General features: G+C 38.6%; 3 protein-coding genes and 1 pseudogene across 4 annotated transcripts; 3 read left to right on the forward strand and 1 right to left on the reverse strand.

The window, feature by feature from the left end:
- The first annotated feature begins 4997 nt into the window (after positions 1-4997).
- Positions 4998-18490, forward strand: LOC113108720 (poly [ADP-ribose] polymerase 4-like). Of its 2 annotated transcripts, none has more exons than XM_026272006.1 (34): positions 4998-5148; positions 5320-5459; positions 5686-5881; positions 6315-6429; positions 6538-6616; positions 6728-6826; positions 6928-7086; positions 7174-7311; positions 7402-7560; positions 8202-8353; positions 8455-8586; positions 9607-9705; positions 9828-10011; positions 10099-10234; positions 10995-11137; positions 11573-11704; positions 11793-11879; positions 11981-12145; positions 12233-12276; positions 12558-12636; positions 12742-12879; positions 13003-13210; positions 13320-13390; positions 13471-13658; positions 13744-13843; positions 13967-14137; positions 14698-14778; positions 14874-14954; positions 15047-15142; positions 15739-15873; positions 15977-17155; positions 17244-17346; positions 17725-17857; positions 17938-18490. In XM_026272006.1, exons 2-34 carry the CDS (start codon positions 5334-5336, stop codon positions 18143-18145), a joined length of 5316 nt encoding a protein of 1771 aa, XP_026127791.1. In that variant the 5' UTR covers positions 4998-5148; positions 5320-5333; the 3' UTR covers positions 18146-18490. The 2 variants fall into 2 exon arrangements, with proteins under 2 accessions (XP_026127791.1, XP_026127790.1); XM_026272005.1 differs by having other exon boundaries at positions 4998-5099.
- A 1134-nt stretch (positions 18491-19624) lies between these two features.
- On the forward strand, positions 19625-32946 carry LOC113108723 (chromatin assembly factor 1 subunit B-like; annotated as a pseudogene).
- Positions 32947-39527: 6581 nt separating this feature from the next.
- On the forward strand, positions 39528-49311 carry LOC113108724 (uncharacterized). The gene is made up of 7 exons (XM_026272007.1): positions 39528-41123; positions 44679-44752; positions 44843-45077; positions 45432-47650; positions 47867-48076; positions 48238-48331; positions 48426-49311. The coding sequence occupies exons 1-7, from the start codon at positions 40823-40825 to the stop codon at positions 48443-48445; spliced, it is 3153 nt and encodes a 1050-aa protein (XP_026127792.1). The 5' UTR covers positions 39528-40822; the 3' UTR covers positions 48446-49311.
- A 115-nt stretch (positions 49312-49426) lies between these two features.
- Positions 49427-55781, reverse strand: acp6 (acid phosphatase 6, lysophosphatidic). The gene is made up of 11 exons (XM_026272008.1): positions 55682-55781; positions 54834-55002; positions 54413-54541; positions 53013-53143; positions 52350-52429; positions 52149-52236; positions 51528-51660; positions 51345-51445; positions 51152-51244; positions 50757-50922; positions 49427-50084 (listed from the first exon to the last, which is right to left on the reverse strand). Exons 2-11 carry the CDS (start codon positions 54993-54995, stop codon positions 49950-49952), a joined length of 1218 nt encoding a protein of 405 aa, XP_026127793.1. The 5' UTR covers positions 54996-55002; positions 55682-55781; the 3' UTR covers positions 49427-49949.
- Between the last annotated feature and the right edge of the window lie 9331 nt (positions 55782-65112).

Below are 65112 nucleotides of genomic sequence, written 5' to 3' on the forward strand. Positions count from 1 at the left end.
TGCATCACTGCTTCCAAGTCCTTGGGATCGACTTGAATGCCTTCACTTGTAACTAGGCGCCCAACATACCGCACCTGCCGTTTAAATAATTCACACTTCTTTGGTCGTAATTTTACACCATGCTCCCGTAAGCGGCAAAAGACTCTCTTCAAATCTTTGACGTGGTCCTGAAAGGATTTGGAAAAGCAGAGAACATCGTCTAAGTAGGGAAAACAGCATTCATCCCTCAGACCACTCAACACACCCTCCATACATCTTTGGAAAGCCGCCGGCGCATTGGAAAGGCCAAAAGGAAGACGGATCCACTCATACAATCCCCAAGGCGTGCTGAAAGCTGTCAGGTGCCTGGAGTTCTCCTCAACAAAGCCCTGGTGATATGCACTGCCCTGGTCGAGTATGGAAAACCATGAGTAACCTCCCAGGCTATCTAATAGGTCCTGAATACGTGGAAGGGGGTGACGGTCGGGGATAGTTTTGCTGTTAAGTCCACGAAAATCAACACAAAGGCGTAGGCTCATATCTTTTTTTCTTACGCAGACCACGGGAGAGGAATAAGGTGATACAGACTTTCTAATCCATCCATGATCTAGCAGCTTTTGAACATGTTCCTTAACCTCTCTATACAAGGGCTTTGGGACTGCGTTGTAGGACCTTTGGACTGGTGTATCATCTTTTAAGTAGATTTTAAGTTGTAAGTCAGAAATGCAACCAATATCGGTGTCATCTTTAGCAAAGACATCTGACTGGTCGAATAACATACATTTCGCAATCTCCTGCTCTTCCTCAGCTAGATGAGACAAGTCAACAGGAGGATGCCATTTGTCTTTGGTCATGTGTGTGGGTTTATGCATTTCTTTGTCTCTCAAAGTCTGCTCATGAGTACACAATTGAGCTGCACACAAGTGGGCTGTATTCTGAAGCGTTGGCTCACCGTTTATGGAGGAACGAGGGATTGGTTTAAGATCAAGTATATCTTCAAGAGTACCAAGAATGGTTTTCTTTGCAAGGTAGATGTCATGTTTTGTTGAGTTCTGAATCGGGATTTTGATGCGCTTGGATGAGCCAACAGGAACATCAACTAAAGCTGGGAACAATTCTAGACCCTCCGGGAAATGATTCTCAGGGCTCGGCTGAAACATCATCGTACCTCCACTGTTCCATCCTCGAATTCTACACTGGACTTCACGAATCTTGCCTGAAGGGATATTTACACCTTTCTTGCCAAGGCGTACATTACACTGTGGCATCTCCGTGGGTCTAATGGTCTGGAGAGTGAAGACTAATGCTTCCACGGTACTGTCACTGACACTCAAGGCTTCTTTCAGTATTTCAGTTACATTAACAATATCGTCCTGATCAATGTTTGCTTTGATCATCTCCGCAATTACATTACTACCTAAAAGAGGGTAATTGCAGTCACGACTGATAAGCAGTGGCACCCTGATTGTAAGGCGCCCATGACGCTGGCTGCATATCTGAAGATCAATCTCTGCCCATCCATCAAGGGGAACCTGAGTATTATTAGCAGCAGAAATTTCAAGGGAATGATCAAATAACGATCCAAGTGGCTGTATTTTTATACAGGGTAGTGCTTGTTCAATCCACGATTTGCTCACCATGGTCACTTGTGCCCCTGAATCAAGCAGCATCTGAAGAGGTACACCATTGATGGAACATGAGACCATGCATCGCTTACCAATGAGTTGAGCTACTCTTTTCTTTGGGTCTGACTGGTACTGTAAGTTTGACTGTGAGTGTTTAGGTGTTTTGACCTTTTCTCGGGGCTCATCACTGCTTAGGATCACTGGCTGCCCCTCTCCAGCGACCTCTTCCCGTTTCCCGACAACCTTCGTTGGAGACAGCCAATGGCGCGATGTCCTGCCTGGCCGCAAACAAAGCAGTGAACACAGTTGGTATTGTTTTTTTGTACACAGTCATTGCATCTACCTCTGGTCTCAGACCATGGTGGTTGTGTGCGGTCAGTAGGTGAGTGGCAGTCTTTCAGCTTCACAGCCTCAGTGGGGGTGGACATCTGGGCTAGATGCTTGGTTAGAGAAGAAACTTGAGCAGTTAATTCTTTGATCGCATCACGGTTTGCTTGCAACTCAGCGTCAACTTTTGTTGGGGTGTTCAGTTCACTTTGGGAGTGCTGAGCTGCGCTTACAGTAACTGGTCTGCTTTTACCTACTGAACCCAGTCTTTTCAATCGCCCTTCTTCTTCAGCTGTTGATTTTGTTATTTCTTCCAAGAGCAAGTCATCACTAACCTGCATGTCTGAGAGAAAAGGTTTAAGATCACGTCTGACATGGCTGTTCCTCTCATTTAACCCCTGGTAAAGTGTGTGAATGAAAGTGCCCTGAACGAGCTCTTTGTTATAGCTAAAACCTACACTAGGTTGTTGTGACTCAAAAAGAACACGCTGCTTCAGGCCCATTATTCGGTAAAGAAACTGTTGTGGGCTTTCTTTGTCATTTTGTCTAGCACTAGTTAGCTCTTGAAAAAGTTCAGTTACATTTTTGTCTCTAATGTGGGAGCGCAGAAATCTTTTCAACCCATCAGTAGTAAGATCATCCTTATTAACCAACATCTCTCTGAATGTACCAGGTTTTGTTATCTTAAGGACTGCTCTGATAATCTCAGACTCACTGAAACCCTCCTGCAACCCTTGATCCATTTGCTTACAGAGACAATTGAAAGACATGTCACAGCCTGTATCACAAATTTGACCACCATGCAACTTAAACTCTCTACGTGGTAACAAAGCTGAAACATCAGACAATCTTACAACATGGTCAGCAATGTTAGATGAGTTCATCCTACCCAAAGGAGCAGCACCAATTTCTGGCATACCAGGCGTTGATGAGGTGACTTCTCTGGTAAGTGCATAGGTGTCTCTGCCCTGAAATGATGAGTGCATTTCAGTCTCTGTGTTCATGCGTAATGATTGTGTGCGAGTTTCTCTGTCCATGTGTAATGATTGTGTGCGAGTGTCTCTGTCCATGTGTAACGGTTGTGTGCAAACTTCTCCATCGTCATCAGTTGGAGTGTGACCCTGTTGCTGTGTTGGTGAATCTCCCATCAAGACAGGTGCCACATTACCCGATTCCGCGGCTCTGGTTCCTGCAGCTGATAGCACGTCATTAAGTAGGTCAGAAAGGAGGAGAAGTTGAGTCATGCCCTCATCTTCTGCAGCTTTTAACTCATCACTTCTGATGTAGTCGACAATTAGGTCATAAAGTTCGGGTTCACTTAGATCTGCTACCTGGTAAGTTTTACGACCGTCATCTATCGAACTTGCAACAGTCTGCAGCTGACTAAAACTCAAATCTGAAAGCTTCTTTTGGATCTTGAAGAGCAGCACTCGCCGTGGGCTTAAAGTAGTCATGCTGATGCATCACCTGTGGCAGTTGTTCTCTGGATGACACTTGGCGAAGTAGTCTTCCCTGAAACACTGGGTGCAGGATTCCCACGTTACTATGACAACAGTGCCAGGCGAGATGTGCTAATCCCGGACGCAGCCCCCAATTGTTACCGGCCTCAGACCTAGGGGATATCTGGGCTGGCAGCAAAGGACACACAGGCAGTGAAGCACTGTGTATCTGTGAAAACACTGTGAATAAATAAAAAGACAGACAAAATGAGTGTCGTTCCTTTGGTGCGTCAGTTTACTTCTGAGATCTTAAAACTTTAGTAATTGTAAACACTTCTCTAGTTACATACAAAAATAACTTCATCTGCACATTAACTTCTGGTGTACACATAAGATATATGAATACATACACACTTGCATTCCATAGCCTGTTTCACATAAGAGCAAAATATAATTTACATATTATGTGGAAAGAAGAGTGTGTACAAAATAAATCAATAAAGATTCACATAAATGTCACTCATTACTAGAAAGATGACAAATGTGTCACTTAAACACACAAAATGTATAAACTAAAATCCAACACCATTTTACATACACCACTTCACCCAGATTGACTCGTGTCATTCATTAAGTGTGTGCGCAAAGCACTCAAAATGGCGATTGAATTGTTAATGCAACAGATATACTCAACTACTCAATTAAAACACAAAAATAACAAGCACCCTTGCACTGCTGATACACTCAAACATCACCACAATGCTGTATAACAATACTTTTGAATGCATTTACTAAACAATAAATCGTTTGCATTTAAGACCCTTGAGTTAATTCAATTTGCATAAAACACATTAGAGCATGACAAAGTTACTCAAAACACTTCACAATCACGTTCCTAAACCTTCCTATAGTCGTGTGAACAATCAGAAGAATGTTTAAAGTGCATATTATTTTACCTGTGAATAAATAAAAAGACAGACAAAATGAGTGTCGTTCCTTTGGTGCGTCAGTTTACTTCTGAGATCGCACCCGGGAAAAAACTAGTCTCTATGGTGTGCTTCACAGGAGCGCTCAAGCGCCATCCGTTGGCGTGGCGGTGAACTGATTCTGAACTATTGGTGTTCACATTAAAAAAAAATATAGGGAGGTATCAGTTTTCAATTAATTATTGAATAAACATTTTAACACCCTTTACACTTACACAACAAACTTCAACTATATTTTAAAGGATACTGAATGAACCCAAGCGCCTGTGTTTCGTCAGATGCAAGCCATGCACAACAGTAATATGTCCAATAGATTTTAAGATCTTAAGTGAAGAATATTACTGTGAAGACAAGGTGAAGTGAATCCTAAAGGTCACAAATAATTAACATTCATGTAAACATAAAGGTATAGCTTTATATTCTTAATTTTTTTATTCATATATTATATATATATATATATATATATATATATATATATATATATATATATATATATATATATATATATATATGAATAAAAAATATATTTAAGAATAATTGTGCCTTGATTATTATTATTATTATTATTTTATTTTTTTAAAGAAATCTAATGTAAATTGTAACCACTAGATGGAGCCCGTCTAATGTTTTTATCTCGGGGAGGTGTGTCTTTACTGCACGTATGAGTCAGGAAGCAGGTTATTTACGTCTTCGTGTATTCTTTTAAAATCTCTTAAAGTCACTCGACTCTGACCTTGTCCGCGGTAAGAGGCTCTAACATCTGCTTTGAACCAACAACACCGCTATTACACGGTCTGATTTATTTAATGAACAGTCGAGATGTTTACTTGATGTAGCTATGTGTACTTTGTTGCAACACGGAAATAGAATGACACGCTACTGTGCAGCGTTTATCATATGATTGTTATTTACTTTAGGTTTTATTGCCGTTTTTCTTTCTGTCTCTTTTCTTGGCATTTTTAGACACTGGTGGCAACATGACAGTGTTTGAAAACTGCACTGTGGTGTTAGATGTGAAAAATGTGCCTTTTAAAGAGAAGAATAAACTGAGATTAGCTCTTCTGGAGAATGGAGGAAACATCTCTTATGTCATCAACAAAGAGGTACGTATTCTACTCTTCTGTCTAAAGCAAATTATTGTTTAGGTATAGGTAAGAAGTTTTGTTTTTCAAAGTTGCATAAAATACAGACCCTTTCTTCTTGGTTTTCTGTTAGGTTCCTCAACAGGAACATTAGTATTAATGGTAAAATTAATGCTTAAAAAATGATAATATCAGTGGAATGATCGTACTGTCAGGGTATATTCTGACCTCCGTTTATCTCCTCCAGTGCTCTTTTGTAGTCACTAGCAGTGTGAATGATCTGAGCAGTAACCGGCAGCGCAGCATCCAGAAGCTGCAGATCCCAGTGGTCGGGACGCAGTATGTGTGGAGCAGTCTGGACCAAGGGCATCTCCTGCCTTTGATGGAGCATAATTTGACCCCACAGCTGCCATATCCCGCCTCTGAATTCCTCCCTCCTTCAGGTAGGAGTTTATGAAGACTTGTTTTCTGTGGTTGTATTAGCACACTGTAATCTAGAATCCTGGTTTAGTTTTCTATTCAAATAAATTTCTCAGAACGTGATTTTAGCCAAATCAGCGCTAAATGTATTTTATCACTGCCTTTCTTCAGGAGAACAGATGTCAGTTGTTTGTCTAAAGTGTGAGGTTAACTTGCATCAGATGTGAAAGGAGGTCAAAGGGACAGAACGATGGGAGTGTCACAGGCAGATTTGTTTTATTAGTTTACATTGGGTGTGTTTGGTTCTCTGTTTGCATACAGTACGTTTGGCTTTGTGTTGCAGTACATTTTTGTTGAGAATATATTTGTCATTCTGTTTGGGTTTTGAGAGTGTTAAGTGAGATTAAACCATGTATTTTTGTGGCATGGTTGACATTGTTATTTTTCATGATGAAGAGATAAAAGTGTCAACACGCATACCAAGAAAAGAGACGTTCAAAGGTCACCCTGAACTCCCAAAGACTGAAGCTGAGATTCTTGAGAAGGGTGGACCCCGTCCTGGCAGGTTCAGGTGCGCTCTTGTTTTTTGTCACTGCCAGTTTGTTCAAGTTTTTGCAGAACTTGTGCTGTTCAGATTTGTTTGTTTACCTGACTACTCCTTTTCATTCCCTCAATGCAGAGTTTACAAAGAAGGCGACCATGACCTGCCTGAATTTCCTTCATATTTTCAAGTGGCCAAGTATTCAGTTTTTGAGAGGGTGAGAGACATGAAGTTCACATTAACTTTAAAAGAAAAAAACACTATGATGACCGTTGTAACACATTCTTCACCACAGCCTGAGCATGCTGCAAGTGTTTTTGTGTTTCAGGTCAAACCCAAGACTTTGTCTGTTCTGGAGCTGCAGAGTGCCAAAGGCCGAGCAGGCCAGCAATATCGTGTGTTGTGTTCAGTCTTGCGTGAAGCTGAGGTTTGATCATCATGAAAGTTGTTATCATTGGAATCACAGATGGTGACGGGATGCTGAATTTGTCTTGTGGTGACGGTGATGGACTCTCTCTCTTGCTATAGACCGAAGTGGTTCAGGACAAGCTTGTGTTCTGCGTGACGTCTGAAGATGCAGTGGAAGCATATCTGCAGCTGATAAAGGAGATGGAGACCGAGGGATCCACAAAGACACGCACACTTCCCCCTGAGATTGAGCGCTTGGCATCCTACAGTCTGAAGCAGGTCAGATAAACACAACACAGAACTGTTTTTATTAATTTGATACATCTGTAATGGGTGTGCAATAATTGCTCCCTCTTTGATTGGCAGCTGCTGTTGGAGGAAAAGCTGAACTGCAGCACATTGTCACAGGAAGTTGGTGTTTTTGTGGAGCTGGTTTGGACTGAAGCTCTCGGTTCCCTTAATAACATCCTGAAAGTCCCTGTCTCCAGAATAAGCCTCAATGATGTGAGAATGAGCTTAGCGCAGTAAAGAAGCTGACAGGAATTAGCTGTGTTTAACGGTTGCGGTGTGTTTATTGGCTCTGTGCTGCTGCAGGTGAGCAGGGTCGAGGGACTGTTACTGCAGGCACAAAAGACTAAGAAAGAGGATGAAGTCAAAGCCCTTCTGGAGGAGGTCAACACTCTTCTACCCCTCAGAATGACCGACCCTCCTTCCAAACACAAGCTCGTGTCTCAGAAACTAGACCTTTGTCAGGTATCACATACATCAATTTATAGTATAAAATGATTATAAGGCTTTAGGTATAGAGTGTATCGATGCATGCCAAGCTGGTAAAAGATTGCTAAAAAATGTGACAAATCACCTAGGTTGAAATGTTAAGCAAATTGTGATACAATTGGGGGTTTATGTGGATGGATATTTAAGGGAGAACTGTCTTCAGAAAAACTTTATTTAATATTATTTTCATCTTATCAATGGATAATGCTTGTCGAAATGGTATTTGTAAGTGCAGCGCTGCTTTGTTTACAGCAGTAACCATGTCTCATACTCATTTTGTCTGAGAAATAATAAAAGAACACCTTTACATTTATAATTTGTCCTAAATCTCATTTTGTTAAAAGATTATTAGCATCATGAATCACATCAAGTCATGAGTTGAGTGAATTGTTAGATCCTCTTATTTAAGATTTTGGTATAATATTATTTTCATAACAGTTAAGCTAATTTTCTTCATTTTACTTTTTGTTATTTTGAAGGATTTTTTTTATTACTGTAATACAATGATTATACTATTTAAATGCATTAAAATACTAAGTCAAATTCCTTCAAAGATTTTGAAGAATTCAACACTGCAGATCTGTCCTTTATACTCTTTTTATTCTTGTCGTCTCCAGCTGATCAGAGATATTGTAAATGTGAGTGAGGCCACTCTGGGAAGCCCCTTACCCTCGTCTCTGGGAAAGTATCGAGCTCTGAGGTGCAGCATTGAGGTTGTCCCACCACAAAACCCTGAGTTTCATGTTGTCTCTCAACTGCTTCAGGACAGGTAAACAAGATTGTGTGTGCAGATTGTGGTCGGAAGTTCAAACATAAACATATTTCAGAGTATGTCTTCAAATAATAATGTTGTTCTTGTATCGACTACAGGCCTGTTCAGATTCAGCAGATACTGCGTGTCAGCAGAGGGGTGGAGCTTCAGTTGTTTATGGAGGATTTAGGCAACATTAAACCCCTCCTACACTCCTCTAGTCCCAGCAGTTTTGTTGGAATACTGTCACGGTAGGAGCTCATTAAAACAAACAAAAAACCTTTGTTTACATGCAGTGATAAAACAGCACACCCACTTACAGTATTTTTATAAATGTTTTATTTAACCATTTATTTGTGATGTGTAATTGTCCATGAAGGCTAAAAGTGAAAAACTCCTTATATTCAGGTGTGCAGAATTATTAGGCATGTTTTATTTACAGACAAAATTAGCCAAAATAGAGGTTTAACTCCGACTGGAAAGGCAGCAATTATTAATTCTTCATGAGAAATATTCAAAACTAAGGCCGGTGACATACTGGCTGCGTGGAGAGGGGGTATACGTATTTGTATACAAAATGACATATAAACACATTTTCCCATTATATTTTGCCTGGAAATGCTTCCAACACGCGCGCGTGTCGCGGTAGAAATAGGCGTCGGTTCTATTTCTAGCATGCACGTGTTTTCCGCGCGGCTCGAGCCGCGCCTGAGACACGCATCTCACGCAGGCGGTCTGTATGCTCTAACCTGTTAACATGGGAGCCGAATTAAAAACTGACACGCCACACGGCTGAGACGCTTGCGCCACGCATTCAGTGTGTCGCCGGCCTAATGCAATACAGAAATTGCAAAGTTAAGACATGACCACTGGACAGCAAAAAGCTCACAGGGTCAGAGAGGTCAGAAAAAAATAGATTGAGAAGAAAAGACTGCATAAGATTTAACTGCATAAGATTGAAGAAAACATGGCTAATAATTCTGCACACCTGAATATAAGAAGTTTTTCACTTCCAGCCTTCATAGACCATTTATCACTAATAAATGATTAAATATAAAATCAATAGTAGTTATTTAGATTGATGTGGTTGGAATTGGTCAAATGTGCTTGGAAAAAAAAATATCATCAGAATATCAACAAGCCTAATAATTATACATGTATACTGTGGTGGGGTGAGTGAATCATGTTTCTTCTGGCTGATATTCAAATCTAAATAAATGAAAATTAATGCACCAAGTATTTTTAAAGACATTTTAAACATTTTTATACAGAGGTCTGCTGCTGCCCAGGGTTGGAGTCGAACAGCATGGAATTGAGAGAACGGATATCGGGAATCTTGGAGGAGGAATCTACTTCAGTGACTCTCTGAAGTAATTTGTCTTTACCATTACTCAGTTGTCTCTTAATATAACAGATTTATTAATAATGTGAATCCCCTTTCATGACAACTGGAGATTTGAGCTAGCCTGTATGTTTCTTTTCTGTGTTAAAGGACTAGTTTGAAATACTCCAAGCCCAGTGTGACTGACGGCTCTCGGCTGCTGCTGGTGTGTGAAGTGGCGTTGGGTCGGTGTAAGGACCTGCTGAAAAAAGACACCACTTTGACTCGTGCTCCTGACGGCTACCACAGTGTACATGGAGTCCAACGCACTCCCAACAGACTCTCTGAATTTGAGGTGCTATTCTTATTGTCTGTGCACTTACATTTTCTGCTTGTGTTTTTGGGATCTGATATGCATTTGTGTGTGTGTTATCTTTAATAGGATGATGAGTTTGTCGTCTATAACACAGAGCAGATCAGACTGAAGTATGTTGTGCAGTACAGTCTGGAGGGAGACGAGTCAAAAGAGTTTCAGCCTCAGATCAACACTCAGCTCACGGACACAATACCTGATATCTGTGAGTAAAAGTTTAGTTAGTCTCATTCTCAGACGTCTCACTGACGGAAGTCAAAGTTGGCTAAATGTCTGATGCATATGGCACACAAAATTGGAAACACTTCAGGAGTTTTGAAGTCGTCATCGGATCGGTTGAATTGAACAGGAATTCTGGGAGATGTATGTGTTGCATTCTTTAATGTTCCACCTGGTAGCAAAGATGCTGCGATGCCATGTTTACAACTTTGACAATGAGCGTTCATGAATAGTGTAATGATAAAAACTTCACAATCATCGGGAAAAAGGAGGCGGGAAACAGCGGACAATCAAATTACATTTTAATAATCAAAATAAACACAAAACAGCGCGGCAGTCGGCCGTGAGGGCAAACAAAACCAAAACACAAACTAAAACCCAGGCCTGGTCCTCTCTCGTCCTTCACTCCTGTTTTATATCCTTCCATGTCCTCCGTGGGACTCGAGACCGGTCGGTCGAGCAGGTGTCGCTCATCTCCAGTGACTCCACCGTGTTTTTTATCAAATGAATAAATAAAGAATTTATAAAGAAAAAAATCGATTTATAAAGATTTGATAAAGAAAAGCAAACTAGAATTTAGAATTAGCATAATATAGGAATTGTGTTCTTGAAAAATAAATAATTGCATTTAACAATCCCTTATAATTTAATATATATATATAATTTTTTTTCTCTCTCTGTGAAGTTGAATTCTATGATTCTGTGGTTAAATTCATTAGTGGTTTTGTTTGAATGTGCTTCTTTAGTGTCCAGTGATGACAGTGAGGGTTTGGAGTCCACTAAGAATCCTCTGGAGGAGATGAACGCAGGTTTGCTGGACAGCCGTGGTCAGAAACTTCCTCTGAAGGCCGTCAATGTGAGGTGCAAGCTGGTGGACCTGCTGTGTCAGGTATGATACTACAGCAGTGGACCACTAGTACATGAAAAGAAGAGTTGCCAAAGTATAACTGTGTTCTCTTACATGTTAAACTGTTTATAAACTGAAAAAAAAAAAATATGGAATACAGTCAAAAAATATTATAAAAGGCTTTCACATATGGAAGTACAATTTAAAGATATGCAATCAAACTAAAAGTGCAAAATGATATACAAAACAGCTAATGAACTAGAACTAGAACAAAACATTGGACACAATCAGACCACAGGAGTATGTACATAACAAGAACTCCAAAATTAAAACTAAAAGAATTAACAATCTAAAAAACAGACACAAATCTAACTGTGGTCTTTTGGCTAACATTTTGCCACAGCCATTGAGACAGATTATTACATTATATTTCTAAAATCTAAACCATATCCTTAACATTCTCTCCGTTTCCACCAGGTCATCATATTTCAGACCTACACAAACCAGAATGATTTTCCCATTGAGGCAAAGTATGTCTTTCCACTGGAGGAGACGGCAGTAGTGTGTGGATTTGAAGCCTTTATCAATGGAAAACATGTCATTGGAAAGGTGCGAGGCATTCAGAATTTGTCAAATGTCTCTGCTTTTTCAACCTCTTTCTCATCAGTTTAGTCACAAATGTCAATTTTACCTGTAGGTAAAGGAAAAGGAGCAGGCTCGTAAGGAGTACAAGCAAGCCATAGAGATGGGTCATGGAGCCTACCTGATGGACCAGGATGCACCTGTGAGTTACTGTAACTGATTTGGAGTTTGTGTGTGTGTGTGTGTGTGTGTGATAATGCATCAGATGGTGTCTTTAAGAGGTCGTGTGTTTATGTGAGGCAGGATGTATTTACTATCAGTGTGGGGAATCTTCCTCCTGGAGCCACAGTTCTGATCAAGGTGACGTTCATCACTGAGCTGGTGGTCCGGTCAGGCTCTATAATCTTCTCACTGTCTGGCAGCGTGGCACCATGGCAGCAGAGCGCGGCACTTAATCAGACAACTCAGGTACGACGCACCTTTGTTACTGTATTTCAAATTCTGTTTGGCCTGCTGATTCTTAGTGTTTTGAATGACATTTGCATTGCATTTCAGGCCACTGTTGAAAAGATTGGTGTGATGGAGCTTCAGTCAGTGGGGTGAGAATCTCAAACGCTGGCGAATTCACAGGGAAATTCTGCTAATGACTAACAAAATAGAAGACAATTATTTTATGTAGCTAACCATGTCTAACATCATTTACCACTTAACCTTTAAACTTTTATAACTTCACGCTTATTTACAGTAGCACCTTGTCCAGTTCGGATATTGGGGGGGTTACATGGTTGTTTCATTGTTCTGTTTAGTATATGGTTTTGATAAAAATGTTCAATCCTTTTCAATGTCCTCTAATGCTTTTGTTCCCTCTCTCTTTCTTCAGGGAGTTTTCTCTGTCTATGTCCATTGAAATGCATCATGAGATCATCAACTTGAGCTCTTCACACCGCATCAGATCCAAGGTTATTTTACTTTTGTGCATGATCTTACTTTATACTGGATTTTCTGAAAACAGTAACACATTCGTTATGAACCATATTAACAGTATTATTATTTTCCCTGTTCAGAGGACAGACTGTAAGGCAGTGATCCACACGTTACCGGGACAGACGCTGGGATCTGAAGGGTTACAGGTGTCCTTTAGTCTTTCTAATATCCACATGCCCAGGATGTGGGTGGAGAACCATCCAGATAAAAATAGTCAGGTAAAGAAATGATCACTCAAATCTGTTTTCCTGTCTGTCATGGATATTGTACACAAAAAGTGACACTTTCCATCTTATGCACCCTGTCAAAAATAAACACTGATACGGATCTGATCCCTGCAGGCCTGCATGCTGGTGTTTTATCCAGACTTTAAGTCAAGTGGGGTGTCCACCTCTGGAGGTCTGTCCAGTGTGAATGATGTGGTCATTCTTCTGGACTCTTCCAAGTCCATGCAGGGAGATGCCATGCTTAACGCTCGCAGGATTGCCCTTCAAGTTCTCAAATCTCTAGACCGCTCACTGAAGATCAACATCATCTCTTTTAGCACTGGTGAGTGCTCACTGAAACTGTCTGATATTGTCATCTTGTGGACTTTTTAGTTTCTCTATTTTTGTAATACAAAGTGAAGCATTATGGGTAAATATGTGCATCTTTACAGATTACCAGGAAGCTTTTCCTGCACCAGTGTCTTTAGATGAGGCATCTGAAGCTGCCAGAAAATTTATCATGGTGAGTAATGTTTTCAAATGTTTTAAGATGGTTCTGAATCTAAGATCTTTTGCGTATCGTTGCATTTCTCCTCGCTTCAGTCGTGTGGCAGCTCTGGTGGCGGCACTGATCTGTGGCGGCCTCTCCGTAGTCTGAGTCTGCTGCCTCCGTCCCGGGGCATGAGGAACATCCTGCTGCTCTCTGATGGACATGTTCAGAACCAGCCTCTGACCCTACAGCTGGTCCGAGAAAACTCCTGCCACATGCGCCTCTTCACCTGCGGACTCAGGTCTGCCTTAAACAAATCTCTTTTTTCTCTTTCACTTACACTGAATTTCTGAATGAACAGTTTGGTTGTGTTTGTGTTTGTCTAGCTCGACAGCTAATCGTCATATGCTCAGAGCTTTGGCTCAGGCAGGTGGAGGAACATATGAATTTTTTGACACAAAGATGAAACACACTTGGGCAGAAAAGGTGAATCACACACATTATTGTATTATTTTTTTTTTTTATAACTAAAAAGGAAACATAATTTTTCCAAAATAGGCCAGGCTTGAGTTTGAGGCTTCAGTTGAAGAGATTTGTGTGTAATTTCAGGTGCGCGCTCAGGTTCAGCGAATGGAGTCTCCCGGCTGCAGATCAGTGACAGTGAAGTGGCAGCAGTTTAATCCCACAGCGCCGCTTCCTGTTCAAGCCCCCTCACAGCTTAACGCTCTCTTCAGTGACTGTCACTCTCTGGTGTACGGCTTTGTGCAACACTGCACTCAGGTAGACAGGCTTTACTTAAAAGTTGCATTGCTGCTTACAGGTGCAGGTCATATAATTAAAATATCATCAAAAAGTTGATTTCAGAAAATTCCATTCAAAAAGTGAAACGTGTATATTATATTCATTCATCACACACAGACTGATATATTTCAAATGTTTATTTCTTTTAATTTTGTTGTATATACCTGACAATCAGTTCAAGCTGTTTCAGTTAATTGATATAAAACTCTGAATCAACATTTGCATAATCATTGAAAAATGTTAATGATACATTAAAATATTTCAATAATAATATATGTATTGTAGCTAAATACAGATTGTTTTTTTTTTTTACAGATTACTTATATATTTGTGCCATTGCCATGCAGTGGTGTTGAGAATTCTTATATGTAAATTAATGTACATAAAGACTGTCTTCTGTCAAGATTTGTCAAAATTTACAATAACTACAGTATGTAATATTAATCAAGGCTGTAAAATATTAGGGTAGATATTTTAGCTGAAATGGCTAGTTATTTGTGTTTATTTATTGTTTTGAAGTGTAATATTTACTCATTTAGGCCACACTGTTTGGTGATTTGAATGGACAAGAGATCAAAACAATGGTGTCCACCACAGAACTACAAAAGTCCAAGGGAACTGTGAGTGAACATCTTAAATACTTAATACACTCTGAAGCACCATCAGATGTTTATCAGGCATTTGAAGAGTTGTGTGTGTATGTGTGTGTGTGTAGTTCCTTCACAAGTTAACAGCAAGAGCAATCATCAGAGACTATGAAGATGGCATTCTAGCTAACAGTGAGGCTGAACATGAGGTACAATATTTGGCTGCTTTATGATATTTTTATATAACCGTTAGATTTGTTAACAGAAAAACTTGACTTGCTGTCATGTATCTCTTTATCAGGGGAAGAAAGCAGAGCTAAAGTCCTACATCATTGAGCTCAGTAAAGAGTTCTCCATCCTATCCCAGTTCACAAGCTTTGTTGCCATTGAAGAGAGGGTATGATTGCTGCTATTCAAAGGATCTAAAATTAAATCTGTAAAAATATATTTGTATTTATATATATATATATATATATATATATATATATATATATATATATATATATATATATATATATATATATATATAAATAGATAAATTAAATAAATGAATGCATTTAGCAGACGCTTTTATCCAAAGCGACTTACAGTGCATTCAAGCTATCAGTTTTTACATATCATGTGTTCCCGGGGAATCGAACCCCCAACCTTGCGCTTGCTTGCTTGCGCAGTGCTCTACCAGTTGAGCTACAGGAACACTATATATATATATATATATATATATGTATGTATATGTATATATATATGTATATGTATATGTATATGTTTTGTATGTAGTTATTCATTCCATTATAAAAATAGTTCACACATAAATTAAGTGTTTAATATTGATAAAAAAAAGAAAAAGTAAACTTCTGCACACAGGGAATTAGTTTTTTCACAAAAAGGCAGAGTAATTCTAAGTAAAATATGCCATGAATTAATTTGTGTGCACCATTTTAAACTGAATGACAATTAAAAATACCAACTAATACCCTCATTTTCTCTTTGCAGCAGCAGAATGAGCTTGACACTGGTTTCACAGATATTCCTAAAATCATATCACAGGAAGATGTGGATATTTTGCCATATATGGGCTGGACTGAAGAAAAGCTGGAGGCTTTGGATATTAGTAGGGCTGAATATGATGTATGGGTAACAACAAAAGTGTCTATTAAAGCTGTTATGTCATGTAATGATAAATGTTTACAGCTTCTAGTATTCACAACAATGATTTTCATTTTGTTTTCAGACAGCATTAGAGGGATGGTGCAGTAGTTCCACATCTAAAGATCTCCTGGGTTCTGCTTGTGTAGCAGATGATTTTGTTGTTGATTTAAAGGATGAATATGAATATATTGATAGGTTTATGCCTTCAGCTCGCCCTTCTCAACCTCATAGAACCAGTAGCTCCTGGCATCCTTCACGTTTTGAAAGTAGCACTAATGCTTTCAGAAAAAGTCTGAAAAAATCGAGTCCAACATTTCCCCTTTACCCTGCCGCAAAGGCTGCTTCCAGGCCTATAGCTGCTCGACCTGAAATACCAGTGGAAGTTCTCTGCAAGGCTAGCAAGATTTCTCCTCCTCCTTCTTTTCCTCCTCCTCCTCCCCATAGAGGTGCCTCCATGAGTGACAGGCTTCCCCCTTCAGCTGCCAACCAGGTTATTGCCTGTATGCCCCCTCCTCCTCCTCCTCCATGTGGTGGTGCCTCCATGAGTGACAGGCTTCCCCCTTTAGCTGCCAAACAGGTTATTGCCTGTATGCCTCCTCCTCCTCCACCTCCTCATAGAGGTGCCTCCATGAGTGACAGGCTTCCCCCTTCAGCTGCCAACCAGGTCACTGCCTTTATGCCTCCTCCTCCCTCGGTGGAACGTCACTCCAGTATTCGTCGGACTATCCCTCCTTCCGCTGATTTCAAGATGTCCAGAACTGAGGTCTTGATCAAACGTTACACCGCTCCCCCACCACCTCCACTCCCGCTTTGTTCATATGAGCCTCCTCCCTCTGATCTTCTTGGTTTTGAATCAGAGTGTTTCATAGAAGAAGGCTTTGATTCGCTTACAAAAAGGAGTCCAATGGTTTCCTCTGCAACAGAGTTTGCCACTGAGCTTCATGACTCAACTCCTTCTACCTGTGCAGATCCTCCTCGCGACGCATCTCAGCAATTCATGTCCATGACTCCAATCCGTTCTTCCCCTCCTGCTATTGCTCGCAGGATGAGCGGATCTTTTTTCGGGAGTTGCAGTGCTGGTGGCTCCATTGCCTTTGCACCACCCTCTCGTGCTGCACCTGAATGCTTTGGTTCCCTCAGAAGTAGGAATAAACATTTGGATTTTAGGTCCTCAGCTCCTAGAGCACTGCGAAAACTAAAAAAATCTATAAGCAGACCAGACAAAGTGGCCTGGAATGATCTGTTTGAGCTTCAGCATGAGGTGTTTACACATGATTTATTTTACTAGATTATATACGGTTTTTAAATGTGTGAGGGAATATGAACATATGCAATGTGTTTGGATATAGGATGGATACTGGGAGTGCACTGACAGGCTGAGCAGCTTCCTTAACCTGGATGTAGACTTTTTTGCAAATGTCTTCCTTCAAGAGAAAGGCATCTGTTCCTTAGGTAACATGTTTTTTACATGCCTGTTGTTGGTCTTATCCAGATTGCAGCTTATTCTCAGCAAGAACTGCCCATTTAGACAGGACGAGCCATCTGATTGACATGTAAAGCAACCAATCACAGTTTGTTCATATATAATATTTAGACAGACTGAGAAAAACACAGGTGTCTTTACTGTGTAACACCAGCCAATCATTGTATTATATAATACCATCTTGCTAGAATGAGAAAGTGCTTTGCTTTTTAAAGTGCAATATGCATCAGGCTATATCTGAATATAGTTTATTTTATTCTTTTATAGTGTCTTTTATAGTTCATAGTTTATTTTTCCAACACAGGTTTTGAGTCAGTATCAGTTAAGTCACATGTTTTGTATGTCAGGTGTGAAGGCTCATGCTGAAATTCTGAGGCTGGTGGCGACTCTGCTGGTGCTGCAGCTGATCCGGGTGAAGAAGCTGGAAGTGGGACGGCTGCTTGAGTCTCTCCTCCGACTAAAAGAGTCCCAGGAGCCCAGGTACCAGTGCACGTCCTCACTGTGGTGTAGTGATTGACCTATGTTTTTGGATCCATGACTTTCTGCTCTTCTCCATTCAGACCGATGTACTGGGAGGCAGTGAAGAGGGCCATGGACTGGGCCTGCCGGACTGACAGACAGTATCCGTGTGTTTACAGCCGGCTTGAGATCGGCCGGGATTGGGAATCATCTACACGTCAACTACTGGGCTATGATTCTCCACACCCATATTCCCCACTCAAACCTGTTCTAGACAGACGTATTAGTCTTGTAGAAACTGGAGCTTAACTGCTTAATATTTGAAAAATATCTTTATGAGTCTTGGAGAGCTTTAAAGTGCCCTCATAACTGTATTTCTGTAAACTCTCTCTCATCACATTATTGGGTGGAAAATAAATTAGTAAACCTTAACATACCTAAGCATAATTAAACCCACAAAATATGAAAAATAAATACAAAAACTAATAAGAAAATGAATTACAATATAGTCTGTTGACTTGCAGAAAGCTGTTTTAGCATTTAAACCAAAAAATATTTTGTGAAACGTTTTCTTGTGTGTATGTGCTGTCTTTTTTTAAATAAATGAAATGAATTAAAATAAATATATTGTTCCAGTAAACAACAGCATCTCAATGACCTATCTGAAAATACAAAACAACCAAAGAAATAGCAGGGTTTCTGCTTGTAAACAAAAACATTTTATTCTAGCTTCATGCATTCTTTTTTTTAAACACTTTAATATGGTTAAGTATACTATACTATAAAGAAATAACATTTTGAACAAAAAGCTGAAAAAATACTGAATTGGATTCTGTATAACAATAAAAACATGGATTCTAGGAATAGCTCAAATATATTTAGAATTTTTGTATAGTATACTTAAATGTCATTTTAAATATAATTCTGAAAGTACATAAAGCCCATTTCTGAGAAGTACATAAAAAGATAACTGAAAGCATAATTTCCTGTTTTTAGTTTAAAAGTAGTATACTAATAGCACACTTGAATAAACTTTTTTCGTAAGGGGGTTCATCATACAACCCCACTTCCAGAAAAGTTGAGACATTTTGTAAAATGCAGTAAAAACAAAAATTATGATTTGTTAATTATCTTTAACTCTTATTTAACTGATAAAACATTCAAAGAAACAGGTTTCCATTGTTTTCACTGACCATCTTGATGTATTTTGTAGATGTATAAATACATTTTCATTTTGAATGCTGTAACGCTTCACAAAAAATATTCAAATATTCAAGTTAAACTGTTATAAAACATTCCACAATAAGCAGGTGGATTGTTGGTGATATGTGTGGGTATCATGATTGGAAGAAAAAAAAAAAACCTTCCATCAAAGTATCAGTCTTTTGCAATCTAAGAAAGATTGTGGCTTACTACTGTTTGCCAAACATAATGAAAGGGTTATCAAACCATTTAGAAATAACATTTCTCAATGCAAGATTGCAAAGAATTTGGGTAAAATAAAAAATATATATATAGTTTCTGTATACGTAATATGTGTGTAATATACTTGTACTGTGTGTGTAATCATCAATGGTTGCATGGACTTTCAGTGGAGGGCCAGAAGTCTCTAAAAATACCTTCACTTTTGTTTTAAAGATGAAGCAAAGTCTTAAGGGTTTGCAATTAATAAATGAGCAAAAATTCTGCCAAGCAAAAATTTACATACCGTTTTTATTTGTACAAATCACACTATAATAAAGGAGGGAAGTCTCGGTCCGACGTCGGATTTTTGATGCGGGATCTGGCAACCCTAGAATCCGGAAGTGCTCATTCTCGGAAAGCTGCGCGGGAAAAGCGTCTGTTTGGGTGAGAGCGGGAGAGATACTGTACACAGAGCAACTGTGTATCAATTGTTAAACAACTTTTGTAACTTATCGAGGTGAGTGGTAAGTTTTTAATTAAACGCATTGTGGCTTCATCTGTTATTGATTAACATTACGTGCAGTTTATATAATTTTTTCTGTGTTAGGTAGGTATGCATTACACTGTGATATTCGTTTATAATCCCAGGTTATAGTTATTTGTTCCACATTAATGTTACTGTTTACGAGAACGTTTATTGCCACGTTAGTTTTAAATAGTTTGTTTTTGTGTTCATAAATTATGCACTTTTAAGCCTAAATGGCTTCAGTGTTTGTTTTGTTTATTATAGAATCATAGCAATGCTTTCATATCCACGATTTCAGTTACGTGACAAAAGTGTTTTCCTTTTGTGAAGTTGATTTTTGTTTTTCGGTGTCAGTTTTTGTGTTTCCCCTCATTATTTCCCTGATATTCCTGCCTTCATCTCAATGCATGATCAGAATATCTGTATTTCTTTATGTCCTTGTCCATCAGGTGTCAGGATGAAGGTGGTAACCTGTGAGATTGCCTGGCATAATAAGGAGCCGGTGTACAGTCTAGATTTCCAGCAGAGCGGTGAGGGAAAGATAGAGCGGCTCGCTACAGCTGGAGTGGACACCACAGTACGGGTAAGAGATCCTCTGCCTGCCACGGGGAAGTCGTGGCCTAATGGTTAGAGAGTTGGACTCGCAATACAAAGGTTGCAAGTTTGAGTCTCGGGCTGGCAGGAATTGTAGTTGGGGGGAGTGTGTGTACAGCAATACCATGACTGAGGTGCCCTTGAGCAAGGCACAGAGCCCCCATCTTGCTTCCCGGGTGCTGCGGCATAAATGGCTGCCCACTGCTGTGTGTCTGCACTTTGGATGGGTTAAATGCAGCGCACCATACTATATGTCATGTCACGTTTTTTAATACATCATAGGTATCTCTTTAAGTTAACACTGATGACTGATATAGATTATAAGACGAGAGCTGCTCTCTTTCAGATGTGGCGTGTGGATAAAGGGCCTGATGGGAAGGCGGTTGTTGAGTTTTTGTCTAACTTGGCCCGACACACTAAAGCAGTGAACGTAGTGCGGTTCTCACCCACCACTGAGGTCTTGGCTTCTGGAGGGGATGGTGAGTTTAAACTTTACCCTGGTAAGTTTGTTGAAATTGCTTGTAGTGTCTGTAAATGGTTTAATAAAATTTCTGTTTCTCAAGATGCTGCAATCTTGCTTTGGAAACTGAATGACAATAAGGAGCCTGAACAAATCCCGACCTTTCAGGAAGATGAAAATGATCAGCTCAATAAAGAGAGCTGGAGTGTCGTCAAAACGCTGAGGTCTTTTATTTATATATAAAAATACAAATGATCTGTAAATTCACATGATCTGTTTTATAAATGGATGTTATTAATCTTGTGCACAATGCATTTTATCAAAATGTTTTCATTGTCTGTTTGTTTTTTCGAGATTTGTAATTTTTTTCAAAATGTCCAAGACTTCTGGTGAAATGAGACTTCTTTCTGTTAATGTATGCTGGACTTTTCAATCATTTAGTCTACATAAATCCTCCAAATTTCTGCAGGCTCACACTCAGATGATCTGCCTCCATACAATCAGCAACAAGTCCCTGTCCTTGATTATTATTATTATTTTATGTCAGAATATCAAAGAAAATATGTGCCACTGATTGCATTTCATTGCAACTTTAAGTCATTTACTTTTTATAGAATGTGAAATGCTCATGTTGTTGCCTGTGTTTGTTAGGGGACATATTGAGGATGTATATGATATCTCATGGACCAGTGATGGGAATTTCATGGTTTCGGGATCTGTGGACAACACTGCCATCATGTGGGATGTCAACAAGGGTATGAAACCTGAAGCAAGACTAATGAATTGCATATGTATTTTTGTTTTTATAGATGTGATATGTGACCGGATCAGTTATGACAATGATTATTGAATTCAGTGCCTGTTTTGTTTGCAGGTCAAAAGATGTGCATTTTTAATGATCATAAGAGCTATGTGCAAGGAGTAACATGGGACCCTCTTGGACAGTACATCAGCACATTAAGCTGTGACAGGTTAGTGTGTAGATTTTAATAACTGTTTAATTTCAATCCATTACAGATTATCATAGTCTAGAGTCATATAATGACATACTTTTTTTTTTTGCATACTGACAGCATGTGAATTCTGTGTCTTAGGGTGATGCGTGTGTACAGTGCTCACAACAGGAAAAAAGCTTACAGTGTGAGCAAGATGACTTCATCTGCCGCTGCAGAGGGAGAGGTGAGTGTCACTGGGATAATCAGTTGGCCTTTTTTTAGTAATAAAGATGATATTAATTAAGAGATGATCTGAACACCTGAACACTTTTTGGTTCAATTGGACTGAATTCATTACGATTGATGAATCTGATTGTAGTGTTTACATGAACGCTAACTAAAGTGATTGTGTTGATGTGTGGATTTATATGTCACAAGCTACAAATCGGAATAGATTTTTTGACGTGCACACAGCTCAAACAGTGAAAGTGACACAGATAATACATAGTTTCTCACAGTTTGCACATAATAACCACTCTCCTACACGGTTTCTTTATTTGTTTTACTATTTACCCTTTTATGGATAAATATACATATAAACTGCTGTGCTGCTCATATTTATCTTGCAAAAAAAAACAAAAAACCCTCGCCGCGCCCAAAACGGGTTGCCTGTGGATGAGTCTCTAAAACAAGGTTGTCCCTGCTCACTTCACAGTGGCCGAGTGAAAGGAGTTTTATAATAACCGTACACGCATTTATACAACACTTTCCTTCAAAAGGAAGACCTGCTCGTTCATCATACGTCATTACATTATTTCTGCATCATTGCACATGTGCAGTACTTTTAGTTTTATGGTTCAATTAGTTTGATTGTTTACATGCACGCTCAATCGTATTAGAAGAGGAATAAACCACCCCCTTCAATCCGATCGAAATTTCATTTGGATCAAACTCAATCGGATTTATTAAGGTGTTTAGATGAACGTTTTTCAGTCCGATTGAGCCGCCAATCCGATTACAAACGGATTATTTGGGTGCATGTAAATGTAGCCAGTGTGTTGTTTTTACTTTTAAGTTGGAAAAAAAAGTATTGTTGTGGTTTAAATTACTCTCCTTTATACAGGTGAAGAACTACAGAATGTTCCACGATGACAGTATGAGATCGTTCTTCAGACGTCTCACATTCACACCGGATGGGTCATTCCTCCTTGCACCAGGTACACATCTTTCTTCTTTTTTTTACATGTGTGTATACTGTGTATGCCTACGTTATGTATGTGAGTAGTTATTCTAACAAACTTTTTATGTTTTAAGAACGTTATTCAACACAATCAGTGTGCTTTGTAACTTTGTTTTTATTTATTTTTTGTCCATTACCTTGTATATTCCTTGTGTAGCTAAAAAAAATAATTGTATTTATTTACTCATTTTATTTTTAGCTGGGTGTGTCGAAGCTGGAGAGAATGTCACAAACACAACATACGTATTCTCCAGAAAAAGCTTTAAGAGGTTTGTGTTTTGTTTGATGGCTTTTATGTTCCTTGAAAGCTTAATCTTCATACATGTTTATGTTAAGTTGTAAAGCTATGCATATTTATCACATATACACTGCCATTCAAATGATTAAAGCATGGGGTCAGTTAGGTTTTTTTTTTTTTTTTTTTCAAAGAAATGCAAACTTTTATTTAAAGTTTGCACGATTAATACAGATCGAATGCGATTAATCGCTATTGTCCTGTGCATTTAGTCAGTAAATCAGTTCTGTGATTAGCAGTAAATCTCCATCACTTGTTTTCAGGTGGAGCAGCATTTACTACACAGAGCCTTAGTTCTCTGACAAGCTATGTAAAATCGGATTCATAATCGCAGACGATATAATTGTAGGATTATGAAATGGACTAAATTGGTCTCGATTATGACAGCTGCTTCTTCTCAGTGTATTATGACTGTGTAGGTAAATGCTGCTCCATCGGAGAGCACGTGAAAATATCACATTTAATACATGTTTTAACTCCAAATTTACTTCATAACGTCAGTCGAGTGTTTAAAATAAATATTATGACTAAAATTATAATAAGAACCCGGATAAACTATATACGGCCATTGTCGTTTGTTTATTGGTCACGGTGAATCAATGAAAGTAGTTAAATATTCTGCTTATTCAGCTGCAGCAATGGGCACTTCCTGGTTTTCTTTTTCGAGGCATATTTGGATTTTCAGTGCGAGAGCTCCCTCTGGCCTTTGGATGGAGATTTGCTTGTGATCACAGAACCGGGCTTCACTGAAATATACACGACAATCGCAGCTTCTGCCTAATCACGATTTATTGCCTTTGCGTTTTAATTTCAATAAATCGTGCAGTCCTAATTTTATTCAGCAAATATTCATTAAATTGATAAATGTATCACGGTTTCAACAATATATTAATAAGCACAACTGTTTTTAACATTGAACAACAAATCAGCATAATAGAATGATTTCTGAAAGATCATGACACGCTGAAGACTGGAGTAATGTCTGTGGTAAATTCAGCTTTGCTATCACAGGAATTAACTGAAATTGTAAATATCCAAATAGAAAATATTTATTTTAAATTGTAATGATATCTCACAATATTACAGGTTTCATCATTTTTTAAACATTTACAAAAGCTTACAGAATGGTGGTATAAACCATAAAATGTTGGGACTCTAGTTGTCATCACTCAGCCCAACTGCTGACACAGTCTTGATTTGTATAATCCTGCTTCGTGTTTGACGTGTATTTGTGTATCAGGCCCATAGCTCATCTGCCCTGTCCATCTAAAGCCACACTGGCTGTGCGCTGCAGCCCAGTTTACTATGAACTGAGGACAAAAACAGCTGAAGGTACACAAAAACCTTTCCCAAGCTATTGTTCTGCTTATGTCACATGTGTGCAGTGGAAAGACAGTATTGTTCTTTTATGTTCCACAGATGGTTCCCTGAAGCCAGTGTCAAACGCGTTTAATTTGCCATATCGGCTGGTGTTTGCAGTTGCATCAGAAGACTCCGTCTTCTTTTATGACACACAGCAGAAGCTGCCTTTTGGATACGTGTCTAACATCCACTATCACACGCTGAGTGATCTCAGCTGGTAGGTTTCACAGACTTGTTGGTGTAGTGTTTTTACATGACTTAATTTGTGGTTTGTTGACATGGTGATAGTAGGAAGATTCTTCTGTCAATAAAATGCATCCCAATGTTGCCTGAAGTGACCAAGTGTATTTGGTCACACAAAAATGTGAAAATAAACTATAGAGTCTGTAGAAATTCTTTTTTCATAAACCTGTTAATTATAATAAAAAAGTAATTTTATTACATTTGATATATTTTTACATACTTAAATTTTATTATTTTAAAATCTCATTATTATTATTTTTATTAATGCACATTGGTACCAATTAATGGCACCATTTTATTCAATACTTTCTGCAACTTCCTTTTGATAAGACTCTACTCTGAGTATTATTTATTGGCAGTCTATGGGACAGTCTCAAGCCTCCCGGTTTTCATCCAAAATATCTTAAATTGTGTTCCGAAGACATACAAAGCTTTTACAGGTACATGGGAGTAAGTGAATGGTGACAAAATTTTCATTTTGCAGTGGAGTAACCCTTTAAGTCATGGCCAGTGTTGCTGCTTTATTGGGAAATTCACAATAATTTATATATAGCCCATGCAACCAAACCCTTATACACCAAAATTAATGCACAAGAGGGTAACCTGAAACACTTGAGCCTGTTGAGATGGTCTTTATCTGTGATGAAGTCCTTGGAAATTCACCTCCGATGTCTTATTGTCCAGGTTATAGAAAATGCAGACATCAAGAGTCTTAGAATAATTTTGGGAATAACAGTTACTGACTAACACATTTGCTGTTATGGATATTGTTCCACAGGTCTCGTGATGGCTCTTTCTTGGCTGTCTCATCCACTGATGGCTACTGTTCCTTCGTGTCATTTGAGGAAGGGGAGCTGGGCACTCCACTGAAGGAGCGACCTCCACTGGAAATGGTGACCCCATCCTCTACTAATGAGAAGAAGGGCAAGAGATCCTCCGCCAATGGCAGGACTGCTTCCCCAGTCCCTCGCCAGACCAACACACACCTGCACAGGAAAAGGAGAAAGATGGATCAGCTGGTACTGTGTCCTCCAAGACCCCCAGCGTACCTGTTTCCAGAAGAGAAACACACACCCCAAAGCGCTGCAAACCAAACCTCAGCCCAGAAGGATCACACTCAATACCCTGGAGGGCTGGGGCAAACCCAGCACCCCCAATCACCAGCAACTGCCCCCAACACACCCAAATCTGCTCCCTCCACCCCTGGATCCAGCAGAGGACCCCTGACACCCCTTACAGCCCCCAGCACTCCTCTTGGACCCCTCAACTCCAAAAATACCACAACTCCAAAGGGACCGACTCCTAGGTATGGCGGCACATCTGTGGTATGATTTGATGTCGTTGCTGTTTGTTTGTTTGTTGGTTTGTTTTTAAACAAATGTTAACATTAATTTTTAGTCAGTAAATTTATTTTATTTATTTTTTATTTTTGGGATGTTTAAACAAATGAATACTCCTATTCTGTAAGAACCAGTTTTAAAATGCTTTATTCTATTCTATTCTTTTGAATTATATTCTGTTCAAGGAATCCTGAAACGGTATACCACAGTGTCCACAAAAATATTTAGCATTAAAATTGTTTATCTTTGATTGGGGCTGGACGATCTGGCCAAAATTTATATCACAATATATTTCTTAATTTCGGTCGATACGATATAATTCTGATATCGATATGAACACTAAAAAAACAAGGCAAGAAAGGCACAGGTGTCTGTGCATACAACTTATGAAAAATGAATTTGCCAAGTCTGTCACCTCATTTAAAACACAGTGTTTTAGAAAAAAAAAACCGCTCAAATTTAATGTTTAGGTTTTTTGTATTTAGCCTTCATGAAAACAACAAATGTGAAATCGCTGTCAAATAATCATCTCAGACTCACCTTATTAACTATAGGCTAATATTCACTACCAATCAAAAGTTGTTGTTTTTTTTTGTTTTTTTTAAATCTGTTCTCCAAGCCTGCATTTATTTGATCCAAAATACAGCAAAAACAGTAACATTTTGAAATTTTTATTATTAAAACTAACTTTTATATTTGGAAATATGTTAATGTAATTTATTCCTGTGATTTTCAAAGCTATATTTTTAGCATCATAACTCCCGACACATCTAAATCATTATAATATTCTGATTTGCTGCTCAAAAATAATTTATGATGTTGAAAACAGCAGAGTAGAATTTTTTTCAGATTCTGAATCGATTCGGAAAATTTCTGAACCGATTCTGAGCTTGTTTATTTTTCCGCTGTGAGACATGTGCACATTGCTTGACAGTCTGTGATTCCACCTGCCGTGTTTAACTTCAGATATGCTTTAATTTATGCCGTTTGGAATGCAGTACTATAAGATGCATGAAACTCGCACACTGACAGACTTTCACATGCGCTTTGTGTTTGTTGTCCTGAAGCTCAGTTTATGCTGCGGTTAAATACACTTGCACTTTCAGATACTCTTATATGAAATTGATGAAGGTACACACAGTCAGTTATGTTTTCAGATCAGGAAAAACATCTGATATCGAAATAGATCTGTGCATGAATGCAGCCTGTTAAAGCGGCCACTTTCTATGATCTCATTGGTAATAATCAAACTGCAATAATGCTGAGGTAAAAAAGAAAAATTCTCAACTATTATCTGTACACTTTGGGACACTTGTTATTTTTTAAATAAGTAATTGTTTAAATAAATAAAGTTAATTTTGACTCCTATCGCACGGGTATTACACACAATGTTAAACTGACCCGGGACCCAAAGTAATAGATTCGTACCCAACCCGGACCCGGCAGATCATTTAAAATATAGACCCAAACCCGTACGGGTCTCTGGTGCACTATGAAGACGTACCTCTACTTCAAATAAAGAAGTTTATGTTGACCAGATTTTTAGTTAATCATTTAGGCTACAAGTAGTTATTGCATATATTAAGCTTGTAAAACTATGGTGTTAAATGTGATGCGGTCAAAAAAAAATTAATAAAGTTAGGCACACCAGTGCAAAAAGTTAGTTTAGAGCCCTGGTTTTAATATGAAATGTAAGGGGACTGACTCTGACGCGATCACGGATTTGTGGACATTTTATGTAGCTAAATGCTAAAGCCCTGCTAAAAAAGCCGCCTTGTGTACATTTCGGAGAACCAGGACAAATAGTTCAATCGATTGCTCAGGCATCTAAGAGGCACTGAAATCTGTGTTCTGATTTGGCTCGGTTCATACCAGTTCCATAAGGCACCAGGTTTCGGTACCCAACTCTTCTAAGTAGCAACACTGTTTAAATGGGAATCCTGAGGATACATAGGTGGAGTGGCACCCAGGATCAACGGGGCTTAGCAGCTCAAGAGAGCGAAGACCTCACCATATAGGATTTACTAGCATGCAAACTTACCACAGTGTGGATTTTAGAAAGTGCACAAAGACTTCATGTGCACACTTACCAAAACATGGATTTTTAGATACTGTTCTAAGGGGCTTTCGTGGTACTCCATTAGGTGGAATGATGCTTCCCAAAAACAGTATGTTTGAGAGTCATCACCAGAGGACCTTCCGTAGATGGGACAGAAACTGACAGGTCCCAGAAGAACACTGCAGCGATATGTAACGGAGGATTAATACACGCATGACTACAAGCAAGATAATACATATACGTGTGTGTGTGTGTGTGTGTGTGTGTGTGTGTGTGTGTGTATATATAAGGTGTAAGGTGGTCACTATGAAACCATAGAACCACCCAAAAACATCATAGGTCCAGCATAGGAGACTGTCATGCAAGAAGTTGTCATGCACCTCAGTCAGGTGGGGAGCTGTTTGTTATAGGGGAATCAGGAAGGGGAAGATAAGGGCAGATGTAAAACCCCCAAAGGGAATGAGTCAATTGTCAAGTATTACTTTGATTTGGAAGAAAGTGCTGACGCCTTGTCTGGATCACGTCCCTTAGGTCTTACCTACCTTCCTTTAACCCGCAATTCCTCCTACCCCTACCTGCAGGTGAGAGAGAAGGGCGAGCCGCGACACTAGCCTTCTGTACCCGTCTGTGATCCTCAGACCGAGATGGACCAGGAGCCCTATGTTGTTCAGGCTGAGACCTGGACCTTCCTGGAATTAAGGTTTTGAAGGCCGCTGAGTGCTCCTTCACCTCCCTGAATTTCTCGACTACCTGTCTGAACGGAGTTACCAAAAAGTTCGAAGGGCGAATCCCACAGATGTCTTTCCCCTACCACCATGGCTGCCATAGACCTGCCCATGGGGGAAGAGGCCTTGATGTTGTGTGACGTGTCCTCCCGGCGCCTATTTATTCTTTAGTCGCACCAGTAGTTAGGTCAGGGACTGTTGCCAGCTAAGTTGATGGTGATTTTTCAATGTATGCTTCAGACACGGGTCACGACGAGGCGTTCCCTATAGGGACCCCTGAGGATGCAGTTTGAAGTTCCCTTGAAAGGGAACTACATTTAAAAATATTATTATTAAAAATTATTTCTAAATTTAACTGTTTTTGCTGTACTTATAAAATAAATGCAGGCATAGTGAGCAGAAGAATTCTTTAAAATAAAACATTTAAAATTAAAAATAAAATTCTTACAGTTCATAGACTTTAAACTGGTAGTGTAAGCTGATTAATCTTATAGAATGAAATAAATGTGCTCTGAGCTGCTGCAGAGATTTTTTTTTTTTGCTGGAGACGGACTTGAATGCAAACTGATTGTCTTCCAGCAGAAGGTGCTGTGAGAGCGGTAGAACTAGCAGTTTCTCGAGTAATGGCTGTAATCAAAGCTAGGGTGACCAAATGTGCCATTTTCCCAGGACACAAACTGGCCAGGATTTTTATATTGCCTAAAATATCCACGTTTTGGCTTTGTTTGCGCTGCGCAGACCAACTGTTGTATGACAAAGTACCATATGAAACCTGCAGTACTCGTGTTTATTCAACGAAATCAAACGCCTCAAATAAATCAATGTATGGGAAATAATTTACTGGCAATGTATATCGGAGATCACTGTTATTGAAATAAATTATATCCCGATACATATTGATATTGAATTATTGTCCAGCCCTACCTTTGATAAGACTAAGTGTTTCTTTAACACCAAATCTTCATGTCTGAATGATTTCTAAAGAATCATGTGACACTGAAGACTGGAGTAGTGTCTGTCTGCTGAAAATGAATGCTCTGATATCACCGGAATAAATTACATTTTCCAATACATTCATAAAGAAATGAGCAGTTTTACATTTTAATATTTCACAATATTACGGTTTTCTTTTCTTTTTTTTCTTTAACAAATGCAGCCTTGTGAGCATTTTTCAGACAAAAAAAATTTTCAGACAAACTTTTGAACGGTAATGTTTGTGAGACAACACAGCTGACAGTAATTGTTCAACTTCAGTATTTTCTTGGTGTGACTATAATGGCACCCCCCATACATGTATCCCTGAATGTATGTGTATTTAGTGTTTCAGCCAAATCCATGATCTAAGCAGTAACAAATGTGCACTATAGATCGAATATGTCCTTTTCTTCCAGACGAATTTCACTGACTCCAATTGTATCCAAATCCCCCACTCCTTTTGTTACCCCATCTTCCACTGAGAAAGCCAAGCACGGTTAGTAGACCCATTTGTTTCTTTCTGTTGTTTTGTTTATTTTATTTAAAGATTTGTAAAATACTTTTTTATACCTTTTTTTTTAAAGTATTTGCTTTAAAAAAAAAATATATATATATATATATATATTTAAATATATATATATATATATATATATATATATATATATATATATATATATATATATATATATATATATATATATATATATATATATATACAGACACACACACATGCATATGCATACAGTCAGGGCCAAAAATATCTGCACCCTTGGTAAATATGATTAAAAAAAAAAGACTGAAAATCTGCATTAATCCTTTTGATCTTCTATTAAACAATTCACAAGAATGTATCCTTTCATTGGGTAATAAGAATTTAATATTGGGGGGGGGGTATCATTATGAAATAATTTTTTTTCTCTAATACACATTGGCCACAATTAACAGCACCCTTTTATTCAATACTTTATGAAACTCCATTTGCAAGTTTAACAGGTTTAGATTTTCTCCTACAATGCCTGATGAGGTTAGAGAACACCTGACAAGAGATCAGAGACCATTCCTTCATCCAGAATCACTCCAGACCCTTCAGATTCCCAGCTCCATGTTGGTGCTATTTCTCTTCAGTTCACTCCTCATTCTTTATTGGGTTCAGGTCAGAGGACTGGAATGGCTATAGCAGAAGTTTGGTTTTGTGCTCAGTGACCCATTTCTGTGTTGTGTTTGAGGTTTGTGTTTGAATTAGTGTGCGATCCAAACATGGCCCATTATAGGATTTTAACAGAGTCAGTCACTTACTGATTTTTGTATCTGTTGGTATTTGATAGAATCCATGATGCCATGTGTCTAAACACGATGTCCAGGACCTCCAGCAGAAATATAGGCCCACAACATCAAAAATACAGCAGGATATTTCATTGTTCACATGGAGTACTATTTATCCCTGTTTTCACCAAACCCATCTTCAGTGTTTGCTGCTAAACAGCTTTTTTTGTTTGTTTGTTTCATCTGATCATAGAAGCCAGTCCCATTTGAAGTTCCAGTCATGTCTGATAATTGAATATGCTGGAGTTTGTTTTTGGATGAGCTAGAATAATTTTTCTTGAAACCCTCCCAAACAACATGTGTTGATGTAGGTGCTGTTCCAGCTGTGGCATTTGGAGAGTCTTTAGCCACTCAAACTCTCCTTCTCACCGTGGATTAGGACGATATAGACACACGTTCTCTTCCAGGCAGATTTGTAACATTTTCTGTTGGTTGGAAATTCTTAATTATTGCCCTGATGGTGGAAATGGGAATGTTCACTGCTCTAGCTATATTCTTGAAGCCACTTCACCAATTTGTGAAGCTCAATTATCTTTTGCTGCACATCAGAAATATATTCTTTGGTTTTTCACATTTTGATGGATGATTATGGGAATTTGGGCTTTGTTTTCCCTCATCTTTATATTTCTGTGAAAAAGGAAGCCATGGCTGGATAATTTCAGGTTTATAATCACCCTGGAGTGCTCAAAATTGTGAATATGAATGGAAATATACTTCAGAGATATTTTACTCATAAGAATTTCTAGGGGTGCCAATAATTGTGTCCAAAGGTTATTTGAGATTATTTCATAATGATATTAATGATAACAATGCAGATGAATTTTCACAGCCACCTTTTATCATATTTACCAAGGGTATTTTTGGCCATGACTGTATATGTTTAGAAGAGCATTAGTTTTTCCATCTCATTTTCAGTTGCCTTGAAGGCCTTGTTTAACCTTATTTGTGCATATTTTGCTGTCATTACTATGGGTGATTTTTGTGTAAGAAGCATGTGAATTAATTATATGTTTGTATATTTGTACACATTGTCTTCCCTCCATTTATAAATATTTGTTTATTACAGAGAGACCATCTCCCCCCAGAGACCCAGCGTGCAAACCTCCTGAATCCAAGAGGTCCAAGACTGATGTTCCCAATGGTTCTGCCCAGAGCAGTGAGCACAAAGTGAACACAAAACCCAGCATCAAACCCCAGGAGCCATAAACACTGACTGTGGTGCTTTGTCCCTCTTTAGTAGCACTCACATCATCAGATAAGAAGTACACTCATAAACCAGAACCTTAAACACCTGATCCCATGGACATATGGAGTTATGAACTTGCATGTTATTTGTGTATGTATGATATGTCTGTTTTCTATTTGAAGAGGGAAAAAATACATGTAATTATTATCCTGAAGAAACTACTTCCTTATGACTTAAATTACTTTTTTATCTTTAGGACAGAAATGTTTTACTTTTGTACCATCTGTTTGAATTTTCTTCATGAATACACTTAAGAATGGGGAGGTTTTTGAAGTAAAACAAATAATAATAATTATGTAATGGATTGCAGTTTTTTGTAAAGAGTTGCTTGAACATTTTGTGATTCTTCAAAAAACAAAAAGACAAAAAAAAGTGTTAAATGACTTGCCTGGGTTGTATGGTTTTTGCTGCATTCAAACTGATTGAAGGTGAGAAAAAGATTCCATCAAAATATTGTAGAAAGTTATTTTATTATACATATTCAATTTTATTGTCTTTAACAGATTTTGATTTTGTACCACACAAGCTTTTAATGTAACGTATCCTGTATTATTAACATGTTTTACACTTAATTTTTTCTTTCCCTGTTCAGAACCCATTTCAGTATTCTGTGTAATATAAACTGCACTCAATGCATTTAAATCTTTTTTTTTTTAAATTAAGATTTTTCCCCAAGTTGCCATTTTTTTATTTATTAATATGGATAAATGGGAGGGGAGGGGGACTATTAAAATAGCTGTCGGTGTCTTCTGTAGCCACCAGCTGTTTTAAATACTTCAGCACATCTCATCCTCAGGGACTGCACCAGACTTTATTGCCCTTAATTGCCTGCCACCTGTAAATATTATTATTATTTTTTTTTTTTACTGATCAGCCACAACACAAAAACTATCTGAACCAACTTGATTCATCAGACCAGGCAACCTTATTATCTAGCTAAATGCTCATTGTAGGCACTTTAGGCAGTGGCAAAATTTCTGTTATGCATCACATTTAATGTAGCACACAAAAAGACACTGGTGCTGTTTTTTTTTTTTTTTTTTTTAGACCTGTGTAAGTTTTATCACAAAGATTTGCTGTAGACCAAATAAGTAAAACTACTTTTTTAAGGCGTAAACTAATAGACAGTGACTGTGAAAGCAGCTGTTTCTACAATTGTTGGAAAGTGTTTAGAAAATAATATCCCATTATGTGGCCCAATGCTTCTAAAATTAACCATGTTCATGGTATTAATGATAAATACAACTCTGTTTACATTTAATTGAACCGTGTCATCAAAACATCTCGGTTACGTATGTAACTTTGGTTGAGATGATGAGATGCTGTGACTTTCTGGAATTTGATGGTGTAACCTTGTCGAATAGAACGTAGTACCCATGCGAGATCTCGGGCAGGCGTCTCCATACAGCCCAATAGCCTGCCAGGGGCTCTATTCATTCTACGTTTGGATTTAACGGCTGACCTACAGTTGCCAAGACATCTCCTGATTTCTCCCCATTTGGAGTGGGGGCTTTGAAGGCCAACATAAATGGGCCACGCACACATGAGCCTAGGGCTGTCTCTTGAACTCTGAAGGCTGTGAAGCGCAGAGTGTTTAAGCAAGTGCTTGTCAAGAAGACACAACCTAAAACTGCCCGAGGTGCAGAATGTGGAGGGACAGTTAAGATCTGAGCCGAGAGGCGAATACGATTGTGCGGTTCATCCAAACCCTCCAAAGGCAAGCAAAGGAATCAGGAACTACTACTAGGAGCCTGAGAATGAGAGGCCTTGACCATCAAACTCAGGTCTAAATGTTAAAGTTGGCGTGGGTGAGACCTAGGAACCCAGTCCTTATGAGGTCCTGCCGTTTCGCTGCCTAGAACTTTTCCATGACAGTCATGACCAAATCCCTGAACAGACCGTCATTAGAAATGGGGGAGAATGTCCTTTTCCTTAATGGCTTAATGTCAAAGATGCGTAGTCCATAGTCTGTAGTTCGCCCGAGTTCTTTAACAGCCTCCATGGTCAGGCCTTCCCCCTCATACAGCTCCTTAAGCATATCTGAGAATTACTCTCAAGAATGCTGCTGAGAACTGACTTAAGTTTAAAAACAATTCTTGGCTCAAAGCTGCGTGTAAAAGTTAGGGTAACACTTTAGAATACTGTTTCTTACTTACTACATAACTAATAAGGAATTATTGAAGAACTAACAGGTTATTCATAAACACTTAACTCACTACTGTTAATGTGTTAATTAGTATGTAATATAATTTTATGATTATGTTAAGTAACAGTTAGCTAATCAATAACTAATGTATTCTGTCATACCTCCTGAAGAACTACTATTAATTATCTATTAGTTAGGGTTCAAGAAAAATAACTATGAAGTAACTACCAATGAACAGTTTTACATAATTACATTGAATTGTGACCCTTTCATATAAATGTTATTAGCAATAGTAGTAGTAGTATGAAAATGCAATATTAATAAATGAAATACATTTTATAGAGGTTTTGCCTATGTAGTGAAATGTTTTGTGAGTGTGTTTTGTAAGAAATAAGCTTCCAATAGGAACCCCACCATGACTCCAGTGCCTTGCGATAAATTACATTAGTTTTTATATTTTATATACATTATCATTAATTCAATTTCTTTATGTAAGGCAAAGCCTGAGGAAAAGTGATAATACAGGTATCCAATTTGTAATTAATAAAGAATTATAGAATAATTCTGCGGGACTTCAGACCAGATGGTGGATCAGCACCTGGAAAGGACCTCTACTGCCCTGAAAGACAGCGGAGACCAGGACAACTAGAGCCCAGATACAGATCCCCTGTAAAGACCTTGTCTCAGAGGACCACCAGGACAAGACCACAGGAAACAGATGATTCTTCTGCACAATCTGACTTTGCTGCAGGAATTGAACTACTGGTTTCGTCTGGTCAGAGGAGAACTGGCCCCCAAACTGAGCCTGGTTTCTCCCAAGATTTTTTCTCCATTCTGTCACCGATCGAGTTTCGGTTCCTTGCCGCCGTCGCCTCTGGCTTGCTTAGTTGGGGTCACTTCATCTACAGCGATATCGTTGACTTGATTGCAAATAAATGCACAGACACTATTTAACTGAACAGAGATGACATCACTGATTTCACTGATGAACTGCCTTTAACTATCATTTTTTAATTATTGACACACTGTTTTCCTAATGAATGTTGTTCAGTTGCTTTGATGCAATGTATTTTGTTTAAAGCACTATATAAATAAAAGTGACTTGACTTGACTTGACTTGACTTATTTTGAACCTGAAACATTAGGCCTATTCTAAAGTGAAAATATTGGGAACCCATAAGTAATTATTAAAGAATTATCAGATTATTCCATTTTAACATGTATACTGCCCACATTTTAACTAATTTAACAAACATTTCATAATCAAAAGTGAAACATTTAGAAGCAAACAAAATCTATATTTCATTTCCATTATAAGCTAATAAGTGGGCTGTAACAATGTTGCTACTGTAGTAGTACTTTGTACTTGTCCTTTTACTCAAGTAATTTTGAAAATGAATAGGCCTACTTTTTATTTTTACTGGAGTAATATTTTATTGGTGTATCGGTACTTTTACTCAAGTACTTGATTTGTCGGACACAGCCTGATTATTATAGTGATTATTTGTGTATAACTGTTCATTAGTAGTTACTTCATAGTTATTTTTCTTGAACCTTAATTAATAGATAATTAATAGTAGTTCTTCAGGAGGTATCACAGAATATATTAGTTACTGATTAGCTAGCTGTTATTTAACACAATCATAAAATTATATTACATACTGATCAATTAACACATCTTTCTTAGTAGTTAACAGTAGTGAGTTAAGTGAATAATCACCTGTTAGTTCTTCAATAATTCCTTATTAGTTATGTAAGTAAGAAACAGTATTCTAAAGTGTTACCAAAGTTAGTTATCAAGCATCTCATTGGTCATTTAAGTGAAGTGTAGGACTAAACCTTAAGTGTCAGTTCTTTGGTAATGTAAATATTATTTGCTTATTTCTGTTTGAATAACTGAAGAAATGTAACAGTTTGATTAACTGCTTGTCCTCAAACATTTCAAGAACATCTGAAAGATTTGGGCACGTACGTCTCCGTCTCCTCAGTTCCATCACAAGCCACTACTGGCAACTCCTAACCACTTGTGAGACCTCTCGAGCTGTCTTAAATAACTGGGAGAGTAAGAGTTATTCTTAGCTATAAGAAATTTGATAACTTGCTTTTATACTTAAGTGTGAAAGTATGAGTAAATTTTATGAATTCTCAGCACTTAAGATTAAAATGGCACTTTGAGAAGACTGATAGATACATCCCTGCTTCATAAGTCTGGAGTACACCCATAGAATGAAGCATGGCTGTGGCCTGTCAAGCAGCCATGTAAGATTTCCTAACCAAAAGCAGAAGTGATCCTACATGGCTTGGATGACAACAGAGGCCGTAACTTTCGAGATGGAGCTGAGTTCGGTACGAGATGTGCCGCGATGGCCTCCATTGCCGTGTAGCCGTGTTCCATCATTTTGGAAACCGTAGCAAAATCAGTGGCAGTGGGATTGATAATACGCGTCAAAAAAGGTTGTGTCCAGGACCTCAAAACCTTGTGGTGGAGGTCTTGGAAGACAGTGAGAGGCCTACGGGGCTGAGACGGACAGTGGCTAGACAAAAGTTGGTTGTCCAGTTTCAACTGGGCTTGATTTTGCTCTGGCTTGCTATCCTACTCTAACTCCAGCTTATCCACAGCATGTGTCACAATGTTTTACAGTAAGATGTAAGATGGGGAGGTGCGTTTCTCCTGTTCTCTTGGAGGAAGAGAATTGCATGCTTCACCCATAAAATCCTCTGAATCAAAGGGTGCTGTGAACCGCATGTCTTCATCATACCGTTTACAACCGAAATCAATCACATTACAATCTTCAGGGGAAGGGCTGCAAATCATCATTGACAAAGACATCTGGCTTCACGTAGGCTTGCAAGTGTCCTAGAGAGAGTGAAAGGAAGGGAGAAAACTTTGTTGTCTCACTCTCTATGAGCTCCAGCTCGCATGTATCACCCCAAGTGAAACAGGATTGGGGGGTTAGATGTGAGGCCTACTTTCTTTTCTACTTTTGCAGGCTATCGCAGTGTTGACAGTCAGAAAGGCTGCTAAGCGCCTCTTGAGCATGTTGTAGTCCCAAACATTGCACCCACCTGTTATGAGTGTCTCCTCCTGAGATGAACCTGTCACAGGGCTTGGCACATCTCATGTAGCTCATCATGTCCGCTGAAGAGGAGTAAAATGTTCTTTTTAAGGAGAATAGCTGAGAACACATCAAAATGATGCTTTCCTATGGGCAACAGATGATTTGTTTCCTGCAGGAAATTAAATCTGATGAAATAGCACACAGCATGCTGATATGAGCATATGTGACATATGCACGAGGCGGTGTTAAATCGTTATTGGCCAATGAATTCAAGCGATGGTATACGGGGCTTCAGACATTTGTCACACAGAAGGTGTTCCCATAGTGACCACTGTTGCACCATTGAAGTGAACCTGAATGGGAACTGAGAGATGATGTCTATGCAGTGTGGACTAACTATGCACTCTTATTAAACCTTGACATGACTAAATGAGCAACCAAATCATTGGAGATCTACCACAGTACGTGGAAACTTGTGTGGCAGAACCAATAACAAACTGAGCCCTGTCATGTGGTTGGTTGTGTCATCTTACATCATTATCAAGAAACAGAGCAGTGTACATGTAACATAACCATGGCAAAGCACATTAGCAGGCTGAAAATTTCTTCCAGTAGCAGATTTGTGTGGCACTTTCATGACTCCTTGTATTGTGGATCTGGTTGAACAATATTTTATTGTTTTCCTTTTGTTACCTATGATTAGAAGAAGGACAATACATGCATTTGACAACCCAAAGCTGATGATGTTTCAGCATATAACAGCAATGTTCCTGTAAACATGACAATGCTGTTCTGTAATGACACAGGGTGACTTCATGAAAGCTATTGTTGTTTGGATTATGACTCTTCTTTACCAGTAATCGTGCACTGATTCTTGACAGTCGATTACCATTAAAATGCATAAGATGCCGGTTCCTTCTCTTTCAGTCTCTTCAAGTGTTTAATGATTTGTGAGGGTTGCTATTGAAGACATAATAGAATGGCAGGGAAGGTTTGTTTTTAAGATATTTCACCACAGTAACTGGGTTTATATTCTTGTTCTTTGTGAGCTACTCAACATAGAAGAAACCAAAAACAAATTATACTTCACTAAACAACACCATTTCCCAAAAATGCAATATACACTTGCCAGTATTTAAGGGAAATAGGAAGTGTTAGCACAACATGCGGGGAAATTTAATAATGCTATAGAGTTTTGTTTAAGGGAAGGATCAATGACTGCATTGACTACCCCATTGGACAATTAAGTTGAATCATGTAAAAGGTCATTTGGACCTATTTCTTTGCTTACCAGTGTCAATTACATATATGCAGCACCGAAGATGTCATTAAAATAACCAGTATAACCATCAGACATACATGCAAAATACAGTAATGAAGTCAAGTGTGGTTTCCCATGCCTAATACAATAACATAAATATGACATATTGTTTAAAGTGAAAATTAGGGTTGTATTCATACAATAAAACAATATTTGTTTCCTCTAATATAATTCCTGTGTTGTTTCTAGTTTAATAATAAAAAGTAAACAGTTTAGCACTGCGTTGAAAATATACGTTTATTTGAACATTTTACTCTTCATACACTTGGCGAAATATACTAACATGACAATAGATTTGAGCAACCATGCATACATTGCACAATGCATTAATAAATAATAACCTTAATTGTGACATAATTTTTAAACACATCAATCGTGCAGACAAACACGAGAATGTGTATCTTCATATGTATATGAGTGGCTAAAATGAAAACGAGTCGAAGCAAAACAATATTTTCGTACTGTTGTCCTTTATCATTTTGATAAACTTGACACTAAGTAAGGTAACGCTGACGTCAACAACCTATCTTCATGTAGGGAAAAAGTAGGGAAAACAGCCCGCTGAGTGACAGCTTCGAGGCCCAATGGCGTTGTATGTAGTCTCTGTTCTTTAAAGATCCAACCAATAGGCATCGAGTAAGGGAGGGGGTGAGGCAACTAGGCGTCGAGGCGAAGTTAGGTTGACGAATGGCAACCAACAGAGGAGTACGAGTTAAAAATTGGATTATTTGATCATCTGACTGGCTTTAACGTTACATTAACGGACGCAGAGCACGTTAAAGGGAACCCGCTGATGATCCTGCTGATTTCGGAGGCCGCCGTTTCGTTTCGATGTGCTTCGGAGAGACCCCCGCGTACCGCTCATAGGTCGCGCGACACATTAGCCGCGGCGTGCTGAAACCGAGTTCTAGAAATCACAAGTTGCACGCGCGAGAGGAAGACCCTTCTAGGTGATTGTTACCGCCCGCCGAGACATTTGGGCGCTCGGATATCCGAATATGACGTAGTTGGCGTTTTTTGACACATTGTTGACCCAAGTGCAGTTACATCTGATGAAAGAGGCCCTAAAGTACCTGGCGAAATAATAATTAATTCACATTTCTGGATGGCAGCCACTGCAGGTTTGACAGAGTGAGAGGATTCAAGACGTTTGTCAAGATTGATTTCTGTGTGATTGCGCCTATTTCGGTTTCTCAAGACAACCGAGCTATTGAGAAACTTACCGTCCGCGTCTCACATTTTTATTTTTGTCATAATTTATTTTAATTATTATCAATGGTCGGGATTAATTTATGGCGTTTTATAGTGGAAGTTGCTCCTCTCTCTTGAATTTAGTGTCTCGTGGAGTAGCTGTCTTTTACGTTTGATAGGATGTGATGAAAATGCCTGGTACACCTTAAGCACCAAAGAGGATGGACTTTATAATATTTCGGCTACTAGTCTAATTCTTCTTCAAAAGAGCAAACTGGATGTTTGAGTCTTGTTTAGAGAGAGACTGTCTTATTTATTCGTAATAACATTAATTACGCTTGCCACTTAAATATCCATATTTGCTGTGAATCTTCAACCCATGGTAAAACTTCTTAGAGACATCTCAGAGCATCTCTGATTGCAAAAACGTCTCAATGTCGGTGGATGAAGCGCAGTCAAAAAGTTCTGCTTTTTACACATATGAGAAACGATTTTAAGCTGCACTGAAAGTAGAGGCGTCTTGAGAAAGAAACCTGGTCAAAATGGCAAATGAATGCACCTACAGTGCTCAGTATGACACTGATGACACCTTTCGCAGCACTGAACGCGCGGGATATGTGAACGGCGGCCGCGCGTCCGTCGCGTCTTCTGCCTTCTTCGAGGTCATCGGCGGCTCTCTTTACCGCAGAAAGTTGGAGAAGGGTTTCGTCCAGTACCGGGAGGTGCTGGCTGAAGATAAGCGACTCCAGTCCATAGCCACCTTCCACGAGAAAGGACCATGCAAGTCGCACCACACCCTGGAGGACACATACAGACTGGTGGCAGAACACTATTGGTGGGAAGGTTCGTCATTTTCTCTTACAGTATTATTATTTTTATTACTCCTTTTTACAACCGATGCATTGTTTAAGTGTCTGTTTTGATTTAGTTTTATATATACATTTTTATATAGTTTTATATATAAACTTTGAATCAAATAATTATGAAATTGAATGAATGTTTTAATGAGTTATTAAACGGTGATACTATTTATAATTAAATAATTGTTTATTAAATATATATTTAAGCAAGCTTAATACAAGCATTTATGTATTTGAGATTTTATTTGCAACTATTGGAGATGCAACAAAGTTTATGCAAATGAGCAGTGTAACTACCAATGAGAGCCCAGACAGTGGTCTGCCACCTGACACAGTTAAAATCCCATGGTGGAGACCTTTAGCTGTTGACTGTGGGAACAGGGCTTTAAGCTTAGAAGTTCAGTTCACCCAGAAATGAAAATTAGCACATAAATTACTCCCCTTGAAGTCATCCTAGGTGTGTATGACTTTATTCTTTCATACGAAACTAGTCAGAGTTATTTAAAAAATTGTCTTTGATCTTTCAAGCTGTTGTTGCACTCCATCAGTCCCTGAGAAGTTGAATAAAAAGTACATCCATTTAAAAAAAATAATTAGTCTCATACGGCTCCAGGGGTTGAACAAAGGCCTCATGTAGTGAATCGATGCATTTTTGTAAGAAAAATATTCATATTCAAAACGTAATAATCACTTTAAACTAGCTTGCGTTCACTGTTGTAAAATGTAAGCAGTTCCGGGGGATTGACGTATGATTTCAGCTTTACACATGTGCTGGTAAGTCTCGTGAAAACCAACGTTTGTTAACAGGAGCAAAGGAAGCAAAGTTTCCTTACTTTAGCAAAAGAAAGTCAGTCTCCACTTGGCTTATATTGAAATCCTCCGACCTTCTTCTTTACAAATCCTCATTTTGTACTTCTAATTAGTAACCGTTGTTTTGTTTTCATCTCTCCAGTACGTTTGTGTCTGTCACTTCTGAGCAGTGCATGCACAAAGCTGACCTCATACGTTATTCCCTGGAACTGCTTTGTTTAAAATTGTGAACAAAATTATAGATTAAACTGACCTAATTTTTGAATATGGATATTTTTCTAACAAAAAAAACTTTTTTTTTAATGGGTGAGCTTTTTATTAAACTTCTCATTGACTGATGGAGTGCAACACCCGCTGCGCTCAGTGGCATCAAACAGCTTGAAAGATCAAAGACCATTTTTAAAATAATTCCAACTGATTTTGTCTGAAAGAAAAATGTAATGTACACCCAGGATGACTTCAGGGTGAGTAATTTAGGGCTTAATTATCATTTTTGCTGAACTAACCCTTTAAAGTTTTATATTTCTTAAATTGACAGTGAATGAACATGTAGGAGACTCTTCATAGCCAGTGCTTGCTTACTAAACTTGTGGTAAACTTGGAAGTTTTGTACTGCTGCTTGATAATATATAAATCAAAAAGGTGTGTAGTTTTTTTTTATTTTTTTATCACATATAGCTATAGCTGTCTTTACATTTGTAAAGTGACACAGAGATGGCATACAGTTTTACATGTGATTAGTTACAGGCACAAGAAACAATGTATCAGTGCACTCAAAAAGTCAGAGTTGCACACAAAAATTCACAAATGTTGCCTTCTCACACTCATCCCACAATACCTCTGAATTAAGTGTTTGAGGTGCATTTTGGAGATGACTTGTTTTAAGATGAGTATCATGCTGCATTGCTTCTTTATGGAGGATTTTACGTAGGCACAAATCTCCCTCGGGGCCACTTATCTAGAGACTTCTTATGATGTTTATAATACCTAAACTGCTTTTGGAATGCCAGATATACATTTAGTTATGCTTGACATTAGACAATGTCTTTTTTAATTTCAAGATTAGGTGATTGATCACTTAAGACACTTAACCTGGGATTATTCTGAACCTTTTATTTGTGTACTAAATGCTAAATTCTTACTTGGTGTATTACTGAGAGGACATCATTGATAGAATGATAAAATGCACTGGCCAAAATAATCCTCAGAATTGGTTCAGATCATTGTTTGAGCTCCACATTTATAGTCGCATGCTAACTAAACTTGTAGTTTTTTGACCGTAATGATTCATGCCCATGGAGTATTCAGCTCCATGTTCAGTGCATTTATTTTAGGGACTGTCCCTCTAGAATAATCTAAGTTTATGTGTCTTATGATCTGTCACCTGACTAGTCATAAAAATTCATGGATTATCCCTTCTGGGTTTTAAACCCACAAACTTTAATTTAGATCTTTAACCTCTAATCTACACCACTCCACAGTATTTTGTGAATAGTTTGCAGGATGCCATATCTGTTGCTTCACTCACACATTGGTAAATCAGGACTTGTTGTGATGGGAGTAATAGAAGTAATAATATGAGCTTTTGGTATGCTGTCATGTTTCCCTGAATTGCACCATAAGATATTTCTCAATACGGCTTATTGGGGTATTTTGTGTGTGCCACGGAAACTAAGAGTTCCCTCAGAGAACTTGTTACAAACTAGAAGAACTAGTAATTATTTTGAGGATAAAATGCTCAAGTCTAATTCAGAATAGTAGATCAAATTTGTAGATTAAAAATGCTGATGACTGATTAATTTTGTGAGGTCATTAGCAATGTTGATTTATTAAACAGAGTGAAAATTATGAATGCAAATGATATGCATATCAGATTTGTATAAAGAAACAAGATTTCAAAGTAATGCCGGTTTTCAGTCTTATATATATTTCCCTCTAGTTCAGTTGGAACAAAATGCTGCATAAACCATGATGCATTTTGAGTAATTTTAGCCTCAGACCCTCATTCATGTTTTTTAAGTAAACCCAAGTTTGCTATATAAAATTAAGTAAAAATGTTTAAGCTTACCCTCTTTTTCCATTGGCATAGGGTTAGGTAACAGCAGGTATATTAGGGATCCGGTGATAGACGGCGGTTTCAAATGCTCCTGTGCGGATCGGTGTAAGTGCTTGTTGAAGAGTGTAAAAGATGTGTATTAACAACATGTTTTTGAAGCGATGATCATTGTAACAAACCACAGACACCGTTGAGCACAAGAAAGCAATGTCCAATCAGATGTGTTTAAGAATCTGCTCAACAGTGCTTAAAATGCTAGGGGCAAATGATGGTACGGTCACATTTGTAAAATTTTAGTACTGATTCTGTATTTTTGACAACCCTACTTTGGCAATTTTCTCATTAGTTGTACTATGAGATGGTCATGACCGCTCTGACTCTGTTCAAAATTTTGCTGTTATTTTCATTGCTGAGCACAAAATTCACCTGCTGCGAAATGAGATTCTTGCGTTAGCTGTCAGCTGCATAGTTTCCAGTCTTAATCAGTGTAGTCTGTAATGTGAAAGTGAAAGAGAATGGGTGATGCCCACACAGAAGTTACACACAGAACTGATCTACTTGTGGAATTCTACTTGTGGAATTAGGAGTGGTCTGAGAGCACTTACTTTCTTTTTTGCATAGACACATAGACGGATCCATTTCTGTAATAATTTTGTTCAATTCTTTTTTTAGGAATGTATTTTCAAGTCAGAGACTATGTCTTTGGCTGTGAGGAATGTCAACGCAGTCAGTCTGAGAGATCAGTGGTAAGATTGGTTTTTCAAACGTATTTATCCACATCTCAGTCAGGATTGCTCGTTTGTTTTGAATTTCTCTTTCTCTGTCTCTGTCTGCAGTGTTCTGATGTGGGACTTATCACCAGGATTGTGGAATCACATAGTCATCAAGTTTTAAGTAAGCTCAATAGCCAACGGGAAGCAGGGCTCTTCTGTGATATCACACTGAAAACTGGTGGTGGCCAGTCTTTCGTCGCCCACAAAGCAGTCCTTGCAGCAGTGAGCGAGTACTTCCAGGAGTTATTTACTGAAATGGATTCAACTACTGATCCCCAGTCACATGTTGACCTCACAGGTATGGTGCAGCGTTTTCAAGATAATCCAGTTTCAAAATCAGTGTTAAATTGTTCAAAATCAATTTAAAGAGGGCATAATTTAAATTGTTGAGCATATTTTCAAATTTTCTATTTAGTTTACATGTAACAGGGTTTCCACGCTCATAGGAACCCTAAAATATTAAGGAAAATTAAAAACATATTTTTCAGGACTGGAATCATAAAAAAAATGCATTTTAAGACTGAACCTCCCACATTTGTGTTCCAGCAGATCCTCAACCTTTAGACAGTCGTTATCCTATGACAGCACATTTATATCTTGTATTTTATCCTTCAGGGCATTAATCACTTATCATTTATGGTTTCTCATATAGGCTTCAGTGAGCAGAGTTTGCTTGCTTTACTTGAGTTCTCATACACTTCCACCCTCAATCTGAATTTGGACAGCTTGACAGAGGTTTGTGCCATGGCCCGCCATTTACGCATGTGGCCTGCCCTGGAGGCTTGCTCTGCCATCAAAAGGGAGCGAGAGACTTTTCAGTTAAGTTCCAGAATGCATAATTCTCCAGTGGAACCAAATAGTTCAGGGTCTGGGCCTTTCAGACGAGACCAGTCCTCAAATTCAGAAGGGAAAGTGGGAGTCAAGAGGAGAAGAGTGGATGAGGAAGGAGAAGGCTCTGGGTCTTCCTGGAACATTCAAGCAAAGCACAGAGAGCACAATGTTGATAAGCTCACAGACGAATCTGAAACAGAAACCTCAAACCCTCAGTTGCGATGCCAAGTCCCCTCCAGTTTTCAGGTGGAGGAAAATTGCTTTCCATGCAGCCCAAATCGCAGAATGAAGCTCATGGACTTCAAATCCCCATCCTGCAAGAAAAAATCGTCCTCCCGTCCCGCGTCTTCAATCATCTCAACATCTCCTTGCACCTCTACTCGTTCTTCCTCTCCATCACGCCGTCTGCTTCGTTCTTCACCTGGCGCTGCACTTGCTTTGCGCAGACTCCTGCCCAAAATTGACCTTTCCACCAAGAGAAAGAGGAAGTCCTCTTCCTACCGGTCATACAAGCCCCAGTGTGAATTCTCAGTGACTCCGTTCCAATCTCAGGCAAATTTTTTGACCCGTGTTACCTCAGTAAAGGTAAAGGACGAGGATGTGGAGGAGGAAGTATCTAACACCGTCCCTCAGGATGAGGTGCAAAGCCCACGTGCTCAGGAGAAATACCGTCTTCTTAGCTTCCTTGGCTTGCAGAGGAAATCCCTGGCGCCTGGTCCAGAGGAACTTTCCGGCTGGGGGCAGAAAAAACGGCTTAGGAAGTTAAAAGTCAGTGATTATTCACTAACAGCCCGACGTAAACCTCGTGCACAGGATGTCCCATTGAGTTTCGGAACTAGTTTAGGAGTGCTTGCTGCCGTTAATCCCACTTTGTCCCTCTGTGACATGAGCAGAATGGACTTGATAAACAGACCAGTGAAAGTAGAAACTTGGAACCAAGAAAGGCCCAAAAGGAAAAGACATGATCCTGTAGGGCAAGCTGGGCAGCCAATTGCAAGAGCTACTCGAAGTAGGTCATTGTTGCAGAAAGAGTCCAGTTCAACGGATCGACCACTCAGAAGCAACAACAGAAATGAAGATAAAGCACCTTCCCACCCTGCACGAAGAGGTAGAGTACCAGCACACAATGCCTCTTCTCCTTCAAAAAGCACTATGCTCAGGATAAAACAGGAATCTTCAGAAAGTGCCATCCTGCAACCTATTCATCGTCGCAATACTGCCTACAACCCCCAGGGAACTTCACCTAAATCAACAGGACGTAGGGGTCGCCCACCAGCAGATCGCACAGTAAGGGTAGCTACAACAAAGTTGCAGCACACAAAGCGACACAAACCTGGGCGCCCTCAAATAGACAAACCTAAGAGCTTAAAACAAATAGAAAGCAAAACAAAATGCAACCATGCAACAAGAATGCCACATGCAAAGCACAGCAGAACTGAAAGAGGAACACAGGTGAAGGAAAACAGAAAAATTAAGGAACGCAGTAACAGAAAAGAGAGTCCTGAAGTTCCATATGCCATTGTGAACTGGGATACTTCCAACCATCAGCAACTTCACAGCCATCCCCTTTACAAATCTATAAAGGAAGAGCCAGCGGACCCTTTGCCCCTTACCCAGCCATTTCCAATCAGCGACTCCTCGGACCTGGGCAAGCGTCAGAGCAAACCACCCATCAAACTGTTGGATCAAGGCTTCCTTTTCGGCTTCTGTCAGTCACAAAGTGGTATTAAACGGGAGGAGGAGAACGTGAACATCTACCTAACTCATGGAAATAGTTCCCATTGCGATTCATCACCTGGCATGGTTAGAAGAGATCGGGTGAGGGCCAGGATAATGCCAGACCGGACCGGGCTAAATGGGCCTCACTGGTCTGGACTTGGCAGCAGGCACTCACCCTTTTCCCAAAGGACTGGTGTCCGAGTTAAGACCGAGAGAGATGAAACAGGAATGTCCCAAGGGTCACAGGTTAAACAAGTTTCTAGACTCCCCCAAGTCAGCAAGAGTAGCTGTAAAGTCAAGAAAGAACCTACAAAGACAAAGGTGATGAGGTTTTTTTCCTTCTTCTTTTTCTCATGCCAACAGATGCTGAGGTTTATTCTTATGACAAAAGCATGTTACATGACTGTTGTTTTGTAAATTTTTATAGAGTCTGGTTTAGGGAAGTAGTACTCGAATGTCGAAACAAGTAATAAACAGAAAGTGATACTTGTAAAAGATCAAGATATTTATCTCTCTTTTTTTTTTTGTCATGTGTAGAATGTAAATAAGCTGCCTCCTCTGAGCAGTCAGCGTTCCGTCCTACTGGAATCCACCGGACGGGCACGTCTGAAAAAAAAGAAGGGTCCTCACAGTCAGGCCACCAGTGGACCACACGCTTGCCTGGAGTGCAGAGCCTCCTATAGGGACTGTGATGCTCTTATTATGCATCGGATCAGGCACATTGAAGGAAAACACTGGCCCTGTCCGGTATGTAAATGTCTCCTGAGGTCCTGGAGGTGCTCCTTTCCCTTCCCTGCAGTGTGCCTGTATACTGCACAAAGTTTATTGTACTTACTGTAAAAAGTATGTGCATGTCCAGCATGTTGATATAGTAGAGTGATTTTCTTATTTAATTTTCTCTTTTGCAGTTGTGCAGCAAAACTTTCTTCAGACAGAGAAATGTGAGGAATCACATAAGGACACATAATCCCAAGATCTACAAATGCCGCCAGTGCATCGCTGGTCAGTGATGTTAGTCTGTAATCCAGAGATGTCTTAATGTTTTGTGTTTGAATTTGTTCCCATGATAATTTAAATGCTTTGTCTTAAATTTTAGGTAAAAAGCCACAGGATTAAATGAAGAGGAGCAAAGCTTTGTTTCTTTAAATATTAATGCTGTAAATACAAAGGATCTGTAATGTATGACAATGAGGTTCAATTTATTGATGTAAATAATGTTATGATGGTTTAAATTGTCTATTTCCTCAAATAATTCTTATTTAAGTAACTAAGCTGAAGTTGCTTTGCAATTGATACAGATATGTTGAACCATAACTTGAACCCATGGTGTATTTCTCAGGGGGTGGAGCCTGATGGTTTAAGGTGATATATGTATAATGAGAATTGTGTAGAATGCTTTAAATTTGTTACTACTAATGTTATTACTGCAGTTGTTATTGCTATTGTTATTATGATTATTTTTTATAAATGACATAATCTTGAGTGCACTTAATGTTCGCTTTGTTTTGAAACCTAAGAAAGATGCGATGGACTGGGATGTACTTGAATGATTGTTGGAGTGGAGCCAGTGGACTGCCCTTAATGTGTGGTTGTCTGGGAGTGTTTTAGAAAATAATTACAGAAATTAGTAATTTTAAAATGAAGGTTTGTTAGTGGGGTCAGGGTTATTCTAAAAATCACAAAATGGTTAACATGCATTGGTGAAATATAATTTTTTGTGTAAACATTTGACTACAGCTTTTCAAAATGAGACAGTTACTGTCTTTTTCAAATAAGGGAATCCCAAAATGTCTAATGTGATTTATTTTCCTCCTCCTTGTTTGATAATTCCTTGTCTGACTTTTTATGCATATCATTCTTTAACATAAAATGCAATGGACTTATATGAAGTTTAAATGTTGAGGTGTTTTGTCTGAAAACACAAGTTGAAAATGTAGAAAGGCCAAATAGCCATATAAATAAATTTTGCATTTTAAAATTTACACTTTGCTTCATGTCTATGTGTGTACAGTGGTATTTTGGGTTGTTGAACTACTGAATGATTAAAGTAAAACATAAACAAATGTAGAATAAAATTAAAACACTTCAGATAGTTCATTGTATATTAATTTAATATGCATCTCAGTAGTGAATGTGTAAGAAAAAATTCACCATTTCTGCTTGCATATTAAATTTAACCACTTCATTTGATGTTAAAACATCAATTACTGTTGAAATTATGAGGTTTCAGATAATTCTGTAGCCGTTTCAGATGACTCGATACTCTGAAATGAAGGCACCTAATCAGGATATTCCACACTTACTCCCTTAGTTGTGCACAAAATCACACACATTATCAAAAAGTTTACTCTGAATTGTATACTTGCTTAATATCATGACAATCTGTGAAAGAATTTGTTTACTGACATAAATGAGAAAATTTTTATCAACTGTGTACGAGTCATGAACCAGTTTCCTTGAACCATGGGAAAGGACTTGACAATTTAAACATAAGACTTCTGATATTGCTCTTTTGTTAATATGAACACTTGAATCCATGTTGTAGGAGAGACATAAGCTCTAAAGACCAGTTTGGTGCAAAACATTTGTGCGTTTTCTGGTGCAACGTTGAGTTGAGAGGTCAGAGTTTGGGATGGTCATCTACACCATCACAGAGGCCATAGTAACGTTCATCAGGTAGAGCGTAAACAGCCAGTGCCTCCTTAAACTCCTGCAGCGGGCAGTAGACGTCACTGCAGCCTGGGATTTTTTGGTCCTGTAGGTATAAACAATAACGGCTTCAAATATGGGCAGATGTCAGAAAAAGATTAAAGAAATTAAGAAGTAAATGAAGGACACTTGATGAGTTAGAAATTACTGCTAACGTTCAGCGAAGTCAGATTAGATGAGGCCATTTAGTTAACAGTATTTAGTTACATTACGGTTTTTCTTTTTTTTTTTTAAATCAGTGCTAATATTCAGCAAGGATGCATTCAATTAAATATCTTTACTGTCACTTTTGATCAATGTTACAAGAGATTTCATTCAGAATAAATGCTGTTCTTTTGAACTTTCTTTTTGGTCAAAAAATTTCAAAAAAGTAATTATAAATTAAAATATTAATATTTCAACACTGACAATAATAAGAAATATGTACCAAATCAGCCTATTAGAATGATTTCTGAAGGATCATGTGACACTGAAGACAAATGGCTCTTGAAAATTCAGATTTGTGTCACAGGATGGGACTACATTTTAAAATATATTAAAATAGAAAATTGTTAATTTAAATTGTAATAATAATATTCCACAATATTGCTGCTTTCACTGTATTTCTGATCAAATAAGTGCAGCCTTTGTAAGTAGAGAGAGTTCTTCCAAAAACATTTTAAAATCGTACTGACCCCAAACATCCAAGCTACATTTTACAACCTGATGTGTGTGTTACCTGGCCAATGTAGGACACTTTAACGTAAGGCTGGTTAGTTTGACGATGCTGGTAAAGCTCCAGTGTGATGTCAGCTGCATACGGTGGCCATTTCATATCAAAAACCCCCAAAGCCATGAGACACGGCATCAGTGTGGTGTCATGCACAGAGTACAGGAACAACTTTCTAGATCAATAAACACAAAAAACAGCAGCTCTAAGATCTTGTTTTCAACTAAACTTTTACGCACATGATCTCTGAGTCTGACCACTGTGGGGCAGCACCTCAAGTTCAGAAACTGATTTTTACTGTCTGGAAATCACAGGTGCACAGTGGTCTTTCAGATTTTGAAAAAGAAAGTAAGTTTTTGAATAATACAAACAAACAGTAGACATGTTGTTCAAAAAGTATGCACCTGTCAGGTTTAGAGTTTGTGCCTTGGATTTTGTCTTCCATGTTGGTTAGGAGTATGTGGAAAAGCGGCCCCACGCACATCTGCAAATTCAGCCTGAGTTCAAACAAAAGCACATGGACACATTTACAGAGGCCTTAAAACATAAGGGTCAACCATAACCTCTCAAGACTCTTTTTTTGTTGGATTCACTCACCTCTCACTGGGCTCATAGATGTGAAACATCATATCTACTGCTCTCTGCTCCACGATACTCCTCCAGTTCTCCAGAGCTGTAGGAAGCGGCAGCCCGTGGGCCTAGGATCAATAATATAATGGTACTGTATTTGACAAACAAAGCCTAATCAGATGTAACTGTAGAATGTATCAGGCACTTTACCTCTCTGGCCACCATGTCATCTCTAATGAGGATGAAGTCCAGATGTTGCTGAGGATCAACCCCTAAGGCTCTCTGGATGCTCTGTAGGTCTGCAGCAATGTCAGGCACAGTGGACGATTCTGCCCAACGATGACTACATTTGATGGACACGAGTGGCGTTAAATTACAAGCCATTAGTGGGCATTTACAGTACTGTTTAAAAGTATGGGATTTGTAAGATATCATGTCTGGTTAGAAAAAAAAAATGTATACAGCAAAAAGTGACAGAAAAGACAATTATAACACATCATGCAAAAGGTTTCTATTTTAAAGAAATAGATTACTTGTGTTAATCAAAAAACAATTATCACAGTTTCCACAAATATATGTTTTCAACATTGATAATATCAAATGTTTCTTGAGCATCAAATCAGAATAATTCCTGGATCATGTGACAATGAGCACTTGAGTAATGGCTGCTGAAAACTCTTGTCATCACACCAATACATTACATTTTAAAATATATGAAGATATTATTACTGTAAAATCTGTTTTATATCTTATACATATTACTGTTTTTACTAGATTTTAAGATCAAATAAATGCAGCCTTGCAGAGTTTTAGTATCAAAATAGGTTTTACCCAATGAGCCGCTTGAGCAGTTTGCATCCGTGATAGTTGGGATAGAGGATTTCCTTCTCTGCCTTATCGGTGAGGATGGACACAACACCTTAGAGTGAGAGAAAATCAAACACAGAAAGGCAAACACAGAGTGTGTAACGCTCATCTCATCCATTACTCAACCAAACCACACAAAGAAGCGTAGCTGAGCTGCCACCTTACCTGCTTGTTCCTGTTGAAACAGTCCTGCCACCAAACACTTAGCCGACTCAATGGTGCGGACAATGTTGGTGGAGCGAATGCTGTAAATCAACAGCAGATATTCCATCTTACTCTTTTAGCTTAATGATGCAATTCAGAGCCATAAACATATTCATGTATATTAGGATAATTTATTAGATTTTTCGGTAACTACATTAAGGTCCAATTAGTTATGTTAGTTAAAGGGATAATTCACCCAGAAATGAAAATTCTGACATCATTGAGTAAACTATGAAGAGGGTTTTGAAGAGATTGCTTAATATGATGAACTTAATTAGTGCCTCAAAGAATAGCCAAAGTCACATGAGGGTGAGTCAAAACCTTAAGATTCAGAATTCATGAACGTTCAGTAATAAAAATACAACTGTTCATTGCTAGTTCATGTTAGCTCAGGTCCATCAAATAATACTAACAGATATAACCTTTGACTTTAATAACATAATAGTAAATGTTAAAATTATCATTAACTAAGATTTAAAAATGCATTAGAAGTATTTTAGAAGTATGTTAATATAGTAAACTAATGTTAATAAAGGGCACCTTACTGTAAAAGCGTTTTTCTCCTTGAGACAAAGTTTAAATGGTGCAGAACAATATATTTAAAGAATCATCAACTGCACTCACTAAACTTCTTTAGGGTTGAAAGAAGGTGTGAGGAAGGGCTGTTCTTGTATGTATTTCTTTCGTAACTTCACTCCTAGATCGTACAGCTGTTGCATGCCCAATGTGGTCAGCTGACCTGGATAAGTTCCACCCTATGGAAGCAGAAGTCATTATTTTTCTTGATTTGACAGCCTGGCACAATTTCCATCTAAACACAGAGTTAAGTATGTTTACATCATGTCTGGTATGAAACTGCCATTTACAGTAGCATCGATCCACTCCATTCCAAACACGCACTCAAAACGCTACACAAACATGCCTGAAAATGATACTGTATGGCCAAGATTATGTGGCCATCCAAACAGCATCCCATAAACAGTATAAGTTTGTTGAGCATTTTCAATGAAAGTTTTCCATTATATGTCAGAATATGGGCTGTAGGGATTTGCTCCCATTCAGACACAACAGCACCACCGATGTGGGTAATAGGTTTTTAGTTGGAATTCCAAAGCTGTTCAAAGGGGTTCAGGTCTGAGCTTTGTTGCAGGTTAGTCAGGTTCTTTACCACCAGACTCAAACCTTTTGATTTTTTGACCTCACTTTGTGCACAGGGGCATTGTCATGCTTGAGTATTGTCAAACTGTTCCCACAAAGCACACATTTTCTAGAATGTAAATGTATGGAGTGGCATTTCAGGAATAGGCATTACTAGAACCCTCAGGCTATCCAAGAAGCAGATGAGTTTGTTTTTTCACCTGAACATTTTGAGAAATTTTGCAGTATATCACTTGCTCACCAAAGGATCCTCAGCACTGAATGGGTGCCGTCGTAATTCAAATAAAACATTACAATAATCCACATGCCCCCTGTCCATCAATTAACATATTGTGAAGCGAAAAGCTGCATGTTTGTAAGAAACAAATCCATCATTAAGAACTTTAAACTTCAGTTTGTCTGAATCAGGAGAGAAATATGCACAGTTCAAGTACTCTTCACAAGCAAAAGCAATCCAAAACAGTTATAAAACAAGTACGACAGTGGGTTTCAAATTTTTTAGCAGCTTTTTGGACTCTTGTCCTGACGGCACCCATCAACAGCAGAGGATCTATCAGTGAATTAAATTAGCTAAATTTCTTTAACCCTGCTCAGATGAAGAAACAAACTCATCTGCATCTGAGACTGATGGCCTGAGGATCAGCAAATTTACATTTTTGGTGTTTTTTTTTTATATTTCTGTGCTTTGAAATCACCGTTATCACTAGACCTGTTCATTAGACGTGTTAGATTGGTTATAATATAACTGGTTATATCATTAGTCTTTTTAGTAGACAACCCACAGACTGAGCCCTTTCTAATACTCTGTGTAAAACACACTCTACATTCTACAAGAATTTGGCACCAATGCATAAACACAAACTCACTGTCAATATTTTGGATCTGTAGCTGTCCTCCACCGGAGCTGGGGGTCTGGGCCCCCCCTGCAAGTCTGTAACCATATAGTCCATTTCTGTGTGAGCTGGCGCTTCAAGTAGCTCAGGGACCCATTGTGCCTAGGGGTGCAGAAACCATGTGTCATACTGGATATTATTGGCATCAATGTGGACTATTACAGACATATGACAGTGCCACTGTCTGGGAGTAAAAAAGCATGCTGTTAAGATTGACAAATTATTCTGAGATGTTTAAACAATTAAGAATACATGCCACATTTATGCATTCTATACATTTTTGTGTTTTTAACCTAATCTTTTTAACCTTACTGTTTTTAAGCCACACAAACAAAAAAAACACTGAATATGGTGTTACTTTGGGCATTGAATTGACACTAGTCAGCTCTCTTACCTCCAAAACATCTGGTATAGATTTCAGGGGCGTTCTCGCTCCATGTCTGAATAAAACTTGAATTAATTTAAGCTCGTATGGAGAGGTTTCAGTGTTTTTCTTTTGAGACCAGAACATCGACCCAAGGGCCACTGAACCCATCAAACCCACACGTGCCCACATGATGCACCTGAAAGAGACGTAAACACTTGACTTGAAATGTATTTGGGAAGTTGACATGTGTACTCCAGCTAACACTATTTAAAGACTATTTTACACTATTTTAGAACTTTGCAAATTAATTTACATTTTTTATAACCTCAATAACTATATATATTTGTCTTCTAAACACTTTTGTCACAACAGAGGAACAATTAAAAGTTAATGAAGGTGATTAAATCCAACAAACATAAAGGCGACCACTTTTCATAGCCTATATATCAAATATAGATTTTAAACTAAAACGTCAATGTTGTTTTAAAAATGTGTCAGATACACGCCTTAAATATCAACTATTAAGTAACTGTTTCCTGCTTTGCAGCTCGTATTATACTTACTAATATCATGGCATTTTAAATTAATACACTGAATACATGATTTCTATTCTATAGCCTATATTGTATTTCTAAACAGTTGTAGCCTGTATTTGTGTTTTGTGAAACATATATCAAAACGTGTCAGTACATTTCCATAAGGCACGACTCAAACATAGCAACTTCTGTCTCATTCAGTAATGCTGTCTGTCATATCCGCAAAATTCATCCACACGCTCTTGAAAACCGTCAAATATCATGCACTAGTTTTAATCTATTAAGTAAGGGGAAAAAAGAGAAGTGCTCTAAAGAAAGTTCTGTTTAAACATCACCAACCTGAAGGTTTCACACTCTTAAATCCACTGCTTTTGAATCGCACTCATTCCTTTCACTTCTGTCAGACGACTGGATGTTACGCCGGCTGACGGTGAGGTGCATTCTGGGATCTGTAGTTTCAGGAGTCTACCCTCTCTTTTCAAAGTGACCGGAAATGCCGTGTTACAAAACTTCATTTCCCGTGCACTTCCATGTTGTATATCACGTTTGCTGCCGTAATATTCCTATGCACAGCGCGAACTATTAAATACAAATGCATTGAATAATCTATCAAATGTCTAAATGATTTTGGGGGCAGTGTTTAACATGGTCCTAACATTAAGGACGCTAAATATTACACATACACACTTTGGGCTATATTATAAGGAACCAGTCGTTATAACAAACTGAATTAACTTACTGGACACTAAATTAGGCTGATTAGGTGCACAATGACGACTGCAGTCTTGTATTGTTCCTGACCCTGTTGTTATGTACAGTAACATGATGCCTTAAATTCCCCTTTATTAAAACAAAACACTTTCAGCGTAACTGTCTAAACGAGTCTAATTTTAGCGATGACCTTGAAATGATCTACGTCATAGTCGTTGCTGATACCTAATTATACAAATCAAAGGTCGACTATTATATCAGAATAAAACAAGCGAGAAAGAAGATATTTTAATAAAAAATAAAATAAACACAGTACAAATCCTTAGCCTATATTAATACACTTATTACCACAGGTTCTGAAAGTATTTCAATAACAAAACACAATAGGCTACATATTTAAAAACATTGCATTTTGATTATTCCTTTATAGCTCACAGATCAATAATAGTGATGGCAAACTTTGCATTTTGGATTCATTTTGAAAAGGATTCCTACATGCAGCATACTGAAAACTTACTTCCCTAATTCAGTTTGAACAAATAAAGCCTAATTTACAACTTTTGTAAAAAGCATGCTTCTAAATTAAAGAATAAACCAAAAGTTTTATTAGCTAAATATAGGCAACTATTTTTGTTAACTATTAATGTCACATTACAGGACAATTTTTGAGCTACAACCGGCCTGTTTGTGTATCAAAATGAGAAATAAAGACTTTATTTAATTTAGAGTTATCCACAGTCAAAGAGTACAACTCTGTGATATTTTATTTGTTTATTTTATTTATTGCACTTGTAAATCATCCTCTGTGCCTGCAAATTGTTTTCTGGACCTCAGTTATCCTGAGCCATGTCTACATTAATGGCAGAAAGCTCTGCTACAGTAAAGGATTGTGGATCTTCAGGATCCTCTGTAGCAGCAAGGAAAGGAAGGGCTGGGGCAATATATATATGACTGGCCTTGGGCACTGGAATGACATGAACCTTTGCATCCATGACAGTAATCCTGGAAATGAGCGGAGCCATGGCAAGAAACTCTGGGTCAGCAATGAGAGGAACCATTTGGGTGGAGAACCTGTAGCAATGACAGGAACCTGACAAGGGGCTCTAGAACTGACAGGAACTTTTGGGACTGTAGTGGATTCTGAAGCTACAGGAAGATCTGCAGAGATGGAAGGGCCATGACACTGTTATGCTGACAAGATCAAAGATGGGAAAATGGCCAGTATCAGGACGACGATCCCTGTATTCAATTTGCATGCTTTGTTTAAATGGTCTCCACCTCTACTTAAGGAATCCCTCCCCCTTGAAATGTATATAAACTGCCATGTATTAATGACTAGTTAGACTTTTGATGACTACAGCGCCACGCAGAGCGTTCTCAATAAAGAATTCTGCTGAAGATTACCCAAGAGTCTCCTGGTCTTCGTTTCTGAGTTTCCAACACATGTAAGAGTTAGAGTCTGACTGATAAGCATGGAGATGTTGTTATCTAAGGCACTCAAATGCAAGGCCTCAGATAACTCCTGAATGCACTGCCCCCTCTTTCTGTCATACTCTTGGTAGAAGATTTAGTTATATTGCCTTTTTAATTTTTTCTTCTGTCTCCCTCTGATGTTTTAAATTTAATCTACAAATACTATAAAACCAACTTATATGTAATGCATAATTCTGTAGTCAAGATTAGAAGGCCTGGAAAAATTTAGGGTGTCAAATAAAAGGTTTCAATTAAAAGTATTGACATATATCAGGTTGGCATATTATGAGATGTTGTTGTTGAAGATGAACCGGAAAGTTTACATATGATGAAAGTAAGTAGGCCTTATGCTCATTTGTTCATTTGATTATCCAATCATCTTTGAAAGCCTTTGTTCAGTGATTTATAAATGTGTGATTTTACTGAATAAATGGTCTGTTTTGCTTAGAGCTCATTTTGTAGCTCTCTGAGGTATATTTTGCTTATAAGAGAGATACCCTGGGAACATAATTTTCAGACAAATAAATTTGATTTGATAATTGTGTGACCTGACTTTCATTTTAATGGTGAATTTCCTCCACAATATATAAAACAATTTTTTACAAAGCTAAAGTGACAAAGGTGAAGAATTGTTAATGGAGCAGATAAAATGCCAATCATTTATCACTTTGACTCATACTTTCTTAAATGTGAGGTTTATAATTATTTATAACATTTTTCTTCAAAACTATATTTGAACATGTAGTACATGTTAGTAGATAACGTGTTATATTGTAAGTTACCCCACCAAAAATTATTTTAGTGTGAGTATGAGTCATTTTCTGAACATTTACAACAAAGTCAACTATGCTGTGATAATACTGATAACTGTTATCATTTTGGTCATTGGAAATTTTGTTTAATCTCCAAATTGTTGTGAAAGCCTAGAAGTTTTCTTCACCACATAAAGACATCCTGTTGTGCAGAAGACTTCTTGAACATATTCAGTGTTTTCCATTTATGAAATAGGGTATTTTCCCCATGTTGAGGTGCTTATGTGTTGTAATGTTAATTAAAAATGCTGGGTTATTTTTTCTACCAAGCCTGTTGGTTCTTATGTTGTGGGGTTTTTCCGGTGTTAGGTAGTTTCTGTGTTACCCAGCCATTGGGCCAGTGGCAGGGTCAATCTCACTGACAGTTACAGTAAGAGCACAGGCTTTCTGCATCCTCTTCAGAAGAGAGCAGTTTTCAGCATCTTCTAATTTGTGCACTTCTTCAGTGAAATTTGTGTTTGTGTACAATTTATTTAATCTATAATATCTTTATTTTGCTGTAAATTATTTTATTTTCTACAATGCAACATACAGTGACAAGATGTCAGTCTTCTAATGTGCAATGGTCATTTTGCATGATGGAAAAGCATTTTGCCTTATATAACATAAACTGATACTGTATTTATTTTATTTTTATTTTAAAATGTGTTCTCTAATGTCGTTAATGTTTGTTTATGGACAGGTTATGGAGTCAGTCACTGTATCTTTCAGCTACAAGTGAAATGCAAGGCGGCGATCTGATGTTTGCAGTTGCAACGCTGAACAGCAGCCTATCACCAGCTCAGATTTTGGAAACACACTGGCGCGAGAAATAAGCACTATTTCAATGAAAAGAGATAAGAGAGAATCATTGAATACACTTTAATTAAAATGTTTACTTTTGATTTAAACTGTGGCTCTAGTAACTTTGTGTGTGATTTATAGTTTTCCACCCATTGTAAGCCAGCAATAAAGTATTTTTTAAACATTAGTTGAGTTGAATAAACATCAAAGTAACCCAGCATGTCTTCTGTCCAATATTTAACCATCACTGGGTTGCCAAAAATCTCTGTCCTAAATGATATATAAGTATATACAGATGCTGGTCATATAATTAGAATATGATCAAAAAGTTTATTCTAATTCCGTTCAAAAAGCGAAACTTTTATATTATATTCATTCATTACACACAGACTAATATATTTCAAATGTTTATTTCTTTTAATTTTGATGATTATAACTAAAAACTAAGCAAAATCCCAAATTCAGTATCTCAGAAAATTAGAATATTGTGAAAAGGTTCAATATTGATGACAACTGGTGCTACACTCTAATCAGCTAATTATAACAAAACACCGGCAAAGCCTTTAAATGGTCTCTCAGTCTAGTTCTGTAGGTTACACAATCACGGGGAAGACTGCTGACTTGACAGTTGTCCAAAAGACGACCACTGACACCTTGCACAAGGAGGGTAAGACCCAAAAGGTCATTGCAAAAGAGGCTGGCTGTTCACAGAGCTCTGTGTCCAAGCACATTAATAGAGAGGTGAAGGGAAGGAAAGATGTGGTAGAAAAAAAGTGTACAAGCAATAGGGATAGCCGCACCCTGGAGAGGATTATGAAACAAAACCCATTAAAAAAATGTGGGGGAGATTCACAAAGAGTGGACTGCAGCTGGAGTCAGTGCTTCAAGAACCACTACACACAGACTTATGCAAGACATGGGTTTCAGCTGTCATCTGCTGGTGTTGGTGCACTGTGTTTTCTGAGGTCCAAGGTCAACACAGCTGTATACCAGGAAGTTTTAGAGCACTTCATGCTTCCTGCTGCTGACCAACTTTATGGAGATGCAGATTTCATTTTCCAACAGGACTAGGCACCTGCACACAGTGCCAAAGCTACCAGTACCTGGTTTAAGGACCATGGTATCCCTGTTCTTAATTGGCCAGCAAACTCTTACCTAGAAATTCTATGGGGTATTGTGAAGAGGAAGATGCGATATGCCAGACCCAAGAATGCAGAAGAGCTGAAGGCCACTATCAGAGCAACCTGGGCACTCATAACACCTGAGCAGTGCCACAGACTGATCAACTCCATGCCACTGTCATGGTCCTGCCATCATGTCCTGACTTTTCTCTAGTCTAGAGGCAGGACCATGACAGACCCGTGTTTTGTGTACAAGCACATGGCCTTGTCTTTGGGCCATGTGCTTGTGTTGTCTCGTTCCCTTGCCCCACCCCCCTTGTTATCCTAGTCTTGTCGTGATTGTCCTATCTGTGCCACCTGTCGTGTCTTGATTAGTTCCCCTATTTAGATCCCCTAGTGTGCTCTGTCTTTTGTCGGTTCATTGTTCCACTCTGTGAATGTGCTACTTATGTGTTCCTACCTGTCAGCCTCCTGAAATATCGTGTCCTTGTAACCCCTCAAAGAAGTCGTTGTACTACCGTGAGTGTTTGTTAGTAGTTAGTGTTCAGAGTCTTTGTCTACCTTGTTTATTGTGTTTTAGAGAGTTATTCAGCGTCTACCCTAATCCTTGTTTTCCCCCTCGTGGGTTTTGTTTTCCCCTTTTTGTGTTAATAAACCCTGTGTTTGTTACATCCTGTCTGCATCTGAGTTCATCCCAACCCGTCCACACAACAGAATGAACCGACCAAGGAACTCAGCAGACAGGATGTCCTCCAGCCCACTACACCAGTGGGAATTCCGCCAGCAATGATAATAAGTCATCCCCCACCGATAGGAAGGGGGTCACCCTCCCATACTCTTCCGAGGGTGAGTGGATCCTCCACAATTATGCCCGGCTGTGGGAGAAGTTCTCCCAGGAGGAGCTGCAGGCCTCCCCCCAGAGGTCCCCACCATCGATCCAGCTGCCAGTGATCCCAGAGGGTCATCTCCTGGCCGTCACAACACTGGGGGAACAGGCAGATTCCCCCCAGAGCCCTGGGGTGCCTTCCACAGCCAGCAGTCTCCCCAGGAAGCGAGGGAGACGAGTGTTGTGGGAGTCAGCTTCAGAGTCGTCGGCGTCAGAGTCTGCCCTGCCCGAGACCAAACTCCCCCTCTGACCCAGCTGTGGTCTCTGCACGGCGGCCAAGGAGGAAGAGGAAGAAGGGGCCTGCCGGTCCTGTGACCCTGTCTCCTCCTGAGTCGACGAGGTCTCCTGAGCCAGCGGCGGAGAGCGCTGGCGTGCCCGAGCCAGCGGCGGAGAGCGTGCCCGAGCCAGCAGCGGAGAGCGCTGGCGTGCCCGAGTCAGTGAATAAGAGAACAGTTTTCGAGTCTGCTGTCGTGAGGGCGGAGGAGAGAGCCGCGGCCGACTCTGCAGCAGAAACTTTGATACAGTCTGTCTCATCTCGTAAGGAGATGCCGGTTATTATAGCCGCCAAAGCCTTGTCTGATTATTTGTCCCGTCTTGTCCAGATCCTGGAAATCCCCACCAGTCCTGTCTTGTCCCCCATGAACTTTGTGGTCCCGCCTCCTCCCCTTCCCTGTTTGTTTTTTTTTGATATGCCACCCTAACCCTATAGTTGTGTTTTCATGTTTGCCCTTATTACTATTTGTCATGTCGTGTTGGTTTTTGTCTCTGTCCCAGTCAGTCATGTCCCGTGTTTGATGTTCCCTTAGGGGGCGTCTGGAAGCCGCTCCTTAAGGGAGGGGTTCTGTCATGGTCCTGCCATCATGTCCTGACTTTTCTCTAGTCTAGAGGCAGGACCATGACAGACCCGTGTTTTGTGTACAAGCACATGGCCTTGTCTTTGGGCCATGTGCTTGTGTTGTCTCGTTCCCTTGCCCCGCCCCCCTTGTTATCCTAGTCTTGTCGTGATTGTCCTATCTGTGCCACCTGTCGTGTCTTGATTAGTTCCCCTATTTAGATCTCCTAGTGTGCTCTGTCTTTTGTCGGTTCATTGTTCCACTCTGTGAATGTGCTACTTATGTGTTCCTACCTGTCAGCCTCCTGAAATATCGTGTCCTTGTAACCCCTCAAAGAAGTCGTTGTACTACCGTGAGTGTTTGTTAGTAGTTAGTGTTCAGAGTCTTTGTCTACCTTGTTTATTGTGTTTTAGAGAGTTATTCAGCGTCTACCCTAGTCCTTGTTTTCCCCCTCGTGGGTTTTGTTTTCCCCTTTTTGTGTTAATAAACCCTGTGTTTGTTACATCCTGTCTGCATCTGAGTTCATCCCAACCCGTCCACACAACAGCCACGCCGCATTGCTGCAGTAATTCAGGCAAAAGGAGCCCCAACTAAGTATTGAGAGCTTTAATTGCTCATACTTTTCATGTTCATACATTTCATTTGGCCAAGATTTCTAAAAATCCTTTCTTTGTATTGGCATTAAGTAGTATTCTAATTTTCTGAGATACTGAATTTGGGATTTTCCTTAGTTGTCAGTTATAATCATCAAAATTAAAAGAAAGAAACATTTGAAATATATCAGTCTGTGTGTAATGAATGAATATAATATACAAGTTTCACTTTTTGAATGGAATTAGTGGAATAAATCAACCTTTTGATGATATTCTAATTATTTGACCAGCACCTGTAAATACATGTATGCTCTGTCATAAGTCTGTGTCCGTTCAGTTTCTTTGCATTTAAATTTTCCCCTTGTTTGCCTGATGTCTCAATTATTCGATTATTTACTCAATTCCTTATTTGATAATTAGTTCCTCTTTACATGTTCTGTTTTACCCTGCAAATGTGTTAAAGCCCTGCTTCCTTAGTTCATTTGTCTGTTCTCATATATGTTTCATGGTTTTGTTTCCCTGTTATTCCCTGTTAGTTTGATATATGAATAAAGTCCGTTTTTTGTTTACATTGTGTCAGGGAAATGTGCTGTGAAGCTCTTTATTAGTTGATAGATAGGGAGTGCAAAGTGTATTCCCAGTAGTGATGCATGCTGTACGTTGTTTCTTTCAGACACATTTCGCAGCCACCTAAATAACAAAATTAACAATTAACGTGCACATAGGTAATTTAATTCCAGTCATAAATTCTGAGGAACAGAAGTTTTGTGAATTGAAATACCACGCAGTAATTTAAAACCTTTAGTAAACAGGTTGAGTTCTCTAATTAGTAAACATAAAATACATTACAAGAACTTGAAGAACCCAAACTTTTTAAGTAAAAAACAAAAATGATAGATAATTTTTATTTGTTTTATAATTAAAATACATTTGACAAACTGGACATCTATTTAAGTGAATAGCAACAAAGCTAAAGGGTAATTAAAATAATGAACATTTTTAATGTTACAACTGTTTTGGGTTATGACAGTAAACTTACCCTTGTCCAGCTCTTCTGTTGAAGAGTCAGTGAGTGACGCCATCTACTTTGGGGCGCACTGCAGAGGCGGTTCCCCTATCTATTTTGGGACGTACTGCACAGGCAATGCCCCCATCTACTTTTAGATGCACTTCATAGGTAGGATGCCCATTTATTTTGGGACGCACTGCACAGGCAATCACCCCCATCTTCTTTGGGACACCCTGCAGAGTAAATATCCCCACTTTCTTTGCGATGCACTGCACAGGCAATGCCCAATCTACTTTGGGCTGTGCTACACAGGTAATGGCCCTATCCACTGCTGCACTCACTGCAGAGTCAATGCCCTCATCTGCCTTGGGACTGATTTCACAGGCAGTGTGCATCCACTTTGGGACATGCAGTACAGGCAAAATCCCCAATATACTTTGGCACTCATTGCACAGGCACTGTCCTGTATTTTGAGACTCACAGCAGAGCTAATGTCCTCAGCTACTATAAAGACTCACAGCAGAGTTAATGACATTGTGTGCAGTTAAGGTCACCGCAGAGTCAAAGCTGCCAGCTGCTGATAAACACCCTGAAGTCAATGTTGTCAGCTGGTGATGAACATTCTTGTCAAAGACTTCAGCTTAGAGGACTTCTTGCACCTCCTAAAGATCTAAAATGCAAATAAAAACAAATATTATGAATAAAACCCATATTATAAAATGGATAGTTCTAGTCCTTGATTCTGATTGGTTGAGCTGCGTTTGAGGCTGTTGTTAATACACCTTTGTTTACATCTGTTGTTTCCCGGCAACCACTTTGTTGCACCCAACCGTTTCAGAGGAACTACATCGTTTGGCAGAAGAATATCTATTTTTCATAATATCATAAAATTGTATTTGCTTTGTTTTATTTTGTGAAATCTTACATGTATAGTATAACCGTTTTATAAAAGCAATTGAGTGAAGCCGTGGTCTACAGTAAATTCAAGGTAAACCATGGCGGGGTCTAGTGCTTTATTTTAGGGTTTCTTCATTTAACTTAATTTACTTTGTATCTTGAAAAATCTTTTTTTTTTTTTTAAACGATGTAAATAAATTTGTTTCTGATCTTCACAGTGACATCTAATTATAAAGCTATTATGGCCTACGTCTCCAGAATGTACACATCAATTTGTTTATACTCTATGGAAGTTATTAAATATTTATGGCTTCTAATTATTATGAACAAATACTTTAACCATTCTTAAATTCTTTGTTAAGAATAGTTACTACAAAGCTGGCATGGAGGTATATTTAACAAAAGTCACTATTTATGACTGTTAATTATATAAAAATATATAAAATTATAGAAGTAAGCGTGTATGTGGCATTGTTTCTGACAGCTCCAGGTCTGTGATGCACTGTCAGTGAATTCTTTGCTTTATTTCGTTCACTCCTTGTTTTTTATATTACACTCAACTTCCATGCACTATGGAAATTAGAGAATAGTGAACAAGTGAGCGATTTCTGGCACAGCAACAGAGTCGACAACGAGTGCTGGAGTCGAAGCC

The sequence above is a fragment of the Carassius auratus genome, chromosome 9 (genome assembly GCF_003368295.1).
Source record: "Carassius auratus strain Wakin chromosome 9, ASM336829v1, whole genome shotgun sequence".
Classification (NCBI taxonomy): domain Eukaryota; kingdom Metazoa; phylum Chordata; class Actinopteri; order Cypriniformes; family Cyprinidae; genus Carassius; species Carassius auratus.

Coding starts and splice junctions, on each gene's coding strand:
- LOC113108724 (XM_026272007.1), top strand. CDS start 40,823: ATGGCAAATGAATGCACCTACAGTGCTCAGTATGACACTGATGACACC. Junction 45,078..45,431: donor GTCACATGTTGACCTCACAG/GTATGGTGCAGC, acceptor TTTCTCATATAG/GCTTCAGTGAGCAGAGTTTG. Junction 47,651..47,866: donor AAGAACCTACAAAGACAAAG/GTGATGAGGTTT, acceptor TGTCATGTGTAG/AATGTAAATAAGCTGCCTCC.
- acp6 (XM_026272008.1), bottom strand. CDS start 54,995: ATGTGGGCACGTGTGGGTTTGATGGGTTCAGTGGCCCTTGGGTCGATG. Junction 52,237..52,349: donor GTTTCAACAGGAACAAGCAG/GTAAGGTGGCAG, acceptor TCTCACTCTAAG/GTGTTGTGTCCATCCTCACC. Junction 50,085..50,756: donor AAGTGTCCTACATTGGCCAG/GTAACACACACA, acceptor TTATACCTACAG/GACCAAAAAATCCCAGGCTG.
- LOC113108720 (XM_026272006.1), top strand. CDS start 5,334: ATGACAGTGTTTGAAAACTGCACTGTGGTGTTAGATGTGAAAAATGTG. Junction 6,617..6,727: donor AGTATTCAGTTTTTGAGAGG/GTGAGAGACATG, acceptor TTTGTGTTTCAG/GTCAAACCCAAGACTTTGTC. Junction 13,391..13,470: donor CTGCCAGAAAATTTATCATG/GTGAGTAATGTT, acceptor TCCTCGCTTCAG/TCGTGTGGCAGCTCTGGTGG.